We start from the raw sequence: 70,051 nt of genomic DNA on the forward strand, positions 1-70,051 counted from the left end.
CCTAGTTCATTTCCCAGAGTTAGGAGTCTCTCATGTTCTGTCTCACTCCCTGATATTTCCCACTCATTTTTTCTCCTTTCCCCTTTATTCCTTTTCACTTTTTTTATATCCCCAAGTGAATGAGACCATATAATGTTTGTCCTTCTCCGATTGACTTATTTCACTCAGCATAATACCCTCCATTTCCATCCACGTCGAAGCAAATGATGGGTATTTGCCATTTCTAATGGCTGAGTAATATTCCATTGTATACATAAACCACATTTCTTTTTTTAAAAAATAAATTAATTTTTATTGGTGTTCAGTTTACCAACATACAGAACAACACCCAGTGCTCATCCCGTCAAGTGTCCCCTTCAGTGCCCGTCACCCATTCACCCCCACCCCCCGCCCTCCTCCCCCTCCACCACCCCTAGTTCATTTCCCAGAGTTAGGAGTCTTCATGTTCTGCCTCCCTTTCTGATATTTCCCACACATTTCTTGTCCCTTCCCTTATATTCCCTTTCACTATTATTCATATTCCCCAAATGAATGAGAACATACACTGTTTGTCCTTCTCCAATTGATTTACTTCACTCAGCATAATACCCTCCAATTCCATCCACGTTGAAGCAAATGGTGAATATTTCTTTATCCATTCATCTTTCGATGGACACCGAGGCTCCTTCCATAGTATAGCTATTGTGGACATGGCTGCTAGAAACATCAGGGTGCAGGTGTCCTGGCATTTCATTACATCTGTATCCTTGGGGTAAAACCCCAGCAGTGCAATTGCTGGGTTGTAGGGCAGATCTATTTTTAATTCTTTGAGGAACCTCCACACAGTTTTCCGGAGTGGCTGCACCAGTTCACATTCCCACCAACAGTGCAGGAGAGTTCCCCTTTCTCCACATCCTCTCCAACATTTGTGGTTTCCTGCCTTGTTAATTTTCCCCATTCTCACTGGTGGGAGGTGGGATCTCCTTGTGATTTTGATTTGTATTTCCCCGATGGCCAGTGGTGCAGAGCATTTCCTCATGTGCATGTTGGCCATGTCTATGTCTTCCTCTGTGATATTTCTGTTCATGTCTTTTGTCCCTGATTGAACTGTTTGCTTCTTTGCTGTTGAGTTTAATAAGTTCTTTATGGGTCTTGGAAACTAGCCTTTTATCTGATACATCATTTGCAAATATCTTCTCCCATTCTAAATGTTGTCTTTGTGTAAGGTGCAAGAGAGTGGTCCAGTTTCATTCTTCTGCATGTGGATGTCCAATTTTCCCAGCACCGTTGATTGAAGAGACTGTCTTTCTTCCAGTGGATAGTGTTTCCCCCTTTGTCAAATATTATTTAACCATAAAGTTGAGGGTCCACTTCTGGATTCTCTATTCAGTTCCATTGATCTATGTGTCTGTTTTTGTGCCAGTACCACACTGTCTTGATGACCACAGCTTTGTAGTACAACCTGAAATCTGGCATTGTGATGCCCCCAGATATGGTTTTCTTTTTTAAAATTCTCCTAGCTACTCGGGGTCTTTTCTGATTCCACACAAGTCTTAAAATAATTTGTTCCAACTCTCTGAAGAAAGTCCATGGTATTTTGATAGGGATTGCATTAAAAGTGTAAATTGCCCTGGGTAACATTGACATTTTCACAATATTAATTCTTCCAATCCATGAGCATGGAATATTTTTCCATCTCTTTGTGTCTTCCTCAATTTCTTTCAGAAGTGTTCTATAGTTTTTAGGGTATAGATCCTTTACCTCTTTGGTTAGGTTTATTCCTAGGTATCTTATGCTTTTGGGTGCAATTGTAAATGGGATTGACTCCTTAATTTCTCTTTCTTCAGTCTCATTGTTAGTGTATAGAAATGCCACTGACTTCTGGGCATTGATTTTGTATCCTGCCACACTGCCAAATTCCTGTATGAGTTCTAGCAATCTTGGGGTGCAGGTTTTTGGGTTTTCTATGTAGACTATCATGTCATTGGTGAAGAGGGAGAGTTTGACTTCTTCTTTGCCAATTTGAATGCCTTTAATGTCTTTTTGTTGTCTGATTGCTGAGGCTATGACTTCTAATACTGTGGTGAATAGCAGTAGTGAGAGTGGACATCCCTGTCTTGTTCCTGACCTTAGGGGAAAGGCTCCCAGTGTTTCCCCATGGAGAATGATATTTGCTGTAGGTTTTTCACAGATGGCTTTTAAGATGTTGAGGAATGTTCCCTCTATCCCTACACTCTGAAGAGTTTTGATCAGGAATGGTACATGGTTCTCCAACGTTTTATTTTCAGGCTGTAGGTGTCCTTCTGTCTAAAATGAGTCTCTTGTAGACTGCAATTAGATGGGTCCTGCTTTTTTATCCAGTCTGAAACCCTGCGCCTTTTGATGGGGTCATTAAGCTCATTCACGTTCAGAGTTACTATTGAAAAATATGAGTTGAGTGTTATCATGATACATATTCAGCCCCTGTTTTTGTGGATTGTTTCACTGGACTTCCTCTTAAAGAGGAATTTTTTTTTAATTTTTTTATTTATTTATGATAGTCACAGAGAGAGAGAGAGAGAGAGAGAGGCAGAGACACAGGCAGAGGGAGAAGCAGGCTCCATCCACCCGGAGCCCGATGTGGGACTTGATCCCGGGTCTCCAGGATTGCGCCCTGGGCCAAAGGCAGGTGCCAACCACTGCACCACCCAGGGATCCCCTTAAAGAGGAATTTTAAGAGTCCCCCTTAAAATTTCTTGCAGAGCTGGTTTGGTGTTCACATATTCTTTCAGTTCCTGTCTATCTTGGAAGCTCTTTATCTCTCCTTTTATTCTGAATGAGAGCCTTGCTGGATAAAGTATTCTTGGCTGCATGTTCTTCTCATTTAGGACCCTGAATATATCCTGCCAGCCCTTTCTGGCCTGCCAGGTCTCTGTGGAAAGGTCTGCTGTTAATCTAATATTTCTCCCCATAAAAGTTAGAGATCTCTTGTCTCTTGCTGCTTTAAGGACCTTCTCTTTATCTTTGGAATTTGCAAGCTTCACTATTAAATGTTGAGGTGTTGAGCAGTGTTTATTGATTTTGGGGTGGGGATCTCTCTACTTCCTGGATCTGAATGCCTGTTTCCCTTCCTAGATTAGGAAAGTTCTCAGCTATGATTCATTCAAATACATATTCTGGACCTCTGTCCTTCTCGGCGCCCTCGGGATCCCAAATTAAACGTAGGTTTTTCTTCCTCAGGCTGTCATTTATTTCCTTGAATCTATCCTCATGATATTTTAATTGTTTGTCTCTTTTTTCCTCAGTTTCCCTCTTTGCCATCAACTTGTCTTCTATGTCACTCACTCGTTCTTTTACCTCGTTAGCCCTCATTGTTAGGACCTCGAGTTTGGATTGCGTCTCATTTAATTGATTTTAATTTCTGCCTGATTAGACCTAAATTCTGCAGTCATAAAGTCTCTTGAGTCATTTATGCTTTTTCTAGAGTAGCTTTATAATAGTGCTTCTGAATTGGCTTTCTGACATTGAATTGTCATCCAAATTTTTAACTCTGTGGGAGAGAGTACTGTTTCTGATTCTTTCTTTTGAGGTGAGGTTTTCCTTCTAGTCATTTTGCTCAGTGCAGAGTGGCCAAAAACAAGTTGTATTGGGAAAAGGAGAAAAAGGGAGAAGAGAAGAAAAGGAAAAGAAAAGAAAAAAAGGAAAAAGAAAAGAAAGAAAGAAAAGAAAAGAAAAAAGAAGGTAAAAAAAGAAGAAAAAATGGGGGGTGAAGCAAGCACATCAAAAAACAAAAAACAAGGGGGAGTATCCTCTGGCTCTGTATACTGTAAGTCCCTTGAATTCCCCTGGAACTTTCCATTGCTGCTTGGTCAATAATTTGTTTTTCCCCTGTCCGTTTAGCTGGTCTTCTTGGAGAAGGGCATGTTGTGCTGATTTTCCGGTTTTAGCACTTGGGGGGAGCTGCTCAGCCCCCTGCCTGGTGCAGGGCTCAGTGAAAGTTGCTTAACCTGTTTATCCTATGAGGCCACTCTGAAGCTCAGTGGGGGTTGTTTTTCCTGTGAGGCCCCAGGAAGAACAACAAGAGAACCAGCGGCCAGCTCTCCAGCCCTGGAGTCAGCTCCTGCAGTAACTATGGAGCTCTCAGTCTGCAGGGGCTTGGATGCTTGGGGGCGGGGGCTGCTGATCTGCTCAGCTTGGGGCCGCCTGGAGGCTGGAGTGTCCTTGCTGTCCTGTGACCCTTCCCGGGAGGAGCACAGGATCTTGGGCCGTGTCCCCGGCGCCCTGTGCTCCCGGGCCGCACTGTTGGAATCGCACTCTGGGTGGCACAGCTCCCTCTGCACGGAGCCTCTGCCTCTGCTGCCGCCGAGCTGCTTCAGGGTCCAGCCGTGTGCGCGCTGCAGCCTTTTAGAGAGCTTGGCCACAGAGTGTGGCGTGCTCTCCCTGGGGTGCAGGTGCTCTGTTACTGTCCCTGGGAGCCTGAGGGCATCCCCACCCCTCCTGGGATCCTGCTCTAACTCCCTGCCAGCGTCGGGAAGATTGGTGAAGCCCCTGCTTCTCCTGGGCGCGACTTTCCTGGGGCCTTCCCTGTGCTGGGGGCACTCGCCATGGCCTTAGCCCGGCTACTCGTGGGCCCCTCCCCCTTGGATGCCTTTTGTTTCTTTATTTCTTTTTTCCCCAGTCTTCCTACCTTGAGAGAAGCTGAACTCTTCTCACTGTAGCATTCCAGCTGTTCTCTCTTTAAATCTCAATCCGAATTTGTAGGTTTTCAGGATGATTTGAAGGTTATCTAGGTAATTTGGTGGGGTCAGGTGACTTGGGGAACCTACTATTTGGCCATCTTGCCCCGCCTCTGTATGTTTGTTTTGTAGGATGGGCTGGCTATCAGATCAAATGCCTGTCCCCAGCCCACTGCTGGGGCTGTGATCAAACTAGTATATGTGGTTATCTTCCCCTCTCTCCAGGGCAAGAGTCTCTTTGGAATGATGGGCTCACTGTTAGGGCTGCTGGTAGAATGAGATGCATCAGGTGCTCCTGTGGAAGGACTCCTGATGAGTGGAGCAGGTTGCGTGGGGTAAATCTAATGGAGAATGTGTGATGGGATACATGATGTTAGCAAGCTATGTGGCAAGTGTTGGTGCTGGTTCTCATAGATATCTGGGTATCTAGGCTCAGTTGGGAGGAGAGAGATGGTGCCTATCAGTTCTTTCATTCTTAGAGAAATCCCCTAAAGATCCATTCCCCTCCAGCACCAGTTCTGAACTTAGTAAATAAATCTCCTTCCAAATACCCTCAGCATTTTCCAAACTGGTTCTTCTACTCTATATCTCTACTAGTTGTTTGTTACACTCTCTGTAAAGATGAGGACTCAGTTTTCTATTTCCTTACTACTCTCCTAGAGCCAAATCCGCTGATTTTTTTTTTAATGATTTTACTTATTTGAGAGAGAGAGTGAGAGAGCACTAGCAAGAAGGAGGAACAGAGGCAGAAGAAGAAGCAGGTTCCTTGCTAAGCAGGGAGCATGATGTGGGGCTTGATCCTGGGACCTGGGATCATGACCTGAGCCAAAGGCAGATGCTTAACCAACTCAGTTATCCAGGTGCCCGAAGTCTGCTGATTTTTATAGTATCTGTAGTTAAGCCTCATTGGTTTTCTTTTCTTTTTTTTTTTTTAAAGATTTTATTTATTTACTCACGAGAGACATACACAGAGAGAGGCAGAGACACAGGCAGAGAGAAGCAGGTTCCATGCAAGGAGTCTCATGTGGGACTCGATTCCAGGACTCCAGGACCACACCCTGGGCCAAAGGCAGGTGCTCAACTGCTGAGTCACCCAGGTGTCCCAGGCCCATTGGTTTTCAAAACCAAATGTTACAGGGACTTGTCTTCCCAGTGTAGGTCCCCTGGGTTTGGGGTGCCTGGTATAGGGTCTGTTCCTGTCCCTTCTCCACACATGTGGCATCGCCCATCCTTGTGATTAGTGTTGTGCCCAAGATTGCGAATCTGAGAAACCACCAAGGAGCCTACACCGATGCAAGTGCACAAGGGTTTATTTGCAAGCTCAAGCTTGGGTCCAAGTATACCTGACACAGCGGAGCAGGGACTTGGACCCGGAAGTGGGTTACAGCTGGGTTTTTTATAGGCTGGTCTAGGGGATTTTCAGAAGGGGTGGAGGAATTGGAGGAATTTCTCAAGTTCTGTTTATATTCTGATATGGGGCTTTCAAGGGCATTGAGCTCTGTTCTCAGTCTAATATGGGACTTTCTGCCATGGGCTGGGCTCTGTTGTCTTTCTGAAATGGGATTCTCTGCTGAGGGCAATTCTGAGCTCTGTTGTCTTTCTGATGTGGGATTCCCTGCCTAGGACATTCTGCAGTTTTTTCTGTAAAGTTCAGCTCTTATTCACAGGGGCCTAAAATGGCTGTACTTGTGCTAATGCTAAACTTGAGGTGGAATGGCCTTAATGTTTCTTGGCCTCCACAATTAGTCTCACTGGGAGTCTGGTTCCTAACCATGTCTCCACCCCTCCTATCCTTCTAAATGTGACCTGCTATCCCAAATTAACTGTGGAGAATCCGTTCTGTCAGTTTTGGGGTCATTTACTGGGTTAGTTGCTGATGTGGCTTTTATGTAGGCGTATCCATAGGACAAGGTGAGCTTAGGTTTCTCTTACTCTATTATCTTCCTAGACTCCTGATTTTTTTTTTTTTTTTTTTTTTTTTGGACATGGGTTAACTCTTCTGGTAAAGTAGAAATGGAACCAGATAAAATCCAGGTACAAGCTAGAAAGTTAAATGCAGTGATCAAGGACACTGTGGTTCTTTTATCTTTTTAGTTGACTGCCCTCAAGAATTAGTTCCTGGTTTAGGTCAGTCTTCCTATTTGGATTCAGCATTTTGTTTACCATTATTCGAATTTTTTTCATTGTAAAACTTTGTCTCCTCTCTGTAGCTCCATGTTATAAAGACACCTCCCAGATAATGGCCACTCAGTAATTTGAGATCATAGCTAAGGCTTATGAGACCTCACACAAGGAGGATCCAGAAACTCCAGAAGACATTTGGCCTTAAGAGAGCTTGATGGTAAAGCCTTTTCCTGCTCTGGCATTCTTGTTGCTCAAATGTGGCCTAAGACTTATAAGGAAATCAATTTCCTCCTCCTGGGATATGCCACACTGGGGATGAGTCTTCCTGAAGACATATTAATATGGCTTGATGGCTTATCATCACTACCAGGCCAGGGGACAGCCTAATCATATACCAAGGACAAAAAAATCAGTGGTAAACTCCTAGTCCTGGTTCAAAGGTAAAGACTGACCTGACACACATTGCTGAGTTATAGTTGCAGGATCTAAACCCCTTTTAAGCACTCAGATATCATAGTGACTACAGCCAGGGAAATAATCATCATTAGTGACCCTGGCTGGCCCCACAACTTTGACCTGGACTTTGTCATCTTAAGATGACTTTTTCTCAAATTCCATGCTGAATTCCCCATTGTGCAAGCCCCTTCATGAATATATATGTGCCCTTAGTTCAAAACTTCCCCAATTTTGCTATTCAGGGAGACACTACTTTGAGAAATACCCAAGTGTTCCTCTTACAAGTAAAACCTTGTTGCAAGTAAAACCCTTCCTTTTCCACTCAGGTTTGATTGTGGTTTTTGGCTCTACGCGCACCAAGAGGGGAACCCAGCTCAGGCAAATAGTGCCTTCTAAAGGTTGATCAGTGATACTTTCAGAGAAAGATGAAGACCAAAGAGGGAAAATGTGAAAAACCAACATGATTGGAGCCACTTTAAAATAGAGCCAGAGTAGCCACAGCACAGAAACTGGTTTACCTGCCTTTGTATGAACTGAGATACAATCTTTGGACTGGGAAAAATAGGAATTGTTTTAAGCAATTATGGTGAAGTTGGGGGGAGAATGGACATCCTGATCACAAGACTGATGGTTGTGGACTTTCAAGGGTACAATCAGTGGTCTACCAGTGTGACTTAGAGCTTGTTAACACCTATAGATAACTTTATTTCCTTTTCTTCAACTCTTGTAATTGTCTTCTTCCTTTTTCCTCTTAAATACTCCTTGCTTTCACCCTACAGGTGGGACGTTACAAGTGGGATGCAATTTGGGTTTCTACCTGAATCTGTGCTCACTGAGTTGCAATTTTTTATCCCAAAATACTCATGTGCTTCTCATTGTGGCTCTTATTTTCATTGCATAAGTGTGGTACACTCAATACAATTAATGAATCATTAGAATAAATTCTTATTCAGTGAAGCCATACTTTTTTCAGACTTAGGTTTTCCCTAATGTGCTTTTTCTTTTTTAAAATATTTTATTTATTTATTCATGAAATACACACATAAAGAGAGAGAGGCAGAGACATAGACAGAGGGAGAAGAAGGTTCCCCACAAGAAGCCTGATGTGGGACTAGATCCTGGATCCCAGGATCACAGAAGGCAGACACTCAATTGCTGAGCCACCCTGGCATTCCGCCCCCAAACCCCAATTCGGAACAAATGGGGTTAGGCAGAGCTAGAAATCAGGCTAGCCACGGAATCAGGCTCACAAAAATCCCAAAAATGTGGAGATGAAAGTAAACCAGACCATCCTGTTCCAGGTGCCAGAGGTGAGGTCTTGTTAATAACAGCTACTTGTGACCAACAAAGAATTACCTAACCCTAAAAAAGAAGTGAGCCATTAAAGATGTTATCACTAGTCCTTACTCAATAGTGATATCAATAGATATGTTAAAAGAATTTAGATTCTCTAGTTGGCGGTCAATAAATACCAACCCCACAAGCCCTCAGTGGCCACCCTGTTGGGACCCCTCAAACTGAGACCTTTCTCTGTATCTTTGCTTAATAAACTCCTATCCCTTTACTCACTCTCCTGTGTTTGCGAGATTCATTCTTCGACTCCGTGAGACAAGAACCTAGTTCTCCTCTATCACCCCTAATATTGCTTTTACTGTACCAGGATCCCACATGACATTTAGTTATCAGTATGGTCTCTTCGTCTTTTTTTTTTTTTTTAAGATTTTATGTATTTATTCATTAGAGACAGAGACAGAGAGAGAGAGAGAGAGAGAGGCAGAGACACAGGCAGAGGGAGAAGCAGGCTCCATGCAGGGAGCCCGACATGGGACTCGATCCCAGGACTCCAGGCGCTAAACTGCTGAGCCACCCAGGGATCCCCTCTTTGTCTTTTAGATACACATTTACATTTACATTGAGTCCCTCCTTCCAGCCTCTCGTCTGTAACTGTAATTTCTCCCGTGGTCATCTCGTCCACTCTCAGGGCTTCCCTTGTAGTGACACAGGGTATGACCCTAGTGCCTCCCCTGCAGCCTGAAACTTTTTCTCTAGTCTCCAGATATGCTTGCCCAGCTGCTCCTCCTTGTGGCTGTCCTGAAAATTAGCAAGTCCCAAACTGAATTTGTGTGTATATTTTCACTCCTAAAGAGGGCATCTTCTGGTCAAGTCAGAAGCCAACAACTTTTATGAGCTTCTTTCCCACATATTTCTCAGATCTCTCTTCTTCACTTCACCTCTACTGCTGCCCTTTAGCTCCTGGCTGGTGTCCCAGCTGTCCTAGTCAATAGCCTTGTAACTCCCCTCCCCAAAATCTCCAGCACTGCCCTATGACCCTGACCCTACTGCTCTTGCCTTCACCCCATGTTCAAATAGACTCTCAAGGTAAATTTCAAGATCTGGTGCCACTCTGGCTTTGTTCCCCTCTTTATCCTGCTGCCTTTTATTTATCTGCCACCTCTCACTTTTGACATTACTTCTCATAGAAACCTTCCTGAAGCCTGGGCACCAGGGTACAAGAGTGCCTGGCTCTGGGATTCCCAAACAGACCAGCTTCCACCACTCACCACTGATGAAATTCAAAGGCAGAGAGACAAGTGGTGGTAAAACAAGAAAGGACTTTATTTCAGTGAAGACTGCAGGCTAATATCTCAAAGACTGTCTCCTAAATGCTGAAAATACTTCTGATGGGGGAACACAGGGCTAGCTGAGGACAAGGCACTAGGTTGACAAGTCCTTGAAACATGCAAAGGGACCTTCCTCTAGGGACTCAACTGCCTTGATGTTCATACTCTGCTGAGGGCAAAAGGCAATTAGCCAAACCCCCAGGAGCCTGTAAGTCTACTTTAACATATAAAAGTTCCTTTAGAAATTTCCCTTTATCTCTAAACCCCCAAGATACGTGTTGGCGATCATTGGCCAAGCACATGGCCCACCAATATACATCTGAAGGGTCTCATGACTCAGGTTTTACTAGACAGTAATAAATGACCTTTCCCAATAGCAGCTGGTCCCTCAGGGTCCTGGAGACCCTGCTTCCAAAATTCCTTAGAGAACTAAGCTCTCCTCATGCCCCTCCCAACTCCCAGGTACGTATAATTAGCCACCCTGGGTGGCCCAGGTGGCTCAGCAGTTTAGCGCCGCCTTCAGCCCAGGGCCTGATCCTGGGGTCCTGGGATCGAGTCCCGTGTCTGGCTGTCTGCATGGAGCCTGCTTCTCCTCTGCCTGTGTCTCTGCCTCTCTCTCTCTCTCTCTCTCTCTCTCTCTCTCTGTGTGTGTGTCTCATTAATTAATAAATAAAGTCTTTAAAAAAAAAATCAGCCACCCCTCACAGGCCTGGGGCAGCCCCTCTTCCTGCCCAGGGGTCCTGTCCCCAAGCTTGAATAAAACCACCATTTTGCACCAAAGACATGTCAAGAATTCTTTCTTGGTCGCCGGCTCTGGACCTCACCCCACCAAACCTCACCTATAATTTCAAAACTTCATCACTTCCAGGTTTACATAAGGAAAATGTGGGCAAAGGTGGGTGGGTCCATGCAGGTAGTCAGTGAAGGTTAAACCATCATTGTCTTGCAGTTGATCATGGGTGGGGTCTTACTGGCTCTGGGCAAGCCTTATTGCTGGAGGGGATAGTTTTGGGGGATGCTCTGCTGCCCTCAGGGACTTTCATCTGAGCCAAGAGATTGAGCTGGAAGGAAGAACCCAACTAGAAAGTTTGAGGTCAAAATGGAGGCAACCAAAGTCCACTTTCATTACCTGACCCCGAGGAGGAAGGGAAACTTCCTTGATATAGTCTCTCTGTATTCCTGATCTGTCATCCTATTCCAGCAGCAGTTTGAAAGTTATTTGTGCAATGTGTTATCCAACTCCTAAGAGAGCAGCTGCTGGCTCTGCAGGCTAAGAATGCCCAGACTACCTCTCCAGGCTGCCTGAATTGGAATCCTGGCTCAGCTGTATCCCCTAAAGCCTCTTTCTTTCTTTCTTTCTTTCTTTCTTTCTTTCTTTCTTTCTTTCTTTCTTTCTTTCTTCTTTCTTTCTTTCTTTCTTTTTTTTTTAAAAGATTTTATTTATTTATTTACAGAAAGAGAGAGGCAGAGACATAGGCAGAGGGAGAAGCAGGCTCCTCGCAGGGAGCCCGACTTGGGACTTGATCCTGGAAGTCCAGGATCAGGACCTGAGCCGAAGGCAGACACTCAACCACTGAGCCACCCAGGCATCCCCCTAAGCCCATTTATTAACTTGTGTCTCACTGTGCAATGAGGGACTAATTGTGCCTGCTGTGCAGGATGACCATGCAGAGTCGAGTTGGCGTTGGCGTGTTGAAAAACCTTCCAAGCTTTTCTAATTGACATGCAGCAGTTGCCAGGAGAAATCGATACGCAAGTTTCTTGTGTATCATCCACAAAAGGGAGAGGCATACTGTGGTTTAAATAAAATTGTGGGCAATGCAGGTAGCTTTCCTTCCTGGCTCTAGTGACCCTGACCTCGGGCTGAGTGGAGGTTTCAGGCTTTGCAGACCGCACAGCGATTCTACCTACCCAGGTCAGGAGGCTGTCACTGAGCAGACCCTGGAGGCTCAGAGCAATTAAATGATTCCCGGGGAAACCACTTCGGGCCATCAGAAAGTACTGGGACCAGAATCCCGTCAGGTCATTTTCCCAGGTCTCTCTACTACACTCACGTGTCCTTCTGGAAAACAGATGAAAAGACAGAGGCTGGGGAGAGGCAGATTACAGGTAGGAGAACAGCATACCTGTGAGATAGCTGCAGTCCCGTGGAGCTTTGGTCTGATTATCAAGAAAAAAGATGCACAGGCATACAAGGTACACAGAGGCAAGCACAGCCACCCAGCTCCTGCTGCAGCCCTAAAAGCAATGCTCTGGAGTTCCAAAAAGAGCTGCCCCTCTAAGTAGAGGGTGGATGGCACCCAGGAGTTTGTGTCTGTCTCCCGGCACACAGAGGCCAAGCAAAGGCGCCCTGGCCTCCTATAAGTTCTTCATGGCCTGGCCTGCTGCTAAGGCGGCAAAGCAGAGGGACAGGCAATGAGGACAGTTCCCATGTCTTCCACACAAAACCAGTCCTCTTCCCATGAGGTCTCCCCTCACTGCATTTCAAAGCACACCAAGGTGTTGTGATTAGAAGTGACCTTTTCCTTCTCTGGATTTATCATGACTACACCCTCACTATCCAGAGCCTGAGGCTCAGGCAGGGCTGCAGCTGGTTTTTTAGCCACAGCCTATGACCTGGGAACTGACTCACCTGGGGGAAACTCCGTGGTCAGAGCAACTGCCCAACCATGGTCCCCAGGAGGGCCCTCCCCCAGGCAGAGGGAGATGAGCTCAGCCTGGGGAGAAGCAGGCGTTCTGGCTTCAGTCAAGCCTTTGTCTTAGACTTCTCTTTCCCAAGTGTCCATGAAGATGCAGAAAAGCGATTTTCTTCCCTCTGCCTCTTTAAACCTAGCTCAAAATCTCACCTCCACCAAAACTTAGTGACCAAAATCATGTGTTCTGGGGCACTAGGTGGCTCTTTCGGTTGAGTGTCTGCCTTTGGGTCAGGTCATGATCTTGGGGTCCTGTGATTGAGCCCCAGGTCAGACTCCCTGCTCCCCGTGGACTCTGCTTCTCCCTCCCCCTCTGCACAACCCCCCACTCGCTTGTGCATTCTCTGTCAAATGAATGAATAAAAAAAAATCATGTTTTTCATGTTCTCAGACTGTCTAGCCTAGCAGAAGACTACATCTATTACATTCCCTCTGGGGCGGGGCAGGGCGGGGGGAGACTCCCTGGGGTGGGGTGGGGGCAGTGGTAACCCAGGAGATCTCCTCCGCCACCCCGCACCTCACTCAAGCAGGCTGGTAAAGCAGTGCCTGAGGCACTTTGCAGCCCATGCGCTGGGACATCAGGATGCAGAATGATGGAAATCCAGACAGGTGCAGCTCCCGGTAAGCGCTGAAGAGGATCAGGACACGCCACCCCATGATATGCCACTGTGCATAAGTGCAATTGTGAGCTAAAGGCATTCTGAGTTCCTGGAATTCCATATTTGCCTAAAAGAAGTGCCTCCCTAAAGAGCTGATATCCTAAATCCCCTCCCATCGTGAGAGCTTCACCAAAGGTCAATAAAAGACAGACTTTTACCACAGGTAAGGAGACCAGAAGTCAGCACCACACCCACACAGACTTTTTATAAACAACAGTACCTTCCATCTATTTCCTAAGGGACTTCTGTCTTCCAATAAAGTACTTTGTGGGACACCGGGGTGGCTGGGTGGCTCAGAGGTTGGGCATCTGCTTTCAGCTCAGGACATGATCCTGGAGTTCCAGGATCCAGTCCCTATCAGGCTCCCTGCATGGAGCCTACTTCTCCCTCTGCCTATGTTTCTGCCTCTCTTTCTCTGGATCTCAAATAAATAAATAAATAAATAAATAAATAAATAAATAAGTATCTTCAGAAAAAAATAAAATAAAGTGTTTAAAGTGCGTTGTGTTTCCGTAAGTACCCTTTCTCCCTATGCTTCCCTAAAGTCATTTGTTCTCCCTTCTGGGCTACCCTACCACCTACTAAGATGGTCTATAGAAGCCCCAAAATCTAACCACCAACTCGAATCACATTTCTCTATAAATTTCTGTATGGAAGTGCATAAACATGTCTTTCTTCCTGCTTATCTATCTTTTGCCAGTTTAATTTGGAGGTTCCCAATTAATGAATACAAGAGGGTAGAGAGTTTTTCTTCCCAGCAGTGAAGACCAGCTGAGACCCTGCACGGAAACTTTTTTTTTTTTTTTTAAGATTTTATTTATTCATGAGACACACACAGACGGGGGCGGGGGTGGGGTGGGGCAGAGACACAGGCAGAGGGAGAAGCAGGTTCCAAGCTGGGAGCCTGACATGGGACTTGATCCCAGGTCTCCAGGATCAGGCCCTGGGCTAAAGGCAACACTAAACTGCTGAGCTACCCGGGCTGCTGCCCATGGCATGGAGCATTTCTATTCCAGAGGGCCTGAATGAATCTCACTCTAAATATTTTCCTCTTCAGCCTATGAAAGTCCTCATGTTAACAGTAGCTTCAGTAGATGGGTTGTAGTTGTTGCTCATAAACATCCTTTCAATCATTAGTGTATTAAAGCTCAAATGAATAAGAGACTCAGAATAATTAAAATGAACCTCATAACAAATTGTAGGAAAAGTCCTGTCAGTATTTCCAATAAAAAATGGGAAAGGTGCCAAAGACAGCTTTCCATCAGAGTGCTTCTTGATTTATGGACCTTTGCTTTACTCAATTTGTTACGAGCTAGTGAAATTATTCACCTTCCCCTGGTTCCCACCAAATAGTAAAAAAAAAAAAAAAAAAAAAAAAACCCACATTACCTATTTGAAAGAACAATTCCATTAGTTAGTTACAAAATTTAATTGTAAAGATCAAGCAGTGGTTATTGGTCAAACCAATCCACATTAATAGCTTTGAAGTATGCAGCTAGTTCTTAAATAAAGGTGACAAATGCCAAACAGATTCTTCTAACACTGTTCAAGATCTAAATAAATGTGATTCTGGACATAATTCAATCCACAAGGCTAACTGAATGATAGTGCAGTCATCAATAATTAAACCAAAGGCATAATTTTCCAAATCACTTTTTAGTTAAACAATAAATTCTAGTTTTAAAGTCTAAAGCTACAAAAAAATTCAAAGCAATCTAACTATTTTTCTACCTGAGATCAAAACAAGTTTCTTTTATCCTATCTAAACATAATTCTTAAAAAAAGAAAAAAAAACATAATTCTTGGCTTTGAGGTAAATCTGAATTCACGTGATATACTTTGTCAAACTTTTCCAAAAAAATTTAAGCCCTGCTTTAGAGAGAAATTCTCATGTTACACATACATATTTACATATTTTTTTCTTCAAAGACTAATGACAAATTTATGAGGTTAACAAGCATGTAATGGGACCATGATACTAATAATGTGAAAATAAAAAGCCATTCATTTATACAAAGTGTTCCTGTAAGGTGCAATATGAAATGGGATCACTATGTACATACACAAATCACCAAAAGTTCAGCAACTAAGCTCACTTTGAAAAAATTCTATTTTTTTGGAGCAGAGGTTACCAAGTTGTGATGTATAACAAAAATATTGTGTATAAAAACTCCGTTACCAAGGATTAGCCTAAACTGGCAATAACTGCAGCTTAAATTAAAAATTAAACCCAGCTAGATCTTTACTGTGGCTATGCAATTTTTGCTTTGTGGCATGCACGTTTTACTGAGGTAACAACCTCTTATCTCTTGCCTCTCCTCCTTATGCTCCCCTTGCCCCCAGTTTCCTTCTTCATGGCTGTCTTTGGCAATGCTTCCAAATCTTGAAAGCAAAAGAACCTGCTAAAGTAAATGAGAAGGATGAAAAATAACACGATATAAGATGTATAAAAACCAATCTAAAACTACGAATCAAGGAAAAAAAAAATATACAAGGACAGCCGAGCAGTAGTATACCCTCAAAGGAAAGAGAACATTAAAAAAAAAAAAAAAATAGGGGATCTGTACTCCTGGCCCTTCTTGCACATTATCTCCTGATTTAGAAGAGCATGGAACCGAAACGTCAAACTCTGAAAAGGTAATGGCTTTGAAGGAGGAGCTAGAGAAGTGAATACATGATAAAGAAGTACAGCAGCAGCTTTAGCTGTCAATGAGTTTCTTTGCTCTGGCATTGGCAATATCAATACGATCTTTGTTGGTGTCAGCCTTTTCTGTGATCCGGTCTGTTTTTCGATTTTGAGCCTCGATCTCATTGCCCATTTCCAGGGCCATGTTTTTTAGGTTTCCTAGGATACTGCCCACTTGAGTCAGGTTCTCTTCGATCTCATCTTCTCTAGCATCATTAGTTATACGTTTAATGTATCCACCGCTAGCTGCTCCAGTGGCTGGTTGTGGAGGCTGCCCATTTGTCACTCGGCCTGGCTGCTTAGATACTACATTACTAGGAGAGTTGTCTTCACCATCTCCCCATGTTGCCTTGTAGGCCTTACCGGACTCAAAGTTCTTTGTCCTATTACATGGACAGACACAAAGGCCACAGCACTTGTTGAGTTCCGTTAAAGTCTTCTCTGCCTCTCTCATGTCTTTATTTATTTGGTCCATGCCTTCTTCTATGCGGTTTAGTTGCTCCCCTTGTTCATCCAGCATAGTGATAGTCTTGATTCCTGCATCCTGAGACTCAATGGCTAAACCCAGGATTCTCCTTGTACTTTCCAGAGACTCATCAGTAACCTGGTGGGCTCTTAGCTGAATTTCTTCTGGTGACAGATTATCCATGATGAATTAAAACTTTTGATAAGCAAAGACACTGAAACGTGGATATTCTCAGACACCTCCAAACTCTAGCTCAGAGTCATTCGATCACTCGGAAACGGGGGTTTTGAAAAGTGGAGGTGCGACAGGAAACTGGGCCCACCAAGTTAAACAGGATGGTGCAGATGACCATGGACCCAAAGCGAGTCGGGTCCTGGGTAAGGGAAACTGTTTCATGAAAGGAGCCCCAGCTGCAAGCTGCAGAGGTCCTGCGAGCTGGGGAACCCGGTGGAAGTGATGTGGAGATGAAAGGCAAAAGGAGCGTAGATGGAATGACATTAGCTCACAGTTTGCTGCTGCCCATTGATGACTACTTGAGTCCCGCGGAGTAGAACCTTCCTCAGGGAACTCCCAACTGCCCTCGGGTTAACGCTTTACTGGAGGCCAAATGCAATCCTTGCTTAACAATAGCCAGGCCTCTGGGATCCCGAAAGTCTTCATTAACATATGAAAGTCTTTTTGGAAACTTCCTTTATTTCTGCCCCTCCCAACTTAAAAGTATATAATCAATTGCTCCTTATGACCCCAGAGCAGCTCTTCCTGCCCAAGGGTCCTGTCCCTATGCTTTAATAAAAACTTCTTTTTTTGCACCAAAAACAGCTGAAGAATTCTTTGACCTTTGGTTCCCAGACCCTAACATCGTGTCACAGGGGCATGCATTTGTCCCGCCACTACCTGCGTTGACTCTAGATGAGCTGTTTGGGCTCCACTTGCTTATCAACGGAATGGACAAGGTAGACGTGCCCAGTGGTTCTGATGTGGGAAAGACGTCAGGGTTCGAAGGTGACCTCCAAGAAAGAATCCTTGAGGCGTCTTTGGTGCAGAAAGGTGGTTTTATTTATTTTTTATTTTTTTAATAATAAATTTATTTTTTATTGGTGTTCAATTTGCCAACAGACAGAATAGCACCCAGTGCTCATCCCGTCAAGTGCCCCCCTCAGTGCCCGTCACGCATTCACCCCCACCCGCCGCCCTCCTCCCCTTCCGCCACCCCTAGTTCGTTTCCCAGAGTTAGGAGTCTTCATGTTCTGTCTCCCTTTCTGATATTTCCTACCCATTTCTTCTCCCGAAAGGTGGTTTTATTAAAGCCCTGGGACAGGACCCATGGGGAGACAGAGCTGCATTGGGGTTGTAAGGGGTGATGATGATGTACTTTCAGGTTGGGACAGGGTTGGAAGGATGTACTTTCAGGGTTAGGGACAGAATAGACCTCCCAAGTATTTTGGAAACAAGGTTTCCAGGATCCTGAGGGAAGCTAGATATTGTTAGGAAAAGTCATTTATTACTGCTTAGTAAACCCCCAGTCATGAGACCCTTCGGATGTGTATTAGTGGGTCATATGCTTGGGAGATGATTCCCAGCCTGTATCTATGTATGCACGGGGGGCAGGGGGTGGTGGTGGTGGGGATAGAGACAAAGGAAGTTTCGAAAGGAAATTTTTTTTTTTAAGATTTTATTTATTTACTCATGAGAGACACACATACACAGAGAGGCAGAGACACAGGCAGAGGGAGAAACAGGCCCCATGCAGGGAGCCTGACGTGGGACTCGAACCTGGGTCTCCAGGATCACGCCCTGGGCTGAAGGCAGCGCTAAACCACTGAGCCACCCGGGCTGCCCTCCAAAGGAATTTCTATATGTTTAAGTAGACTCACAGGGCCCAGGGGTTGGGCACAGATTGCCTGTTGCCCTCAGCATAGTGTCCACATCGGGGCAGCAGGGTCCCTGGAGGAGGGTCCCTTCACTTGGTTCAAGGACGTGTTGATGGGCTGTAGGTGCTCAGAAACTGAAATAATTTCCCTTCTGCTTTTGTTTCTGTGATCAACATCTCCAAAGCCAGGGATGCACCTTTATACAAATCTCAGCACTGGGACCCATTTCCCCCTTTTCCAGGAGATGGTAAGGTGGATTCATTCCAGAGAATTCCTTGCCATGCCAGTGTTTTGCCCCTTGTCCCTCTTATTCCATTCTAGATAAGGGAATGGTATAAAGGGATTTTTTTTTTTTCTAAAGATTCTGTTTAGAATAGAATATTCTCATACAGAGAGAGGCAGAGACACAGTCAGAGGGAGAAGCAGGCTCCCTGTGGGGAGCCCAGTGCTGGACTTCATCCCAGGACCCCGGACTCTGAGAATTTCAGCACAAATTGAGAGGTTTGGAACAGAGCTCTGTGTTGACCAGACCCAATTTACTTTTTTTTTTTTTTTCTAATTTACTTTTACAATGAAAAGCCAACTCTAGGCCTGGCCAACCATGAATCTGGCCATAGGGCTTATTTGGAACCCACATTTTAACTCACTCAAGACTTCTTTTCACCAGCTACCCGAGAAAGCCGGGATTTTGCTTTGTGACACAGAATTTGTCAACTAAGGAAGTAGAAATCTAAATGTGACAGTTGATTGGATGTGTCAGCATGGCATGGCCATGGGGGGCAGATATTTGGTCAAAAATTTTGGTGATGGTTTCTGGGAAGGTGTTTTCGGATGAGATTAGCATTCAAATCGGTAGACGCTGAATAAAGCAGGTGGCTGTCTGCAATGTGAGTGGGCCTCAGCCAGTCAGATGAAGGCTACTGTAGACTGAATGTTCATACCCTCCCCAGATTTATATGTCGAACCTAATCCCCAGTGTAACGGTATGAGGAAGTAGAGCCTTGAGAGGTGATTAGGTCATGAGCCTCCTGGCCCAATACAGACCCAGAGAGCTCAGGGAGCTCCCTAAGCCCTTTCACTGTGTGAGGACACAGTACATGTCTGCTTGTGAAGTAAGCAGCGAGTTCTCAGCCGACCCTAGATCTGCTGGAGCCTCCATCTTGGACTTCCCCAACTCTATAATGTGAGCAATATTTAAGACACAATTGTCCAGCCACTCGGTCTCTGGCACTTTCGTTATTGCAGCCCAAACTCAGACAAAAGTCCTAATAAAAGCCTGACCTTTCCCAAGAAAGAAAGGATTCTGCCAGCAGACTGCCTTTAGGCTACAGCTGCAAGTCTTCCTGAATCCAGCCAGCCAGCCCCCACAATTATGTGAGCAATTTCCTCAAAATAAACACACACACACACACACACACACACACACTGTATTGGTGACATTTCTGCAGAAAATCCTTGTAGGCACTGTTAAGATTTTTTAATTTTTAATTTAAGTAATGTCTGCACTCAGTCAACATTGGTCTTGAACTCATGACCCCAAGATCAGGAGTCACATGATCCACTGACTGAGCCACCCAGGTGCCCTTCCTTAAAGGAAGGAAGGAAGGAATGAAGGAAGGAAGGAAGGAAGGAAGGAATTATTAAATTAAGAAAGAAAAAAAATACTGTTAAAAAAAGGAAGGAATAAAGAAAAAAGAAAGATCTAACTGGCTTTATTCAATATTCACAAATTAGGCAGCATCCCATCTAACAAACAGAAGGAAACTCTGAGGCTTTGTACAAAATGAAAGGCTTTAATAGGCAGAAAGGGGCAGGGATACAGAAGTCATAAACAAAAGAAATTATTTCAGGGGAGGTCAACTTCTTTGGGGGGAAGGCTGGGGATCTCTCGTGCAGATTACCTTACTAGAGTTGATTGGGAAATTCCAGACTGAGTGGTTTAAAATTCTATTCTGGGAGAGGCTGACACCGCAGTTAGATTAGTTATTAAGTCTTGATGGGACTTAGCAAAAGGGACTGTACTTTGGGCCTGTTGTTCTTCTTTATCAACTCACTGGGGTATCACCCCGTCTCTCCTCTCACCTGCCCCCGGGGTTGCAGACTGGGATCCTGGCCCACCAGCAGAATCCTGGGTTGTTCCCCTGGTCTATGATCTCACACAAAGCCAAACTGTCCTCACCTGCCAAGGGGGATTTCAGGTAACTATTCACGTTTCTTTCAGGTTTAACACTCTGGACTCTTGACTGAAGAGAACCATTTCCTGAGGGAGCATTTCTTCACTGGAAAACCAGACCATTAAGGATTTTAATTTCACAGAATCGTAGGACATCACTGATTAACTGGCTGTATTTGAGTTTAATCATCCCTTGAAAGATTTAGATCCTCAGTAATCACCATAGTGAGTTGAACTGGGCTACCTTGGAGATCTATTCCCTGGAAACTTGTGGATGCCACCATATTTGGAGAAAGGGTCTTTGCAGATTAATTAAACCAAGGTTTTTGAGATGAGACCATCAAGGATTATGGGTTGTTCTTCATTCCAATGAGACAGAAAACATGGTGAAGAGACAGAGGTGGGGTTGAGGATGATGCAGCCACAAGCCAAGGGATGCCTGGAGTCCCAGAAGCTGTTGTAACTGAGGGATGTCACAACAAATTGTCACAAACTGGGTGGCTTAAAACATCCAGGATGTGATCTGTCATAGTTCTGGAGGCCAGAAGTCTGAAACCAAGGTGTTGTGGGCTCTAGGTTTCCCACTCTGTCTTGCATCTTCCAGCTTCTCTTGGCTCCAGGGTCCATCAGCTTATGGCCCCTCACTCAATCTCTGAGCTTGAGGCCAGGGTGGCCCCTCCATCCTGGCTGAGCTTGTTCCCATGTGTCCCTTCTTCTACCCATGTCCCTTCTTATAGGAACAGTTGTCATTGGATTTCAGGCCCATACAGGTAATCCAGGGCAATCTATTCTCAAAAATGTTTAATGTAATTACATCAGCAAAGAAAAGTCCTTTTTTTGTAAATAAGGTCACATTCACAGGTTCTGAGGGTTAGGACATGGACACATGTCTTTTTTTTGAGGGACAGAATTCAACCCCTTTTATCCCTATCCAGTTTCCCCTCTGGCGCCATTTTTTTTAAAAAAGCTTCTATTTAAATTCCAGTTAGTGAACATACAAGTACTACTAGTTTCAGGTGTAGAATACAGTGAGTCAACAGTTCCATAGGACACCTGGAGCTCATCACAACAGGTGCACTCCTTCATCCTCATCACCTAGGGGCCATGTTTTAATCCCATTTTATTAACACCTGGGGCCATGTTTTAATCCCATTATATTTGCACCTTGTTGTTGTCCTGCTTTAAAAATTCTCAGGAATCTTCAATGAGCATTCTTTCCCCCAAGAATAATTGTTTTAACTTGGGAATTGACGCCTTAGAGTGAGACCTATGGAGTCTCAAGATTAATAACATAAGAAACAGGTGTTGGTGTGGATGTAGAAAAAGGGGGAAATCTCTTACACTGTTGGTGGGAATGCAAACTTGTGTGGCTACTCTGGAGAACAGTGTGGAGGTTCCTCAGAAAATTAAAAATAGAACTAGGATCCAGCAATTTCACTACTAGGTATTTATCCAAAGGATACAAAAATACGAATTTGAAGGGGGACCTGCGCCCTGATTTTTTAGCAGCATTATCTACAATAGCCAATTTATGGAGAGAGCCCAAATGCCCATCAACAATGGGATATTAGTCATCAGAAGAATGAAATCTTGTGATGTGCAGTGAGGTAGGTGGAGCTAGAGAATGTTATGCTGAATGTAATAAGTTAGGTAAAGACAGATACCATATGATCTCACTCATATGTGGAATTTAAGAAACAAAGCAAACATAGGGGGGAAACAGGTAAACCAAGAGACAGTCTTAACTATAGAGAACACACTGATGGTTATCAGAGGAGGGAGATGGGTGATGGGTGATGTGTACTAAGGAGGACACATGGGATGAGCACCAGGTGTTGTATGTAAGTGATGAATCACTCAGTTGTGCATCTGAAATGAACATTACACTGTATGTTAATTGGAGTATAAATAAAAGCTTAAAATAAAAAGTATGGAACCTCACTGGGTGGTGAGGGGTACATCTCTGCAGCTACTTGAGTTACAGGGAGTCCCAGAAAGAGCATTCAGGAGATACGGCCCCTAAGCAACCCCGGGGTCTTGCTATGAGGAGGCTGGTCCAGGTGTTCAGGGGCCTCACAATCTCATGCTCTAATGCTGGCTCTCCATGAGGCAAATTCCTCCCTCCTTCCCTCCTCCCTCCTCCCTCCTCCCTCCCGCTCCCTCCCTCCCTCCCTCCCTTCCTTCCTTCCTCCTCCCTCCCTCCCTCCCTCCCTCCCTCCTCCCTCCCTTCCTTCCTTCCTTCCTTCCTTCCTTCCTTCCTTCCTTCCTTCCTTCCTTCCTTCTTTTTGTTTTGAGAGGGAGAAGGGTAGGGAGGGGCAGGGGGAGAGAGAATGTGGTGCCAAACCTGGCTCGAACTCACAACCCTGATATCACAACCTGAGCCAAAATCAAGAGGTGGATGCTCATCCAACTGAGACTCCCAGGCACCCAAAGCAAATTCCATTCTTCATCATTCATTCATTCTTCACAGCCACAGCCTGTGTCTTTTCCGGCCCATGGTGTTTTGCCGACATGTATCCCAGCCCCTCTATACTTCCACAAGATGTGTAGCCCTTATACACAGCTAATTGTTTTATGTGGATTAAAAAGCGGGGAGGCCATCCACTGTCCGTGGCTTATGTGGCGGGCCAGCCTTTGTGTGACGAGGTTGGCAGCCTGCCCGTGAGACCTGGGCTGTCCCGAGATGTTGGAGGGAAGCCCCAGCCGTCACACTTGTGCTCCTGGGGAATTGGCCGTCCCAGGTCTTCTGCATTTTACAGGTGGAGTGTCTGTGCTTCGGGGCACTGGGGATCATGAGCATGTGAATCACGGTGCCCAGGCTGTAGGCCGCGGTTTCCAGGGGGAATCAAGTTTCCAGTGGGGGTTGGATGGTCAAAGCCAGTACAGAGGGGCCCCCAGGGCTCCAGCCCTGGTGAACTCACATCTCAAAGAACTGACTTCTTGATGCTGGGTGCCCTGCGGGGGTGTGGGGGCCGCAGGGGGTCAGGCCACCCAGTCTTTCTCCTACTGCTCCTTTCCTGTCTGGCCTTCTTACCTTCCAGCCTTGATGCGTGGAGCTCTGATATATATATATATATATTAAAGACTTTATTTATTCCTGAGAGACACACAGAGAGAGGCAGAGACACAGGCAGAGGGAGAAGCAGGCTCCATGCAGGAGCCGGATGTGGGACTCGATCCTGGGATCAGGATCACGCCCTAGGCGGAAGGCAGGCGCTCAACCGCTGAGCCACCCAGGGATCCCGGAGCTCTGGTTTTATTTGTTTTAGAGACAGTGCAGGACCAGGGTGGGGGGCAGAGGGAGACAGAGAGTCCTCAGGCCGACTCCCCTCTGCGCCCAGAGCCCAGGGGCGCTCGACCCCAGGACCCAGAGATCACGACCTGAGAAGAAATCGAGTTGGCTGCTTCACAGACTGAGCCTCCCTCCCAGGCACCCCGACGGTTACCAACTTCTATTGGTGGAAAACGTGCCCGGGCTTGTGTGATGGGGTTGGGACAGTCCGTCCCCTTGGTTACTCCACAAGCACTAGAGCAGGTGCCTTGTCCAGAATCTGCACTTGGCGGAGGAGGAAACACTGTCATGGGTGAGCAGCAGGGACCGCCATCTGAGTTGGGGGTGGGTGTGGATCAGCACCTTCCTTCCATCTGCCTTATGGCGTGACTCAGGATGGCAAGAGCTCAGGGGCCTGGAGACAGGCCCCAGCAGGGTCAGGTCATGTGGCCACAGTGTGAACCTGCCGGGGCAGGGACAAACGCTTTCCTCCCTCCTCTGGAGAGGGCCCAGTTCAGGCCACCAAGACCAAGACAGGCTTCACAAGGTGCTGTCCACTGCCCAGAGGGACCAGCCTCAATACCCTTGCACCTTCAGCTCTCCGGCCGACTCACCACCTTTCTCAGGCTGCACTGCACTTTAATTTTTTGTTGTTTTCAGCTAAAATTAAAATACAAATATGAATTCAGTGAGATTTTATTATGCACCCGTTCAGTTCGTGAGAACAATACAGAGGGATGGGAGGCACAGGGAGGGCAGAGATGCTTCTCAGTGACGCAGTCTCTGAACTATGGGGCACAGCTGCCACCTCGGATGCCTGCCTGGCCCCGGGGACGGCAGGAAGGGTGAGGGTGGAGGCAGGTGGGCCAGCTCTGGGTCTGCAACCCCCCAGCGCAGGGAACCCGGGCTTCTAGTGCACAGGGTGAACCTGGGATTCTCACTCCACCACCCAGGACAGCGTCCCGGGGGCAACAACTCCTGATTCCTAGGCGCCCTGCGCGGCTTTGGGTAAGTGGGAGGTGGCCTCCCAATACGGAGGGACATTAGGAAATGCACAGCCTCTTTGTAGGTAGGGGTCAGTTCTGTTACACCCCAGTTGTTTCCTACTTATGACCCAATTTTACACATAAAATAAGTAAGTGGAGCAATGCTTTTAGGCAAGTGTGTGAAGTGGGTGAGGTGCTATGCTCACCACCAGTGACAGAACCTCGGATGAGGGCACAGGCAGATGGGTGCACGTTAGTGTCTGGCTTCTATTTGTAATTTCCATGCTCTTAGCCTTAAGACTTTTTGGGTTTTCTCCCCTTTCCTGGCAGATCAGTAAAAAGGCCAACTTTTTAGAAATGAAGAGCCCCAAAGGTTTATTTATCGTTGAGGGTCTGACCGAAGGGTGTTCTCGCACTTCTTGCTCCTAGGCAAGGGGTGCATCTACACAGGCACGGAACTTAACTACAGGACCTTTTAGCTCTTTCGCGGGGTCTGGGGGCGTGGTATCTGCATGTGACGATGAAGTACCTGGTGGGGGACAGGACTGGACATATAAATGACACAGAACACCTGCCTGGTTGCTGGTCTTAGTTGCTCACGATCCAGAACATCAGGACCGTCCCTGCTGCCTGAGGCTCCCCTACCAGCTGTCACTCCCAGGCCACCATCAGGGCTGCAGACTTTCCAGGCTATTGTGCCCAGGCGCTGGGGCCTGAAATCTGAGAACTGGGAAGGACAGCACAGCAGGACCACCTAGTGGCAGGGGGTGAACTGTGGGTGCAACCCCCACAAGTCGTAGGGTCCTAACCCCAGGACCCCAGAACGTCTGTGTCACCTTACGTGCAAACAAAACCATGGCAGCTGTCGTTGGTGGACGTGGGAATACTCTGGGCTCAGAAGCAGAGGCCTTACGGTTGGTGTCCTCACAAAAAAGGAAATTTGGAGACAGGTACACAACACCATGTGAAGGTAGCACAGACAGGGTGACACTTCCACAAGTCTTGCGGTGTCACCAATGCCAGCGAGCACCAGCTGGAGGGAACAGGACACAGGTCCTCTGTCCTGCGACACTCGGATCTGGGGCTTTGCCTCCAAAACAGAGACCATGCCTGTCCGTGGTTCTACGCCATGGGCCCCAGTAAAGGAAAACAATCAGCAGGTGAGCCCAAGTCCCCTGCCCGCCTCGCCCAGGTGACACTGAGGGCCCAGCTTCCCATTCCTGGACGCGGTGGGTGGGACGGGCACTCAAGTGCCTTGCACACGACGATAACCACACTCCCAACCCACGACCTTTTACCAAGAGCCTTATCAAGGGCCTTCACAGTGTGGAGAAACCGCATTTTGGGGAGGGCATGCCACACAGCTTAAAACGTGGGCTCTGCTTCGTGAGCTTCTGTTCCCCCATAAGCTGACAGCACCGCGAAAAAGAGGGCAGGAGGTCCCTGCGTAGCCCACTTGGCTCCTGATAATGCTGGGCTGTCCCCACGGCCACCCAGACTTCCCAGGACAGGGCAGGCTCCGCCCCCATGCGACCCCGGCCTTCCCACTGTCACACAAGTGCAGTAATTCCCAAACCTCAGTGGGGAGGGGAGGATGTGGGTCAGGGATTCATGGAGTGTTGGCAAGGGACACACGGACACGCGGCGGGGACGACCCAGTCCTTCCCTCTCAGAACACTGGAGGGGGTCCTTGAAGTGCCCGGACCGGCGGAGACAAGCCCTCCCTGCTTTTTGGCACAGCAGAGACAACAAATGCTCAGTAGGCCGCTATCTCGTTTCTACCTGAGAGCAAAGGGCAGGAGAGGCGATTCTGTCCAGAGGGGGTGGAGGTGGCGGGAGGGGTCCGGGGCCTCGGGACAGGTCAGTACCGAGCAGCTGGAGGAATGCGCGCCCGCCAACGGGCCCCTCAGTAGGAGTTCAGAGCCTGCTTGGACCGGCGTTTCATGTGCAGACGCTGGTGGCGGAGGAGGTCACAGTTCTGCGAGAAGCTCTTGACGCAGTAGCGGCACTGAAAGGGCCGGGCCCTGTCCTCGCCATGCGCACTGCTGCGGTGGCGCGCCAGGTGGTCTGGCCGCTGGAAGGCCTTGCCACACTCGCAGCACTGGACGCTGAGCTCGGCTGCGCCCTGGGCCAGCAGGACGCCTGGGCCCGCGCCCCCGGAGCCCATGGCCGCCCCGGAGCCTCCGAGCTCTTTCCCCCGGTCCCTGCGCAGGTGTGTGCGCCTGTGCGACAGCAGGTGGGAGTTGAGACGGAAGCTCTTCCCACACGCACCACAGCGGTAGGGCTTCTGCGCCTCGTGGATCTCCAGGTGTCCATCCAGGTCCTCGCTGTCACTGAACAGCTCGCCGCACACCGAGCACTCGTGCGGCTTCTCCTGCTCCCTGCGGCTCCGCAGGTGCCGGATGAAGTTGACCCTCCAGCGGAAGATCTTCCCGCAGTTTGGACAGATGTAGGACTTTTTGGAGGAGGACGTCGCCATCTCGCTGCCAGCCTCGGCACCACTCCGACGCGACGTGGGGAGGCCGTGCTGCTTCTCTGTGGGTCCTGGTGACCCGTCCGTGCAGTAGGGGCCAAGCTGGGAGTCCTCGTCCCCAGAACTGGACAGGATGATCTCGATGGTTACCTCCTCATCCAGGCCGTTCTCAGGCGTCAGTGTGTCACCTCCGGCTGCGGGAAAGCCATGGGCAAGGTCAGCAGTGCAGGGCCAGCTCCAGCCCAGCTGGGATTCCTTCCCACTCAGCCCCAAGACCCTCTCCTTATTCTTCTCCACTGCTGAGAGCCCTATTACTTATCAGTGTTACCTTCTGGCCGTGGATGTGCATCGGGGGCGTTAAGAACTTCAGGAGAGAGAAAGACCCTAGAGACCCTGTATCCCATGAAGGCAGCAGCAGGATGGTGCCCGCAACCAGGAGACGCGCAAGTGAATGCTCCAGGGGCTTCATGACCCTTCTGATACCGACAGCCCCATCTGCTCTGGACATAACTGGGTGACCTCTTACTTGCCACACGAGCAAACCTGGGTGACACATGCCAGGCTCAGGGCCGTACAGGGAGGTAGCGTCACTGTGCCAATGTCCCCACCACCCAGGCCACCTGTCCCCAGGGCCATCTGTCCTTAGGGTCACCTGTCTCCAGTGCCACCTGTCCTCTGGACCACCTGTCCTTCTGAGACCCACCCTGCAGCAGACAGGGCTGGTGGCCAGTAGCTCTGGACTTTATGACCCAGTGTGAAGCAGACTTGATGAATCCCGCATCTGCTCCTAGAGGTGGGGGGATTGCGCAGTGCCTGGCAGGAGGCTCCAGCCCACCACCCACACCCAGGGCTCCCCCCGGTCCCCACTGTTGTGTAATGTGAGACTCAGGTCCAGAATGGGTAGCGGCGCTGGCAGAGGCCTGGTTCTGGATTCAATCCCCGGAGGGAGGAGAAGTCGTGAGGTTAGCAGAGCCGAGGGCGGGCAGACAAGGGGCCATGGGGAGCATGGGGAACCTTGTTCCCCAGAGGATGGCAGACAGGGCCGCACACAGCATGCAGTGGGGGCGGGAAGACACCAGGATCCCTGGAAAGTCCCGTTTCATCCACAGTGGAGTGGGCAGGGGCGTTCTGGAGAGAACACCGGGGGTCTGGGTGAGCGTCAAGGACCAGGTGTGAGGGCTGTAATCTGCTCAGGGAACCACACTAGGCCGTTCAGGGGCACTGGTGGAGGGTGTGCCTGTCGGACGTCCTGACCAGGGCTACCCGAGGGCCAGTGCTGAGCCCAAATTGTGTGGCTCAGGGATGCTGCTGGTGCCATGAATCCTCCAGAATGGGAGGAGCTGGGGGAGGCAGTCAGCCCACTCGGCCAGGCCAGCAGAGCTACTGGGCCCCTCCTCATGAAGACAGGGCACAGTCAGACAGGGCACAGAGGCTGCTGGAGGGGGGCGACGGGGTGCAGAGGCTGCAGGGGTGGCAGTGACAGGGTGCAGAGGCCGCCGGGGGAGGGACGGGGCTGCCGCAGTGTTCACAAGCCCATGGTGATAGCACCCTGGGCCCGCTGTTATGCTCTGGCCTCTTGGTGTCACGATTTGCCCTGGAGATGCCACACTTGCTTGGAAACCACCCGCCTTTCTTCTCCCCAGTCTCTTCCTCTGGGGAAGAGGTGGAGAGACCAGTGCATGCTTGGAGCTATAGGGGGACATGCCTGGGGTCCCACCAAACCCTAAGCCACAGGACATCTGGGTGAGATGTGTTGTGGGGCAGATGCTGGAAGAGATGCAGGGATGTCTGGGGAGAGTGGGGGTGTGGCCTGCAAAGGGCACGTGAACTGTGGGGAGCTGAGGGCGGAATGCAACAAGCTCAGAGGAGTCCAAGGCCCGGTCCTGTGTGAGTGACTGTGTGGGCAAGGTCACCAGAGCAGGCCCTCCTCCAGCAGGTGTCCTTGTGACACGATACCAAGGCACACATGACCTGACACAGCCGTCCAGGCCATGCACCCCCACCCCCCAAGCCATGTGGCCTCAAAGTTCCTGGGAAATCTGTCTGTTGCCTAGGCCTCACAGCCTCTGCTGTTTTGTTAGGGTGGCCGCAGGGTGATGTCCATCATGCCCAGGAAGTCGGCGGAAACAGATGGGACCTTCTAGGAGGCAGGGACGAGTGACCCCAGAGTTGTGTGTCATTAACACACTGGTGCAAAGAGATCCTCAGAGATGAGATGGGGCTGTGAGAGCGACAGGGGAGCAAGTCAGGGAATGGGGGGCCTTAGGATTTCTGTAGGGAAACCAGGGCCAAGTGTGGGTCCACGTGCTATTAATGTGAATTCATCCTCAATGCCCAGAGCACTTGGCTGCCGTGACACTGACATGTGCTCTACGGGGAAGAACAGAGACGCCAGAGCATGTGTGTGTGGGAACGAGTCCCCGCGAGGGCAGCGGAGGTGCACAAGAGCCAAGAAATACAAGTCCAGGCATTGTATGAAATGCAGCCTCACAGTGCTGGAATGGGGAGGCTTTCCTACGAGATAATAAGCCCTAGAAAGACATGATGAATATATTTATATTTTTAAAACGTGTGTGTGGGAACATGTGCTGGGAGACACATAAGGTTTTAAAAAGAGGGAGGAGTTACGTGCAAAGGCACAAGAGGCAAGAGACTGGGGCGCAGGACCTTGAGTTCCTGGGACGTTCCCAGAGGGACCTGCTGTGGCTCGGGGACATGGGAGCCCTGATCCTGACGTAATGGTATCAAGCGGTGGGGCCTGAAGAGGTCGCGGGGTCTCCACGCAGCCGTGGAGGAGCCCCTGCAGGAGCATGGGGACCCAGGGGTGCGCCAGCAGGCACAAGGACGGGCATGTGCACGCCCCCGTGGAATGACACACGGATTGCCCCGCATCCACGGCCCCCTGAGCTCTGGAGTTGGCAATTCCCCAGCTCCAGGACCCTGGCAGGGAAATGTCGCCTTCCTGTGTCAGCAGAGCCGCCGCCGCCTGCACCTAGGTCGGGTGGGTCATCTGCTTGCTGTGTACTGAGCTCGCACGGACCGTCCACAGCGCAGTGTCCCACGTATGGACGAGGCAACGTGCACAAACACAGCGAGTCACCCCGGGGCGGCAGTACCAGGTCGGGACCGGGAGCATCCCCATGTGCACATGGTGGGTGTGGTGCCTGCTGTGCCCTCAGAGGCCAAGGCCGGCAAGGTGCTTGGAAACCCAGCATCTGCCCCTGTTCTCTGACAACCCCAGCATCCTGCACTTCCCAGATTATGTGCAAGGCCTGGTGCTGATGACACCCCCGCCGTGTCCATCTTCTGATGGTGCGGAAGGGGCTGTACGCAGGAGTGCAGGCGGGAGTCGACGAGGATGCTCAGTGCCGCCGTGGGTACTGCTCAGGCTGTGCCCACTGAGCACGCAGGTGCGGGCTGTCACGGGGACGCCTGCAGGGAGGGGGCCACGAAAATACCCCAGACCACGCGCACCTTGCCTCCACCAGGCCTCACGGGCCAAACTGACCACGTGTTATTCAGTCCACAAAGCCGAGGGAACCTACCCCCAGAGCATGGTGGTTCACGTGCGAAGCAGCAGCCACCAGGATGGCTATTTGACTGTGTGGACTGCGGCTGCCCGGTGGACAGGTGGAGCACCCCTCATGTCTGATACCCACACACCCGGCCTTCCAGCTCCTACCTGCCCACAGCAGCACCGGAGCCCCCCTTCCACACGTTCAGGTTGGCACGGAGGGGTGTCCCTGCCTGAGGGGTCCTGGCACAGCCATCAGGGCACACAGCTGAGATAACCCAAGGGAGCAGTAGGCAAGACCTCATGGGCGCCGGGATAACCCTGCACACACACACACACACACCCATGCCCTCCGGTACCTGGGCAGGTGCTCTGACCCAGGGCCATCTGCTGGCAGGTCTGGAACTCTGGCACCTGGAGCTCGTCTCGTTTCCGTCTTTCTTCTACCTGGAATGGCTGAAGACTCGGAAAGTCTTTCCAGAAAAGAAAATGGAAAAATCGATTTGCCTTGCTCTGCCCTGCCAGGCTGCAGTCTGAATAGCCCTGGGCTCATGCTCCAGGTGGAGGCCATAACTCCATAAACAAGGCCAACCCCGTGACATGGTGCGGAAGGTGGTGACTGTGGATCACGCCCATTGGGTCCCAACCCCTGTGGCCGCTCCAGCCTCCTGTGTCTGAGTCCTGCACCCCACACGCAGCCACAGAGCCTGTGGGGCACAGGACCTGCAGGCCTGTTCCGGGGTGGGGGGCACTGGTGTGCTCCCTGCCAGCTTCACAGGCTCAGGGGGCAGGGGCTGTGGGGTGTGGCTGACAGCGCACACCTCACTTCCTGAAGGAGCGGAGCTTGCAAGGCGTTGGGGCCCGGGGTCTGCAGAAGTGAGCTCGGCTGACACGGAGCCTGGGGCAGGGAGCAGCGGGGAGGATGCCTGCCCTGAGCCCCACGAGGCCCTGCTCCTCTCCATGCCTCAGTGTCCTCACAAACCCCCACCTGCCTTCTGGGGAGTACGTGGCCTCAATCAGGCAGGGCTGCCTGGTCAGCCTGAGCCCAGTGCTGCTTACAGCACAGAGGGCGGATCCTGTCGCATCCCAGTCTCTGGTGAGGGCAGTGCTGTGCACCACCACCATCACCACCCCCACCCCGCAACCGCATCCCCAGGGGAAACAACAATCCCGTTTTCTGTCTGGCAAGAGATGTTGGAGCCTGAGAATGCAGGGGCGACATGGGGCTGCAGACAGGGCAGGGTGTGGAGAGCGTACTCACCCAAGTAAGAAGCCTGGGCCACATCCTTCCCCTGGGGATCCTGAAACTCAGGGACCTGGGGCTCACTGTCCTCCCCCTGGGAAAGTGCCAGCTGGGTGGCCGGGTCACCTGTTTGCAGATGGGGGACACACGTCCATCAGCCATGTGCTGCTCCAGGAACCAGGGCTGGGGGCCAGGAACTCACACAGGTCGGCAGGGGCTGGGGCCAGCAGGTGGGGCCAGGGCACCTCCTGCAGGACTCCCAAGGAGCCAGGCACTCGCCAGCCAGGCCAGCCTGAACCACATGTGGTTGATCTGCGAGGTGCCCCTGGGGTGGGGGTGAACATCAATGTGACACTGGCTCCCTGGTCTCTGGTCTCAGGACAGAGGATGGAAGTCTTACCTGGAGGCAGTGAGACACCACAGTCCTCCCCAATGATGAACTCTCCGTAGAAGCCCGTCTGAGCAGGATCTAGAAGGGACCAGTCCTCTTGTGAGAAGCAGAAGATCATGTCCTCGAAGGGCGACAGGCGGCTCTGAAAGCACAGCACAGTGGGGACGCCTCAGGGCAGAGCCAGCCAGGGCTGGGGTGAGGGGGTGGGGGGGAGGGTTGTGGTGCAGAGGTGACACTAGCCACAGGACACAGTGGGGAGGCTCCCCGGTTCTAGCATGAGATCCGCCTCACACACTGCAGGGTGCCCCATGGGGCGGCCAGGGACACGCGGGCATGGGCCCTCCTACTGCTGCTCAGGTGGTGGGCACCCACATGTCCTGGGGGGCCAACAGGGAGCCTATACGTGTTGTCCACGCCTGCCGGCAGCCAGGCTGTCAGGCGCCCCACTGCAGTGAGGGAAGGCAAACACCTCCGGCACTGGGAGCACCCCCCCCCCCCCGCCCGCATGAGGGCTGAAGGGGACTCTTTTCTCACACTTGGGAGTCATGGGCCACGTGAATGTGTTGAAGTTCATTTTAACTTGAAACATGATGGTATTTGCATATAATTAAAGGATCCCACAAAAATAAAGAAGTCCTCCGCAAATGGACAGTAACATGACAAAAGGATTCATGGTAACAATAAATGTCATTTAAAAATTACTCCTTTTGGGCACCTGGGTGGCTCAGTGGTTGAGTGTCTGCTTTCAGCTCAGGTCGTGATCCCGGGATCCTGGGATCAAGTCCCGCATCAGGCTCCCTGCACAGAACCTGCTTCTCCCTCTGCCTATGTCTCTGCCTCTCTCTGTGTCCCTCATGAATAAATAAATAAAATCTTAAAAAAATTATTCCTTTTGTTTGTAATAACCTGGAACCTTGTAACTCAGACAAAATTTGGGAGAAGTAAAGTGTGGAAGAGCTGCCGGTGTAGCTGACACTTGTCTGGGCATGTGAGTGAGGACGTGTATCAGGAGTGTCACGATGGACACAGACATTTGCACAAATTGTCCATGTACAGCTTTCACTGGATGTCAGCTGAATAACGGTTGTATTTCTCCACAAAGTGTTCCCATTGCAAAGGATTTAAAGTAAAATTCCATCTTGAATTAACCAAATAGTAAGACATTTGTATAATATACTAACATTGGTTTTAGAAAAGAGTTTTTTAAACAAACGTCCTTGCATCTGCCTCACTGCCTCCATTTCTGAAAGATTCCTTGTCAGGGCCTCCATTTCTGGAAGATTCCTTGTCAGTTGCCTCCAACCTGGGGTGACCCTGCTCTCCATGAACCTTCTTGGGGTTTACTGGCCAACCTGCTTTTGTCTACTTCAAAATGCTTATTTTCTTTGCCTATTTTTCTATTTTCTCATGGGTCCTTTTTTTTTTAAATTTTTGCTTAAAAAAAAAATTAGAACAAAACAAAACCAAAAAAACCCTTAACTGAAAGGGGGAAACAATGGCTTTCAGAAAATAAAGATAAAGACCATGTAAAAAAAATAACGGGCTCAGGGAAACACTGAGTATGTAATGAAAGAGTGTGGATGAAAGTTGGACAAATGGGGACGAACTAGGCCGTCCATGGAAGGAAGGCCTGTGACCCTGGGAACCTTCTAGACCATCAACAAAAAGCCACAGAGCCTGGGATCCCTGGGTGGCGCAGTGGTTTGGCGCCTGCCTTTGGCCCAGGGCGCGATCCTGGAGACCCTGGATCGAATCCCACGTCGGGCTCCCGGTGCATGGAGCCTGCTTCTCCCTCTGCCTGTGTCTCTGCCTCCCTCTCTCTCTCTGTGACTATCATAAATAAATAAAGGAAAAAAAAAAAGCCACAGAGCCAAAAAAGAAAATATATGACAGAAAGTCCATCTTGACTATGAAAAAATGTCTAACAAACAGTATCAGTGTCCTCAGTTTGATGATGCTTGGGAAAGATGAGTGAGGTCTCATTATGACTCTGTGAGCATCATCACTATGGGCCAGAGGCCGCTCCTGGGCACTGGATGCCGTCCTTTCACCCCTGTCTACGAGCCCGCACTCCGGGGTCACCCCCCCCCATCTCATCTCATCGTCCCATATCAAACCGGGTCACCCCACTTTCAGAGGACCCTGGCCCCAGGACTGTCCTCTGATTGTCCGGGGACTTCTGGGAACTTTCCAAGCCCTGGGGCCTGATGACCTGGCATGCAGCGGAGTCCTGCCCACAAGGTTGAAGGGTGTCCCTGCCTGCCCTTCCCTCTCCTCCTCCTCCCCGCGGCCCCAGTTCTCCCCAGGGTGGTCTGCGGGCGAGCAGGTAGGCTGCAGGCACCTAGAGGGTCAGGACCCCTTGTCCCTGGCCTTCCCCTCACCCCCCAAGGACTCAGTTCCCAGACTGAGCAGCAGCAGGGCCGGGGTGAGCCTGTAGAGGCCTGGGAGCCGGCTCCCCCCGACTCCTGTCTGTTCCGTAGGTCCTACCGCCACCCAACCGCAATCATATTCCTCCTCTGATGTGTGCAATGCAGGACACTTTCCTGGAAACAAACCTGCTTCTGGCTCTTGGGACCCCTTCCTTTCCTGGGGTCCCTGCCTTCCATCCCAGTTCCCCTAATCACTGCTCTTCTCTCTCTTAGGGGTTCGTGCACGGGTCTCATCTAGGATCTAACAAGTCCACAAACGGATGATGGTGCCACTGGGGGTCCAGCCCGGGCCATCAGGCAGTCGCTGCCCCCAATCCCAGGGGTCTGGCCACCAGGGAATGCTCCCAGGCTCAGGCTTGTGCAGGGATGGTGCAACCCACCCACCCAGCAGGGGGCGGGGCCGACACCCCTACCCAGACGCCATAGTCATGTTGCTGTGCACCTGTCAGGGAAATGCAGAGGCTGCTTGCAGGCAGACCTCTGTAGCCCTGGAAGCCTGAGTAAGGTCGGAGGGCCTCCGTGGCCACAGGCTGGGTGCTGAGGCCCTGAGGCGGCCCACCCCAGTCGCGGCGACATGCCATCACACACAGGGAGGTTCACAAAGTTCCCACGTGGCCTCACCTTCCCCGAGTGGCAGCTGCCCCCCCCACCTCCCGGCGCACCATGTCTGCTCCACGGTCCAGCCCACAGCCCCCTTGCATCCACTTTATGACGCTTTCACTGTCACCTCAGCGTAGAGGGCAAAATTCCCAGAACCCCAAAATGGGGAATCCGCTGGAATCTTCTGGGAAGGTCTTATACCGATGAGTGACCTTAACAAAGCTGCTGGCCAGCCTGACACAGAAATCAACTGCATTCCTATTCTGCTCTATACAAGTAACTGGATGAAGAAATTTAAAAGAGGATCAGAGCACTTAGGACAACATCACCACCCTCCAGATTTTGAGGAACGCTCATACAAACTACGCGTGTCACCTGCACACAGAAGGACTCACCAGGTTTGTGGGCTGCGTGCCACTTAGATGTCTGCACATCCCAAGACAGAGACCTATGTCAGCCCCACACAATCCCTGTGCACAAGACCGCAAGGCACTAATTCTGGAATCTGTACAGGCAAGAAAAGCAGAAAAGCACTTAAGAGCATCTGAAGGGATTGTGAAAACAAAGAACGAAACGGCCACACTGAGCCCCGCAAACCTCGCTACACTTGGAAGCCGACAGGGCAAATCAGCCAAGGTTTTAGCCTGACACACACACACACAGGGCTGGTTTTCGACAAAGGCACCAAGTCGGGAAAGCAGAATCTTTTTGCTGAGTTGTGACTAACAAGGAAATATCAACACAGGAAAATATGACCCTGCGCCTGATGCCAAACCGAAAAAGACAAGTAGGAACGAATCAAAGAACTAAATGCAAAAATCCACATTCCAGAACATTCTTTGCGACGCTGGAGCAGACAAAAGTTTGTTAGGACATAAAAAGCATAAATGTGAAAAGGAAAAAATATTACGATAAACTGGACGTCATGAAAATGAAAGATGATCGACCTTCCAAAGACCTCGTTAAAGCAGCAAGCCGGGAGTGCTCAATGGCAGAGCGCACTTCAGGAGCGAATTGGACGAAAAACTTCATCCAGAATGGGGGACGGTGAGCGGTTCCTCAAGTACAGTTGGACGGGCGCCTGGCCGGCTCAGGCAGAGCGGGTGGCTCCTGAGGTCACAGCCATGAGTTCCAGTCCCACACTGGGTGTCGCACAGTCCTGCCGATGGGGGACATCTGGGCCGCAGGACACGGAAACGACCCCCACACCCCCTTCCCCGGCCAGGAGGGAATGCAAACTAAACTGTTAACGAGGTACTTACTTCAATGGCCAAACTTTTACTTTTTCAAAGAAAATGAGAATCGCAGGAAATGGGGGAGGTGTGGGCGATGGCTCTCCTGCCCTGGGGAGGGGCCTGAGTGGTACTCGGCAGGGATCTGCTGTCTCTCTTGGGACAGATCCCACGTTTACCCCGAATTTCACTCCTAGGTCATTACCCAAGACAAACAGAAGCACAGAGGCACACAAATGCGCATAAGTGCCACAAATTTCCTTCAGAACAGCCAAAGCAGCAGGGACCCAAATGCCCTTGGACGGTGACCCGGCTGTACTTGCTGTGGGCAATGAAGAGGGACACCTGCTGATGTGGGCACCACAGTGGTGCCTGGGTTGTGGGCTGCGGGTGAGAGGAGCCGTCACTGTAACATCCATTTATGTGAAATCCCAGGAGAGAAGCTCACGTTCAGGCCCACAGAGGGAGGGCCGGGCAAGAGAGCTCCAGGGGATGCAGATGCCCCCACCCTGCCCGGGGCCATCATTACATGTGTGCACACACACGTGTCACTCTCCTAGCCTCTTTTTTCTTTAATTCAACCATACTTTTTTTAAAAAAATCTTTTGTTTTTTATTGGTGTTCAATTTGTCAACATACAGAATAACACCCAGTGCTCATCCCGTCAAGTGCCTCCCTCAGTGCCCATCACCCAGTCACCCCCACCCCCTGCCCTCCTCCCCTTCCACCACCCCTAGTTCGTTTCCCAGAGTTAGGGAGTCTTTATGTTCTGTCTCCCTTTCTGATATTTCCCACACATTTCTTCCGCATTCCCTTATATTCCCTTTCACTATTATTCATATTCCCCAAATGAATGAGAAGATACACTGTTTGTCCTTCTCCGATTGACTTACTTCACTCAGCATAATACCCTCCAGTTCCATCCACGTTGAAGCAAATGGTGGGTATTTGTCGTTTCTAATGGCTGAGTAATATTCCATTGTATACATAGACCACATCTTCTTTATCCATTCATCTTTCGATGGACACCGAGGCTCCGTGCACAGTTTTAGCCTGACTCTTAAATAGGTGTACTGTATACAAATTACAGCTCAGATTTAGATTTTTTTTAAAGTAGGTGCCATGGCCCGTGTAGGGCTCAACATGTGGCTTGAACTCACGACCCTGATTTCAAGACCTTGAGCTGAGATTGAGTTGGACGCTTACCCGACTGAGCTGCCCAGGCGCCCCCAAAATCGGATTTCAAAAAGTACAAACACCGACAGCATCCTCAAGCACCACCCTGGTGAGGATGAATAGTGCAGACACACAAGAACCAAGAGCATGGAACCATCACGCGGAGACCAACCCCAGCAGTCAGGTGGACACCACACAGCAGGTGTCCTGCTTGTCACAGGGACATCAACCCCAAGCAAGGCCCGGTGAGGCCCGGGAAGGCCCACGGGGACACGCGGACACGAGGGACGAGCCTGGATGCACATCGCCTCTGGAGGAAACCCCCAGCACGTAACACATGCACCCTGCTTCCATATGCAGCTGCCTGAGGTGTGAATGGAGGTGAAGGGGTGTGTAGGCTGCAGAGGTTCAGGGGGAACAACGGGGCCAGGGTGACCCTGCAGCATGTGCATCCCGATCCTGCAATCTATCTCACGTAAGATGCTTGCTGCAAAACAGATGTCAGAAACATCTGCAGTCGAGCTGGGAGTTTGGACAGGGGGGAGCTCCTGGTCTCTCACATGCACACGGGAGCCACCGAGCTGCAGCACAGATGCCCACCACCTCCGTAGGGGACTCCCAGGAAGAGGCTGTGTGGGGCCGCCTGTCCTCTCAGCACAGAGAGGCCCCGGGCCTGCAGGATGGTTTCCTGTGGGTCCCTACGGGGGTTGGCACACCATCCCCACACATGCTGCGTGGCACAAGGACAGTGTGGCCAGAACACAAGGTCACCAAGAAGGCTGTCAACCCTCCCTCTCGTCTGTGCACCTGTGTCCTCCTGGAGATGCGCCCCTATGCCTCCCCTGGCCAGACAGGAGAGCAGCCCTCAGCCCCAGAGGTCACCACTCCTCTTGGCTCCGAGACAACATAGTTGACTGAGCAGCCAGGCGCCCCACTGCCCTCCAGACGTGTCTGCTGTCACACAGCTGCCAACCCCAGAAGCTTCTACCCCTCTCCTGTCATCATGCTTCTCCGTGAACGTGCTGCCCATGGGGACAGGGTACGTCCATCTGCAGGTCTGACTGTTGCGTGGGGGTTGCAGGCCGTTTCCATGGGGCCCCCACAAGAGCACGAAGCACGTTGTTTATTCATGCGCACTGGCCTGTGTTTGGGTCACCGGGCTGTGCCCCAGGCGGAGACCCAGCAGAGTGGGGGAAGACGCTTTCTCCCCAGTCTAGTCATGTGAAAAGACTCTAAGTGCCAGCGCAGCTGAAATGGCAAAGGACTCAGAGCCTCCAGACGGCCGTGGATCTGCAGGTTCTGGACAGAAAGATGGACCGGATTACAGAGAGATGTCTGGGTTTCTTCCCCTCCACCCCCGGACAGGTGAGGGCCCAAACCTGGAAGAGGGCGCTCGCAGCTTCTTGGATGCACACACGAGCCTCGGGGCCGGCTGTGGGGGTCCTGCTCCACCCGCCATGCACAGTGTGACACAGCCACGGAGTGAGACGCCAGGGTACTCCGAGTCACAGGGATCGCGCTTCCTGCTGGGCAGCTGCGCTCCCCACGGACCCTGCGCGTGATCCCAGCAGTGGACAAACAAGGGGTGCAGAAAAGTCTGGAAGCCACTTGACGGACACCCAGAGACCCGCTCAGGAAACTGGGACTGTGTGCCTCTCCTTATGGGTTTTCAGAGACTCCTGTATCCTTCTCAAACACACAGCACACATACATTCCGCTAACTCATGTAAGAACAACGGAGATCCCGGACTGTGGATTCAGGAAACACCCACGTGACCTGGGAGGGGGACCAGCATTACCAACTCCTAATTTCGCTGTAGTCCGCAGGAGCTAGTGCAAGTTTAGCCATCCACCCTCACCAGCCCACGCCGGGTGGTTTGGGGTCGGTTGGGTGGGCAGCCAGGGCTTCTGTCCCTTCAGCCCTGCCCAGGGAGCAGCCTCCCACGGAAGCTCAAGGGGACCCTGTGCAGGCCTGGCCCCCACCCTCATTTGCAGGGTCAGGATATGCTGACCCAGCTGGCTGCTGCTGGACCACGGTCAAGAGGAGAAAACCCTGCTGGACAGAAAGCTTCACGGGGACCTGGGTCTCATGACTTCAAGTGAAAATTCCGTATTTTGGTAGAAAACCACATTCTACACAAAGAACCGGAAAGATCTGAAAGTGGACGAAAATGGGAAGCACATCATAAGAAGTACCTGGAATCCTGAGCACTCGGTGACGTGATCCGCAGCAGAGCAGAGAGGATGCAGGATAGACCCTGCCAACCATGAGGACAGAGCAACCGCCGCAAGCAATAGGAGTGGGGGAGAGAGAGCAGACGGAGACATGAGCAGACATGAGCAGACAAAAGCAGACGGAGATGTGAGGAGCGCAGCTAGCAGCAGCGGACACTCCACAGTGTCATGTGCAGAGCCCCACCGCGCACACAGGCAGCTCAGAGGGGATGGGTGACATGCAACCTCGGGCTTCCCGAGCCTGCAAATGCACGCAGGCCCTGGAGCCGAGAGCATGGGGGGCCCACACAACTCACCTGGAAAAATCCGTGCCATGCTCTGGGACAGAGCCTGTGAGCACCAAGTACCCTGTCAGTCCCCAGGAAACATGGACTCCATCCCCGTGGGGGCGAGGACGGCTTAACCGAAGACGATGCACGGAGCCACACGGAGGCCCAGCCCACAGACCCCAGGTGCTGACCACAGCAGCCACTTGGGCCCCCAATGCAGGAGACACCTCGGGAATGAAGGGGACAAGGCCAGCTCAGGCACATCGTCAGTGCTCCTGATGGGAAGGCCGTGGGAGCCTGGGAGGGCAAGCAGGAGGACATGTGGGGGGTGCTCATGCTGGCCACCTACAAGGTGACGGTGACTGTTGAGCCGCACCCACACCTTAACACCCGCAGGAGCTGTTGTGTGTTTGCAGGAACTGCTCCAATCAGTGTGCGAACAGGAGGGAGCAGAGGGCCGTGGTCAGGTCTATACCTAATGGGACACCCAGGGCATTGCCTCCGCAGCTGCCCTGAGGGATACAGGACGTGGTACCCGGGGCATCACCTCCATGGCACCTCTGACAAGGTCTCTCATTCTTTGCTCAGCCTCCTGAATCTCCTGGTGCCATCTGTGCATCTCTGAATAAACCTAGGTTTACCCAGAACACTGACCTGTCCATCCAACTGCACCTGCGAAGCCCTGGTGTCCCACCGGTTCCTCACCGACCTGCTCCCTGAGGTGAAGTTATCTCCCTGGTCCCTTGGCCTGTCTTTAGGGAGAACCCCCTGAGGTGGTTTAGCCAGAGCCCTGTCCCATCCCTGATGTTTTCTCATACTCGTGTTCTGTCTGCTGACCCCTGTACCTCGGCTATGCAGTGGAGCTCCATCTCTCTCCTCCCCTGCAAAGTTTCTGAGGTGCTACCCAAATCCCCGGCAACAGCCCTGAATACAGTCTGCCTTAACAGCATCAGCAAGTGTTTCTGAATATTTTCATAAAGTTACAGTAAATTAAGATGGAATTCTACAGAATGCTTCAGTGGCCCACAGGAAAGCATTAAAAAAATCAGAAACAAGGAACAGAACAGGGAAAAAGACACATCAATAATTACATGAAAATGGGGGCACCTGGGTGGCTCAGCCAGTTAAGCATCTGACTTTTGGTTTTTGTTCAGGTCATGATCTCAGGTCCAGGGTTGGCTCTGTACTTAGCAGGGAGTTTGCTGGAGAGTCTCTCCTTCTGCCAAGAGTGTGGGGAGGGGCACTGAGCGTGGAGCCAGACTCGGGGCTCTATCCCATCAACCTAGATCACAACCGGAGCCGAAACCAAGAGCTGGATGCTTCAGCAACTGTGACATTGAGGTACACCCCAGAAGTGAGGGTTTGTTTTTTTTCACGATTTTATTTATTTGAGAGAGGGTAGGGGAGAAGCAAAGTCCCTGCTGATCAGGGAGCCTGACATGGGACTCGATCCCAGGACCCTGAGATCATGACCTGAGCTGAAGGCAGAGACTTAATCCCCTGAACCATGCAGGTGCCCCAGGAGTGAGTTTGAGATAGCACATATCTAGGTCAGGTTTCTTTCTTTCTTTCTTTTTTTTTGGGGGGGGGGGTCAGGTTTCTTAATCCACTCTGCCGATCGTAGTGTTTTAACTGATGAATGTGGGGCACCTGGCTGGCTCAGTCCTAAGGGCATGCAACTCCTGATCTCAGGGTCCTGAGTTCAAGCCCCGTGTGTGATGTAGAGTTTACTTGAAAAAAAAAAATTAAGTGATGCATTTAGATCATTTATATTTTAATGTGATCACTTTTTTTTTTAAGATTTTATTTATTCATGAGAGACACAGAGAGAGAGGCAGAGACATAGGCAGAGACAGAAGTGGGCTCCATGCAGGGAGCCCAACATAGGACTCGATCCCAGGACTCCAGGATCACACCCTGGGCTGAAAGCGGCGCTAAACCACCGAACCACCTGGGCTGCCCTTATCATCATTTCTTTTTAAAGATTTACTTATTTATGACAGAGATGAGAGAGAGAGAGAGAGAGAGAGAGAAAGAGAGAGAGAGAGAGAGAGAGAACACAGGCAGAGTCTACTTGGGGTTTTCTCCCTCTCCCTCTGTCCACCCCCCTGACCCTGCTCCCAGCTCATGCTCTTTCAAATACATAAATAAATCTTAAAAAAAAAAAAAAAAAGGAAAAGCAACTCAGTTCAAACATAATGGTACAGGTAAGCTAAAAGTAAAAAAATGGGAAATACACATTATACAACCACTGATCAAAGGGAAGAGGAGCAGATACGTTAAGACCAGATATACTTGACTTTAAAGCAAAGAAAATTATTAGAGATGGACATTATATAATAAGAGGCCCTGCAATCCTCTGTGTGTATTAGCCAAACCAGAAGCTGGAAACAGGAGGCAGGAACTCCTGCAGCTGCAGACCTCGACACCTGACTCTCAACAAGTGACACAAAATAAGCAGGAACAGAACGACTGGACAGCAGCACAGCCTGCAGGTTCCCATCAACATCTCTGGGCCTCCCAACTGCCAGCAGCAGTGTGGATGCGGTTTCCAATGCACACATACCCACACTGAGACAGACCACAGCTGTCTCGCCCCATCCTGGAAGGAGGGGAGACATTCCCCACAAGGAGGAAGAGCTGAAGTCATACACCACGTGTTCTCAGACCACAGTGGAATCAAACCGGAAATCAGTGGTAGGAAATAACAGGAAAATCTCCAAGCCTTTGGAAATTCAACACCACATTTTAAAATAATGATTGGGTCAAAGAAGGCTCAAGGGAAATGGAAAAATACAGTGAAATAAGTGAAAGTAAAGCTACATCATATTGCAGTCTGTGGGACACAGCTAAAGCAGTTCTCAGAGGCACATTTATAGCTCGGAAATGTTTATATTAAAATGCCTACCTGTGCGGGGAAGTCTCAAATCAATAATCGAAGCGCCTACCTCAAGAGCCAAGAAAGGGAATAGCAAAATACACCCAGAGCACGCAGGAAGGAGAAAACAGTAAAGACAGGGCAGAAATCAATGAAACTGAAAACAAAAGAGAAAAAAAAATCAATGAAACAATGAATTAGTTCTTTGAAAAGCCCAGTAACATTGAAAACATCCAAGACTGACAGAGAAGACGCCCACTTCCAGAGCTGAAACAGGGTATCACAGACCCTGCCAATACGTAGTGGGGATAGAGATGGACAGCGATGATGTCCTGGAAGGAGCCCACAGTCTGAGGAGTGCTCGCCAACAGCAGCCAACGGCAGGCAGCGCCAGCTCTGCCACCACGGAGGACTCGGCTCTGTAATCAACACCACGTCCCCCCACCCCACCACATCTCCAGTCTTCCCGTTCCACTACCAATTCTACCACCCAACCAAAGAATCAAACCAATCATAAGCCATCTCTGTCAGAAAATGGGAGGGGACACATCCTGATTCATCAGGAGCCCAGCATCAATCGCCCTGATAGTGACAGACAGTGAAGATCAGTATCTGTCCCACGAGTACAATACAGAAACCCTTAACGAGGGGGCACCTCTGTCCCTGAAGCATCTGCCTACAGCTCAGGTCATGATCCCAGCGTCCCAGGATCCAGTCCTGCATCCAGCTCCCTGCTCAGCGGGGAGTCCGCTCCTCCCTCTGAGCCGCCCCTCCCACACTCATGTTTACTCTTTCTGAAATAAATAAAATCTTTAAAAATAAATTAATAATAAATAAATATAACAAAACATGTACACAAGCTGTATGCTGAGAAGTACACAGTTCTGCTGAAAAAAATCAAAGGAGAAATAAGTAAATGCGGGGTACCTTTGGCCAGCTCCATTAGGGAGCGTGACTCTTGATCTTGGGGTTGTGGGTTCGAGCCCCATGTGTGGCGTAGAGATTACTTAAATAAAAAGGTAAAAGATCTTTAAAAAAAAAAAAAAAGAACAGGAGAGAGGCCCAGAGAGAGGTAGGCACATTTGCAGACAGAATGACTCAGGGGCCAAATGTCAGCGCTCCCCAAACTGATACAAGGGCTTAACAGAACTCCTACTGAAATATCAGGAAGACTTTTTGTAGAAAGGATCAAGATTATTCTAAAATTTACACAGAAAAGCGGCGGGACTAAATTGATAAAATAATTTAAAAAAATAGGATGACAGGAATCCGAGTGCCCACATCCAAGACTCAGGGAGAGACAAGCAGGTAGGGACAGAGTGAAAAGCCCAGGAACAGACCCACAGACAGCATGCAAGTGACTTCTGACCCAGGAGCAAATGTACCTGAAGGAGGAAGGGAGGAGCGTGACCCCCGCAAAGGCCCACACAGCGGGTGGAGCAACCTGACAGCCACTGGCAGGCCAGATGCTCCTGCTTCTGCTCCCGCACCTCCTGCTCCTCCTCCTCCATCAAAGTCCCAGCCCTGAGGCGCAAGGCTAGCGCATCCCAGGTCAGGGGTCAAATGCAAGGCCGTGATGTGGAGGGAAAAGCACAGCAGGGAGTCCTTGGGACAGAACCATTAGACCAACAAACCTCAATTCTTAAAAGGAAACACATGGAATATTCCTCAGCCATTAGAAACGACAAATACCCACCATTTGCTTCAATGTGGATGGAACTGGAGGGTATTATGCTGAGTGAAGTAAGTCAATCGGAGAAGGACAAACAGTGTATGTTCTCATTCATTTGGGGAATATGAATAATAGTGAAGGGGAATATAAGGGAAGGGAGAAGAAATGTGTGGGAGATATCAGAAAGGGAGACAGAACATAGAGACTCCTGACTCTGGGAAACCAACTAGGGGTGGTGGAAGGGGAGGAGGGCGGGGGGTGGGGGTGAATGGGTGACGGGCACTGAGGGGGACACTTGATGGGATGAACACTGGGTGTTATTCTGTATGTTGGTAAATTGAACACCAATAAAAATCAATTTATTAAAAAAAAAAAAAAGGAAACACTGAGAGCCTGGACCAAATCCAAATTAAAAACTTTCGTGCTTCAACTGTAATAAAAAATAAATAAAATAAAAATAAAGTAAAATCAAATGGATGAAACCTGGGAGGAAAATAAAAAAAAAAAAATGGGAGGTTTTTTGTAAGGGGCTGAGACACCAAGCTCCAGAACAAGGGTGAACAGTCACAAAACACACCCAGTGAAGCACAAACATCTAGGACGTGGAAGGAGCCCTGAAAATAACCGTAGAAAAGCAAACCGTCCAATTAGGACTCGGGCACAAGTCACGAAGAAGAATCTCATGGAAGAGGATGGACGGGTGGATGCCAGGCAAGCACGTGAGCTGCTACGCAGGGAAGGACCCCGCACACCAAGTGGAGACGGCAGGCCACCCCCAGTGCCAACAGCGGCCAGGACGCAGAGTAGACCTTGCTCATGCTGCACAGGGCAAGGGGGGTACCACAGCCTCTCTGGAAACACACATGGCTGCTTCTCATGATGCTAACCCCTCAGTCTATAGCCCAGCAACCACAAGCCTGAGCATTCATCCCAGAGCAGCAGCCTCACTCCTGCCACAGCCCACATGCCACGACCCACACCAGCTCTGTGCAGAACGGGCCTGACGGGCCACGAGCCAGAGGTCCTTCCACCGCATGAGCCGTGGAACCCAGACCCGGTGAGGCTCGAAGCAGCGATGCCCCAGCTCCCTGACTGGAGAGACTGCAGCTACCTCCTGGTCGGGCAGCTAAGGATAGAGCAGACGTGGGCTCGCCACACGGGGCACGGCGGGATGCTCCTCGAGGGCGCATGCATCCCCGTCAGCAGCCGGAGGGGACCTTCTGCGGGAGTTTCCTGAGGCAGGGCTGTTCAGCAGAATGGAGACAAGCCAGCCTGTCCCTTCCCCACGTGAACATAAGTACACAGAAAGAGCCATACGCCTACCCATGTTCACAGTGGCCAGGACGCCAAAGCAAACCCAGGGCCCGTCGACAAGGGAGTGCACAGGGTGCGTGACACACAGCGGGTGGCAACGCTCGGCCCCAGGAAGGAGAGCCCATGGGCTGACACACGTGGCTGGAGCTCCAGGCCACCACGCCTGGACACAGCCATCCCAGGACACAGACGCTGTGCAGGTGCAACAGCCACATTCAGAGAAAGATGGCCCGCGTTGCTGGGGGCGGGTGGACAGGGCCGTTACCTAATAAGTGAGGGGTTTCCACTGGGAGGGTGAGAAAGTTCTGGAAGCAGGGCTGTAGAACAGAGTGAACATACACTATACCACTGGATGCTCAGACACTGCTGTATGTTAAGCATAGTTAAGACGATAAATTTAATACAATGTGTATTTCACTACAATTAAAAACCTTAAAAGTTTTTTATTGAAGGTTTCATCTTTTTGTATCTGGGGAGTGGGGGGGGGAGAGAGCACAGGTGGAAGCAAGGGTGCACAGGGATGGGGACAGGCTGACTCTGGGCTAAGCAACCCCAGGACCCCGACATCATGACCCGAGCCAAAATGAAGACTCCCAATAGTCAACAGACTGAGCCACCAGAGGCCCCCAAATTTAAAAACTATTAAAACGATTCTGGCACCCTAAGCCCTTGGTGGTAGTGACTTTCAGCAGCCTGAGCGGAAACCCTGTTTGGGGGGGAATCCTGTGTGCCCTACGGGAGCTCAGGCAGGTTCAGACAAGATCTAGCTCATCGGGTACTGAGGTCATGGCCCCTCCTGGCATGTCGTTCGGGTGAAATGTATTGATCTCTACTGTGGGTTTACCCACCCCCCACAGGTCACTGCTGACCTGTTTCATGGGACACCGCAGGGCCAAGCATGCGTGCTGATGCCCCAAACCGGCTACTTCCTCCCTGCCCTATGCTGACCCTGCTCCCAGGCCTCAGTCACATGGAACACATGGTACGGAGGGCAAACCTGGGACCCTCTGACCATCCTGCACCCATGAGGCCCACACTTCATGTCACCCACTTTCCCAGGGGACTGCCACATCGTGCGCCAGCCAGCGGGAAGGATCAGAACAATGAAGGGGGCCTGATGAGAAACAGGGAGGCAGTGACGGGCAAGAAGTGCATGGGACCATTCGTCCACCTGAGGACATCTGAAAGGGAGCTGAGCTTGTCCCTGTGCAGCGTCACAAGCAGAGCCCCTGCCTGGTACGGGGGATCTGGGCCTTCTCCCCACGCCCTGCACTTCTGGGACAGTCACCATGACCATGGGGACAGAAGCAAATCCGCTGTGCAGTGCCCTTGACAGCAGGGAGCCCGGGGACACCAAGAGACAGCGCAGGGGTGGAGGCCACGTGTCCTCCTGCACTGTCACCATCACCGCTGGCACAGATGGCAGTGGCGGGGTTCAGGGGCCCTGGCAACATCACTCACCGAGGGCAGCTGCAGGGCCGTCACCTGCTGGGCATCCCTCAGGTTCGCGTCCAGGAGGCCAGGATCCTGCAGGACTGAAAGAGAGAACCGTGTGTGTCTTCTTCTCCGTGGGCCGACTGTGGGGGACACGTGCACTTACCTGCAGCCCTCAAGGATCTCCGACACCTTCAGTGCCTGTGAGGAGGGAGCTTCTGCAGGCAGTGCCCAGGGTCGGGCTGTGTGCATGTGTGATGCTCATATTTCATTTTAACGTCACCTCCCCAGCATTGCGTCCACTTAGGGCATGCAACCTAGTGGTCTGGCCAGTCTGCGCGCCATTGTGAGCACGTCGGCACTGCAGCATTCTGCCACCTGCCACGGGAGCAGGGGCCGCAGCGCCCCCCAGGTTGGGGAAATACAGGCTCAAGCTCCACGGCATCAAGATCAAGGTGGTCAGCTGTCGGCAATGACCACGGACTCATCAATGTGGACCGTGCGAGTTCAGCAATGCCGAGCTCCCAGAGGGGGATGGCTGTCACTATGGGAGCTCTGGGAGGGGCAGCAGCCGTGCTCGACCCGCCTCCATGCAGGGTTTCCCCCCCTTCCGGCTCAGGAGAGTATCCCTCCTCTGCCCGGAATGTTATCCACAGGAAGCCTTGGGAAGCTCCGCCACCGTCTGTGCGCAGGGAGCAAATCCAGGAGGCTGACCCAGGGTCCCGTGTGACATCCCCACCAGAGCGGACATGAGAGGCCCACGTCCCTCACTTTCAGGCCTGGGACAGCAGCGTCCCACACAGCAGGGCAAGACTTGGGCAGGAACCAGCTCAGCCGGCAGCGACGGGTGCACATCCAATGTGAGGGGGCGCAGGCCAGGGGTCTGTACTCGCGCTCACACCTGCTGCCCTCTGGGCAGTGCCCCAAGCCACTGCCTATCTGACCCACGACATAGAAAAACAGGGACGCCATGCCAACCCCCCGGAAACCTTCCTGGCTCCAGGAAAAGCTGGCTTTTCGGGAAGCTCAGCACGAGCGGGAACTCTGGCTTTTACTGCAGCCTCATCCCAGTGAGAAACCCTCGACCCATGTCCCAGATCCTCCCAACATCTGACTCACAACCTGTCCATGTGCTGCTGCTCAGGGAGACACAAGTGCCGGCCCTCCGAACCAAAGCCCAGCCGCGGCCACTGGCCATCTCCAGAACTTCACCAGGAGGCGTGTCTAGGCTGTGGCAGTGCCCCACGCTCCTCTCCATCCTCCCGAGGACCCTTCCCAGGCTGACCTGGGCCACGTGCAGGGCGGCGAGGATGGCTGCTTCCTCCAGGCCTGCATGATGGGCCTCACGGTGTGCCTCCCACACCCACAAGGTGAGGTTCCAACCCTCACGGTAGGACCACATATAGAGATAAGGTCTCCCGCGGAGCGGCCACACACAGTGGCCCTGCTCCAGGGACCCAGATCCTTGCAGAAGCGGATCAGGGCATAGATCAGGGGCAGTGAAGACCAGGGTGCCGGCAGTCGGTGACAAGCCCTGCAGAGGAGCCTGGCGAGAGGGTAGCCCTGTCCACACCCTGCCGGACAGGGAGAACACACATTTCTGTTTGGGCTGCACAGTGTCTGTGCTTGGCCAGCAGCCCAGCACGCCGACTCTCAAGCAGGAAGCAGATGATGTGTGCAGAACTCACGCTAACTTCACATACACAGAAATATAATATGCTTTTTTTTTTTTCTTTCCCCAAACTGAAGCGCTGCCTGTGTTCTGAAGGCCCACGTGTGTGAGTCACAGCAAGGCACTCCCGGCTCTTCTTCGGAGATCTAATGATAGGACGCTGGGGCGAGTCCACCCCAACCCACCCTTCACACCTTAGAGGGCACGGCCTTCACCCCAAGAGAACCACAACCACCCACGATGCTCACCTGACAAACTCATGGGAAGCTTGGGGTTCCTGCTTTCAGCACTCAATGGGCATAACCCTTTAACCCTCCAAGAACCCAGTAAAGGTGATGATCACTAGCCGAGGGCACATGGGGCACTAGGGCTTGCGGTGTGCCCTGGGTCACAGCTAGAGGTTCAAGCTGCCAAACCACGGCCCCTGGCCACTGGCATTCTTCCTACAGACAGCCAAATGTGTCTCGGTGATGTTCAGGCCCCGTGCCCTGAAAATGCCACCCTGTTCCCTCCGAGGCAGTTTTAGATTCCCCTGCAACTTTGTAACAAATCCTGAGAGCCGCTGTTTTTTCAGCTGGGGTGAAAGTGGTTGGGGGCAACAAGACACCCCACTGGGTGAGGGTGCCTGGCTGCTCCCCCCACGGAAGTCAAGGGCCCCCACCGAGCACCCAGCATGGGGCATCCCTGGGCTGGTACCTGGATCCCCGCTGAGCTGGCCTTGCAGTCTGCTTGGGAGCCCAGGGCCCTGTGCCAGCGCCACGGGCTGGGTGTCCTGGCCCTTTGCAAGGTCGCTCTGGGGTTCTGTAGGCAGCCGCTCCTGCTCCTGGTCTGGAGGGCCATCCCCATCATCGATCACCACAGGGTCTTCACAGTGCTTGAGCTGCAACCCCAGAGAGAGCTTTTCAGGGCTAGCTGGCCAGGTGGGGGCTGGTGGCTATGCTGGACACTGGCCAAGCACCCTCCCTCCCTGGGCCTGCTGCTCGCAGGAGGCGCAACCAGACCCTGTGCAGGGCTGTGAGGAAGCTTGACAAGACCACACCCTTGGTCAGGCCCGTCAAGGAGGAAACCCACCTTCTCAAGAGACGGACGCTCCAGCATGGGCCTCACTGAGGCCTGGAGCTCTAGCAAACTTTCCTAGCCTGGCCAGGGCATGCAGACACTGCCTCTCCCCTCCCGCCTCCTGGCCCGCCCCGCCCCGCTCAGCACCCTCCACTCACCCACTGCCAGGGTCTCCCTGGCTCCCGCTCAAGTGCCTCCACAGCAGCCACGGCCTGATCGCCACTCTCAGGCTCCTGGGCCCGCACCCAGCCCTGGATCTCCCGGGGCAGGATGGCCAGGAACTGCTCTAGCACCAGCAGCTCCAGGATCTGCTCCTTGGTGTGTCTCTCGGGCCTCAGCCAGCCCCGACACAAGTCCCAGAGGCGGTGCAGGGCCTCCCGGGGGCCCGCTGCCTCCTGGTAGCGGAAGCGGCGGAAGAGGCGGCGGGAGGATTCAGGGCTGGGAAGCTCCCCCTGGGGGCTGGGGTTCTCTCCGGGTGGGCTCCTCATTTTCCTGGGCTCCTCGCTTTCCTTTGGAGCCAAGACTCGGGGGCACAGGGCTGTGGGCATGATGGGGTTTGATGGGGGTCAGCAGCAGAAGACGACCCTATTTCCAAACAAAAATCACTGGCTTCAACGTTCTGGTCTCCTGTGGGAGGTTTTTGGGGGTGCTGATGGGGAGAGTGGTGAAGCCCCCAGACCAGCCCCTGGGAGAAGCTTTGGGACATGTGAGAGGCATCAGCATGCCTGCTCCTCGCACACACAGAGAGGGAAGCATGCCACCACCCCCAACATCATTCCACAGTACAAGCACGTAAGTCGCGGAGCTGGGTGACACAGAAGGTGGGGAGTCTGGGGGGAAAGCGCAGGACAGGACACGGGCAGGGCCGCGTGCAGGAGACTGGTGTAATGAAGGCTCTGTGTTACCTTCGGGGGCCAGGGCCTCCTGGGCAGGACCTGAGACGCAGGAGCCCAGGGGGCTGCTATCTTGAGGCTTTGGAGCCAAAGTCGCTGTCCTGGTCCTTGAGACCTTTCCAAGAGGAGCTGGAAAGACAAAGATGCGCATGCCTGGGAGGAGCCTTCCGAGCAGATCCAGGAGCAGAAGTCAACCGTGCTGGTGGCCAGGCCTGAGCAGCGGTGTCCGACCTGGGGAAGGAACCCCAGGCAGCATAGTGGACAGGATGGGACGAAACAAAGGGCGGGGAGAGGCCAAGGCTGCGGCCACACCCTGGGGACCCAGAGAAAGTACCTTCATGTTTAAAAGCAGCTCCCTCCAGCTCTCACTACAAAGTCTGAGCAGCACACTCTGGGGTCTATTTCGGTCACCCTGGCCTGCAACCCTGCCTTCACCCTGCAGCCCCCTGTCATCTCTGACCGGGGTGAAGTCCTCTAGGGGCCAAGGTGGGGTGCTGCCATCTGCACCTCCTAGGGGCAGGCACACACCCAGGGTGACCTCAGTGGCCAAACGCCACCACTGTGGCCCCAGGGACTCCAGCAAAGTAGAGCAAATGGGGAAAGGCCTCGAAGAGCTGTGGACACCAGTGTGTGCAAGGCTCCGACACCCCCATTTCACAGGTGAGCACTGAGGCCAGGTGGGCAACCAGGTAACACAAATCAGGATATGGGCTCCGCAGCTCCGCCCCCCCCCCCCCCGCCCCCCGCACGCTGTGATCTGAGCGCGCCTCCCCCGCCGCACACCTGCAGGGCCTCACACCTGCAGGGCCTCGAAGCCTGACGCCCTCGGGCATCAGCCCAGCAGACAACCCGCTAGCCTTTGTCACCCGGCAGAAGAGGCCCAAGGGATCAACTCACGCCGTTCCTGGGGGCGTTCCGGCAGCGGGCGGGGAGTAGTGCCTCCAGCAGCTCCGGGGGGAGGACAACCAGGACGGTGGGGGGGGGGGGACGCTAGGCTAGGCCCGGGCCAGCTGTCCTCGTCCCCTCCCGCTCCCTTCCCGCAGTCTCGCCAGCTCCGCGCTGCTCACCTCACCGCCTGGAAGTCCCGCCCGGCGTCTAACTGGAATCTGTCGTGCTGCAGCGGAAGCGTCCCGCAGCCGCTCCTCATCCTTGCAGCCCGCGCTCGCAGGCGTCCTTCCTGCGCCGGGCCGGCTCCTCGCAGGGGCCCCTCCCGTCCCTGGCTCATCCAAACACCGCGGCTGCGCCCGGGAGTGGAGAGGTGGGAGCCACGGAGGCGCCTGAAACGCGGCATCGGTGTCACGGTGCGGCCCCGCCCGCGCCGTCCCCGCCGCTGGGCTCCGGGCAGGCGGCCGGGGCGCGGGGCCGGGACGCGGAGCGCGCGGGGACGTGGGGCCGGGGGCGCCCGCGGGGCCGGGGCGGGGGGCGGGGGGCGCGGGGCGCGGGGGCCGGGGCGAGGGGCGGGGGGCGCGGGGGTCGGGGCCGGGGCGCGCGGGGACGTGGGGCCGGGGGCGCCCGCGGGGCCGGGGCGGGGGGCGCGGGGCGGGGGGCGCGGGGGTCGGGGCCGGGGCGCGGGGCGGGGGGCGCGGGGGCCGGGGCGCGGGGCGCGGGGCCCGGGCCGCTCGGGCCGCACTCACCGCCCAGGCGCGTCCCCGGTGGCGGGCCGCCGAGCCTGGCCGCCGCGGAGTCCGCCGGACGCGCAGGAAAGGAAAGGCCGGAGAGCTCCGGCTCCCTCCCCTGGGACACTTCCTGCTCCGCTCTAGGACCGGGGAGGTCTCCTCGTCTCAGTGGTTCGCTCCCTCCGCCCCCGGCCGAGGTGTGCGCTGGGGGTGACACCCGACACCCCCGCCCCCCGCGAGGTCCGGCCCGCGCGCCCCGCCCGCCCCGCCCCGCCCCGCCCCGGCTCCGCGCGCCCGGGCCTCGGCGTCCGCCCGGGGGCTTTGTGGCCAGCGCCCCGGCGGCACCAACGACGCGGGGCGCGCACGGGGGAGGGGGCGTTGGCGGGCTGCCGGGGGTGCGCGGCGGCGGCGGGGTGCGCGCGGGGCCCTCCCGCCGCCCCGCCCCCAGCCCGGCCGCCCCAGGGCCTGCGGCACCGCCGAGGGCCGAGCGCGACCCCTGAGCCGCGCCCGAGGCTGGAAGGGGCGGGGCGGGGGGGCACGGGGGGCGGGCTCCCCGCATCGGCGCTCCGGGGGCTGCTCCATCTCCGCGCGCGCCTGTGACCCTGGCGACCCCACGGCCGGGTGGACCCAGTCCTGCTGCTGCCAGAGCCCCTCCGGTCCGCCCGGCCGTGGCCGTTGCTGAGGCCAGGGCTGGGGGTAGTTGGGGGAGACGGCGCCCTCCTCTCCGCCCCATCCGGCGGGACACCCGGCCGTCTCCGAGTGAAGCGGGTGGAGCCCGCGCCCGGCTGGAATGGAGCGCGTTTGCGGAATGTCACAGTTAAGAAAGGCTGCCCCTGTGTGGCCCTTGTGAGCGTCAGGACAACCCTGTGGTCAGCCCGGGTCCCAGTGGGCAGCCAGGAAGCTACGAGCTCGCTTTGGGGGGGGGGGAGTCCACTTGGATGTTCACATGGTGGCGCACAGAGAGGTTTTGAGCCTTTGGAGTCCAGTGCCATTGCCTGCCCCCCAAAGGGCTCCTTGACACTGTGCACTATGCTGCACATGCCCCAGTGGCCCAGAAAGGTCTTTCGGGGTCACCCTGAATCTTCCGGGTTTCTGAGGGTCAGAGAAGCCTGTCCCAGGTCTCAGCACTACATCTGCACCATCTAGGTGGTCTACACCCAGGCGGGCCTCTCCCACCAAAGAGAAGGCCTAGGGAAGGTTCCCTGCACCTCTTGGGCACCTGACTGCAGGTCACTGGTGTGCCTCAGATCCTGTTTGGAGGCCAAGCAGAAATAAAACCACTTCTCCCAGAAATGGGTAAGAAATATCAGAAAGGGAGACAGAACATGAAGACTCCTAACTCTGGGAAACGAACTAGGGGTGGTGGAAGGGGAGGAGGGCGGGGGGTGGGGGTGAATGGGTGACGGGCACTGAGGGGGGCACTTGACAGGATGAGCACTGGGTGTTATTCCGTCTGTTGGCAAATCGAACACCAATAAAAAATAAATTTATTATTAAAAAAAAAAAGCACTTCTCCCAAAGAAAGTGGCCTGGCTGAATGGAGAGAGAGGTGAATGGACCAAGCCGTCTGGATCCTTCTCAGTCTGAGAGCCCAGGTGCCTCTTATTTCCTGCACAATGGGAGAGTGGTCAGTCAGTCCCAACTAACGGAGTTCCTGGGGCTGCCATTTCCCAAATGCCTGGATTCTGGCTTCAACAGGAGATGCACCGAAGTGAAGGAGTGAAGTTTTTTGTGAAAAGGGAATGTTCCCCCAGATGACAGGCACCGGCAGGGCCACCTAGATTTGTTATGTGGAGCCACCCATGAGCTTTTCCAGATGCCGGGTTAGCAGGATTCGTGCATGCAAGCCGTGAACCTCAGGAGCACCAGCCAGGCACCCTGGCTTGGAGGGCAGATTCCCTCAGGGAGGGAGCCAGGGTCAGCCCAGGCAGGTTGGGCTGAGGTGGTTAGCAAGCAGCCCAGCCTGTGGCAGAGCTCTGGATGTCCACACCGCCTGCTGGAGCTCTGAGCCCTGTGCTGCCTGCAGAACCAGCTGCTGAGTGCTGGCAGTCCGTGCTCACAGCTCTGCCCCGGGCAGCTCTGAAGCAAGTAAATGAGCCCAGGAATGGCTAGCATGCAGCATCAGATCCATCCCTGCTGCTTAGTGGGAACTGACATGCTTCAGGGCTCAGAATGTGCCCCTCCTTTGCATGTCACTCAGCACAGGGGTGAGAGGCAGCTCCTGGGTTAAGTTCTGCTCCATCATGCTCTAACCAGGTGATCTCAGGTGTTACCCCACGTTTCTGTGTCTAGTTTCTTCACCCAGTAGATGGATATGAAGCTGTCTGTCTCACCGGGCGCATGTTGAGGATAGCTCAGGCCTTCAGGAAACATAATGACCATCCGCCAGGCATGTCCAGGCTTCTGGGCACTTAGGGCTCCTCCGTGAGCCCAGGCAGCTAGTCATGAGGGTGCTGGGAAGCAGCAGAATCAAGAGGATCTGCTCTGTTGGATCTGTATGGCAGAGCTGGAACAGTGCCAAGTAGCGGGTGCTGGAGGCAGGGTGGCAGTGGTCATGGTGTGCCAGGGTCAGGGCTGTTTCCCCTGTGACAGTGATACCTGAGACGAGGGAGGTAGTTCAGCGTCCCAGGTGGAGGCCCCACCACAGCAAGGGCCCAGGGGGGCAGCTCCAGGGCTTGCGTGGCCAGTGAAGTAGGGAGGGGTAAGTTGGAGGCTGGGGGCAGCGCACAGAAGCCGTGGAAATGCCCCTTTCCCTGCACCAGATGGCGTTGTGTCAGGCACCATAGGCTGAGCCCTGATGTAGACCCTGCCCAACGGCCGTCACCCATCTCATGCTCACAGGTATGTTCATTTGGTTTCTGTGACTGTTGCTCATTGGGTTTATTTTTATGATTTCATAAAACTTCCGATCTGCCACCAATTCTTCCATCCTTGGAGAGACTACAGTGGACGTAAGATCCCAGCTTCTGGAAGCTTGAAAGGAAATGTGATAATAAATCAGTGCCCCTGTGGTATATAACACATTGGTGACAGATGCCACACCAATAAAATGAATAAAATGAAATGGGGTAATCAGGAGAAGCCTGCCAAGGTAGTGACATTAGAAAGTGACATTGGGACAGGGAGCAGGCAAGGGTCCAGTAGGTTTTGGAAGGAGGGTGGCTGGGGATGAGCATTCCAGCACTGGGAGCTGTGTGCGAAGGCCTCCCTCTGCTGGAGTGGGGAGAGGACACGATGGGTGACTGGATGTCGTTCTCAGGGTTTCCAGCAGGGCCATGGCAGAGGGGACATTAATCTTCCCGTGGTCGTTGTGAGAAAGCTGGGCCAGGGAGGCGCAGGAGATGCTGGGGAGCTGCACACCATGGGCGATGCTGGGCCCCGGGCTGCAGGAGACGCACCTGGCGAGACGCACCTTGCGGGCAGCGGGACATTAGAGGAATGGCTGTGGTTTGGGTCTGAATTGGTGACTCAGGAGTGCCTCTAGGAAGCTGTGAGCAGACTTCTGGGCAGGGCTGGGGAGCCAAGGCTAGATTTCTGGACTTGCTGGGTCATCAAAGTAGTGATGACTGTTGGAGGAGACAGCGGAGATAGAGGGTAGAAAGCTGGGGTCACAGCACATAGCAGGAGTTGAGACCCTGGGAGGGACAAGCATGGGTGCAGGACGGCTGGCAGAACCGGGCCAGGGCAGCTCTCAGGCTGGGAAGAGGGAGGGGACTGGGGGAAGAGGAGCTGCCCCAGGTGGAGGGAACCTGGGCACTGCCAGCCTTGCAGCTCCACACGGGCGAGCATGTTTCCCAGAACAGGGATAATACACAGGGTGCGGGTGCCACCAGGGCAGGCTAGAGGAGCCCAGCACACTGGTCTGGGGGTGGCTCCAGACTCCTCAGCAGATGGGCAGCGCTAGAGTCCTGTGGGCTGGAGCAGAGTGAGTAGGAAGGTGAGGGAGAGGACACAGCTGTACACATCTCTACGTACATACCATAAACACCTCTATGTATATGCCCTAGACATTTCTACATACATACCCTACACCATCTCTACATGCGTACCCTAAACATGTCTACATCTGTGCCCTATATCTCTCTCTCTGCATGCATATCCCAAATCAATTATTCTCTCTCTTTATCCCTCCCCACGTGTGCAGACACACACACACACACACACACACGCACACACACACACACGTGTGATCCCCCTTTCCCTGGGGAACCATGCGTGACGTCTGACTTACAGGGCCCTCCCAGAGAGGAGCAGGAGGTAAGGATGCCTGAGAGTGTGGAGGAGGTGGGGTGACATGATCATTTTCTGACTGGGAAGGTGAGTGGGGTATAGCAGAGGACGTGACAGATGCTGCCAGCCGTGGGATGGGAACTGCACACTGTGAGGCTTGGGTTCCCCCAAACCCGGAGTCTGCACACCACACAGTCTTCCCTGAGGAGCAGGTCAGTCCTCTATGAAATGGGCCTGTGGACGTCCAGGGGACACAGATGTGCTGCCTCCCAATGTGGATGCAGACGAGCCTGGTCCATACCCCTGCAAGCTCAGTAGAAGCAGCACCCAGGCCACACACGTGGCCTGTGGGGTTGGCTAGATGCCAGGATGGCCCAGCTCCCTGTGGCTTGGGAGGCTCCTCAGTAAATGGTCTTCATGGTTCTGGGCATAGTAGAGGTTCCACAAACTCTAGCTCTGCAAACAATCCTAGAAATAACAGTGCCAGATATCATTGTGACTGATTCACGGGCTTCCAGAGGCAGGCATCCCAAATCCATCAGAAGTTGCATCTCCTGGAAGGGGCTCCATCAGAATCCACTGAGTGAAGGGACTTGGCCTCATGAATTTGGTTACAATGCAAGCCTCCGGGCTGTCATCTATTTTTATGTGCTTTCTTTTTCTTTTGTTGAAGGGAAAAGACTCAGAAGGACACACAGACCATGGACAGAACGGACTGCTTGGGGCTCCAAGGAGAACCTGGGGAATGGCCTAGTCGGCATGGGAGAAAGACACCATCCCTTTCCTGGAACTCGCTGCTGGGTGTGGGGTCAGAAAAACACCACCAGGACCTCAAACCTTAGTTCTGGGGTGCTGCCTGTGAGTGCAGGGGTGCGAATGTGAACCCAGCTGGGTGGCCTGGAGCCTGCCTGTGATATCAACATTCCAATAACTGGAAAAGCAGATTTTTGTGCTGGTGTTTGAGGGATGGAGCTCAGATGGGGCTGGAACACACTTGATCCAAGAGAAGAAGGGGAAGCGCAGGGCCTCCCTCCAGGGTTGGTTCCAGTGGAAGGATGGAGGAAGAGATGGGTACCAGGCACACTTCTGCAAGTGCTCCCACCATGGAGACATGACAGGTGGATAGCAGGGTTGAGAAGGGTCCTGGGCTGTCTGGAGGGGAGGGGGTGCTTACGGGGGTACTCACAGTGAAGCCCAGCGAGGGGACCTGGGATGTCACAGGTAAGAGTAAATCACGAAAACATGGGCACACAATGGGCATTCTAACAACTGCAACAGCCTGAATCCTGAGGCCCTGCAGGAGCTCAGCTGGATCCCTCTTCCCTGCCTGTCATCACTCTCACTGATTTTCACACTAAAGCTCCGGAAGGTTTCACTCAGCAAGGAACCACCCTGGGCACACAGTTCCTTGGATGTTACTAGGTATGTGTGTGTGTCCTTTCTAACGTTCCATTGCCAGCCAGGATAGGTGAAAACTGAGATCCAGGAACCTGAGGCTCAGGGAGGGGCACCTAGTCAGGTTGACACAACCAGGTGTTGGGGGGAGGAAATACATTAACTGGGATGAGTTTGCTGCTACAATAACGACGGTGTTTCATCACAGGGCCCCAAGGATCTCCTACAGTGTGTCCTGATCATAATCTCAAGGCACAGACGCCAGGCTGGATCCCCTCCTGTATGTCCTGATCCCCCTCTCAGAGCACAGCCCCCATCCTGGATCCACTCCATCTGCATCCAGGTGTGCAGTTTCCGGTAATTAGTCCTTTGCCCCTCGTGTCCTTACCTAGTATTTTTTGTCTTCCTAGGGCAGAAAAATCTGGCGTCTCCCCTTGCTCTGTACGGTACTGAAATGCTGAGATGAAGGGATGTTTCTCTTTGCAGATCTGGTGACCCGTCCTCTGTATCACATGCATCAGAGGACAGAACATGTAGTAATATCCATAGCACCATGGCCCCCATTCTGAGTGGATCTTTATCCACTCTCTTCCGTTAGTGCCTTGTGAACCTTTACACTCCTCAGTTTCTGCCACATGTCCTTATGTTTCCATCAGTTCATTCTCCTGCTGCTGAAACACCTGGATTTTGCTCCAGATGTGAGTCCTGAGTTACTCAAGTGCTTTCCTTTCCCTTGTACACACAGTGCACCTACTTCAGAGATTTACTTATATGATGGCTTCTGGCACTTCCACCTTTGCCACCTCAGGGAAGGCCATCCTGGAGCGTGGTGTGGTTCCTGGGCACATAGGGTCTGTTCCAGTCATAATGTTCAGTGCTATCAATATGACCTCATTTGGAAGTAGGATCTTTCAGGTGTGCCCAGGTTAAGAAGGGGGTTATGCTGAATGAGTGAGCCCTGAATCTAATGATGCTGTACAGGTCGGTTACTTGGGGCACCCAGTGGGCTCAGTGGTGGGACCTCCCCCTCCATCTTGGAGTCACGGTTCCAGCCCCACGTTGGAAATAGAAATTTTAAACTAAAATATTTTATGTTCATTTATCTCGTTATTAATCTCTACACCCAGTGTAGGCTTCAACTCACTACCCAGTGTGAATAGGTGCTCTTCCAACTCAGCCACACAGGCGCCTGCAAACTAACATCTTAGAAAACAAGTCAGTAGTCTGTGTAGACAGACACACAGGTGGAGGTGGGAGGAACCCTGCATGGCTGGTCATCCTCAGGGGTTAGGAAATGAAGAGGAAGGACCTGTCCCTGCGGCCTCCATGCGAGGCCAGTCCTGCTGTGGCCTCTGTTTCCAACTCTGGAGCCTGGGACTCCTGTGCTGGCAGGTAACCCAGAGTCCAACACCCAGGACACTGACCCAGCCTGGAAGGAACCCCCCTGCCCACAGCACCCAGGACACTGACCCAGCCTGGAAGGACCACCCCCGCCATACACACACTATTCTCTTGCGGTGTGATAAGATTATATGCAGAGTCCTGTTCACAGTCTTCTTTTTTAATGACACTGAAAATCTATTTGAGAAAGTTTGAGATGAGCACGGGGAGAGGGAGAGGGAGAGTCCTAACAGCCCCGCCCCGCCCCGCCCCGGGTGGGGGTCAAGAAGTTCCCTGCGGGGCTGCGCAGCCCCCACAGCGCCCCTGTTCACCGCATCTTGTCTGTAAACAAGGCTCTCTCTCCATAAACAAGGGCCTCGGGAGAGTCCTGTCCGAGGTCACCGCGGGCTCCCTCCCGCTGTCTTCCTTCCCGGGCCGCACCTGCCGCAGGCTGCCCACCCCGCGCTCTGCCCGCCTGCGCCTGCGTGGAGAGCCATCCTTGGCCCGCTGAGGGCACGGCCCGCGTAGCTGCTCCCTCGCGTGTGCAGGGGTTCCGAGCCGCTGGGCGGGTCAGCTCGGGGTGGGGGGTGGGGGACCCGAAACCCTCAGATGCAACGACAAGGCTGCCCCCGTCGACGGAGGGACAATGAGGGACAGCGTGCAGGTAAACGGACCGGGGGTGATATATTTGCTGCAGATGGGGGCGCTGCGCTTTCGGGGAGGCCCCACCCCGGGACGGGTTCAAGCCGAGGGAAGGAAGCCTGCAGTCAGGAGGGTCCCCGAGCACCCTGAAGGGACCTCCCGGGCAGTCCATGGCTCGTGCTCCGGCCCACGGCAGCTTCAGGCCATCCTCGGCCAGCTTCAGGCGTCCCTCTGCGACCTGCCTGCAGTAACGGTTCCTCCCACGCACCCCCCACGCCCCCACCCCCGCGGCATTAGTCGCCTTATGGGGGTGCTCAAGAGCTCACGGGGTGGGAGGGGCTACTTGCAGGCTTACACAGAGCTGAGGTCTCGCAAGCACACGTGCTGTTTGGACGCGGGAAAAGAGCATGGACTTGTCTGTGCAGGTCAGCGTTTCCTGGGCCTTGTTGCCTGCCGCTGGACGAGCCCCGCGCCTCCCCCGCCTCCCCTTCCTGTGCGGGAAGAAGGTAGCCTGCTGCAGGCCAGGATTCTCTCCACCAGCACCGCCTCTCAGGCCTCCGGGAGCAGCTTCTCAAGCACACCTGGTCTGGTGGGCATCCAGGGTCATCTCCGCACTGTCCCACTTTGGCAGGTACCGTGTGGAGCCCACTGGACATGCCTGGTCACCCCCCCCAGGCACCCAATGAGCTGCCCCTTGGTGATGTCACAGTATGCCCGCCTGCCTTCTGCAAGAATTCCCCCGCCAGCCTAACTTTCTACCCACCACCTCCCACCTGGCTCCTTGGCTATAAATTCCTGCTTTCTGTTGTATTCAGACTCGGGCCAATCTCCCTCCTCACCCCCCACTGCAAGACCCCATTGCCTCATCCCTACACCGGTCCTAATAGTCCCATGAGTAGACTTGTATTAACAAGTGTCCTCAATTTTTTCTTTAATAGTGGCATGTGATGTAGGAAAAGACATCAGGGCTTGGAGCCGAGAGCCAAGAATGAATTCTTGAGGCATCTTTGCTGCAAAAATGTGGTTTTATTAAACCCCCGGGGACAGGACCTGTGGGCAGAGAGCTGCACTGGGGTCAGGAGGAGTGGCTGGTTATAGACTCTCAGGTCGGGAGGGGTCAGGGAAAGCGTGGGTCTCTAAGGAATTTGGAAGCACAGTCTCCAGGACCCTGAGGGGCCAGCTGCTGTTGGGAAAGGTCACTAATAAAGCCCGAGTCATGAGTCCCTTCAGCTGTGTATCGGTGGGCCATGTGCTTGGGGGAAGATCATGACATGGATGTTGGGGTTGAGACATAAAGGAAGTTTCCAAGGGAATGTTTATATGTTAGAGCAGACTCACAGGGTCCTGGGGTTGGGCTCAGATTGCCTGTTGCCCTCAGCAGAGTGTCCACATGGAGGCAGCTGGGTCTCTGAAGGAGGTTCCCTCCACCTGGTTCAAGGACGCGTCGATGGGTGGTGGGCGCTCAGCAACTTTAACAATTTCCCTCCGGCCTTCAGTTCCTTCAGTTTAGCAGCCATGCGTCTTTTAACCAGGTGGGGTGTCAATGAAGGCTTCTTGCAAGGCTGAGAGGATCCTGACAAGTATCCTTCAGTTAGCACTTCGGGAAAGCCAGGAAGAAGAAGGGGGGCGTTGCTGGCACGACAAGGAAACAGGTTGTGGAGACAACTGCCACTCCACTGTCGTCGAATCCAGTAGTCACCCGAGGGGGCCCCCGTACTTCTCAGCCACCAACAGGTTGTGCAAAGGCCACGTCAGGTGAAAACTCACCGGTGGGCAATGTGTAGGAAGCAAGACCTCGCAGGCCTGTCGTAGCAACTCTCTGTGAAGCCTGCACTGCAGGCTCAGCTCACCCAAAATACTAAGAGCTAGAATTCTGCTCCTGTAAGGTGGCCAGGTCCCTGAGCTGGCCACACCACTGGCCCTAAGGGGACTCCCAGGCTGTAGCAGGAGGGGCAGCAGCAGCAAGTGTCAGGGACTGGCGGGGGGGGGGGGGGGGGGGCACAGCCTTCTTCCATGGTTCCCTGGGGTGCAGTGCTCCTTTGCATTCTTATTGTTTTCCTTGCGGAAGGTTAGGATTTACTTGTTTCCTTCACATCACACACACACACACACACACACACACACACACACACACACCCACACACACACACCCTGCATGTCCCAGGGTCAGTTTTGTACACCCATGATGCTTTAATTTCCTTAAAAAGTTGTATTTTTTAATTTGCCGCTTCTATTGACACAGAGTGAACGCCATGATAAATCCTCACAGATTATCCAAGTATCAACGTCCTGAATTGTGGAAACCAAGGCCCAGAAAAGTTAAGGAGCCCCAGGGCATTCGAGGAATTTCTGGGGACGCATCATGGACTTGATTTCTCCAGGACTGCAGCCAGCTGGTCTCTGGAATTCCAGAACCTTCCCTGTGTGGGCAGCTGGACCCCCCATGACCTTCTTTCCCACCCCCCTCTGCACGGGAGGCCTGGCTTCACACACTTTCTCTTCCCTGCACCCCTCTTCAGCCAGGCCCTGCCTGGGCTCTGGGAGTTTCAGGGGGAAGCCCTGCCATGTGCCTCTCTGACCTCAGAGGGCAGCTGGGCAGGGAGGTGGGGTGGGCGGGCCTGGGGAGGGGGTCCTAGAACCAGACCCTGTCCTACACTCCCCCCCATCCCCCCTCCCCCCCTCCATGTCACCCTGGGAAGGAGGCCTCATCCCACTGGGCCAGGGGAGCTGGTGCCACTCTCGTTTCTGGTCTCCCACAGGCTGTTCCAGGGGGACTCAGGCACATGGCTGTGCACTGCTGCACCTCCCACTGTCACCACCAGTCTCCGAGTCTAGTCTGGGCACCTGGCAGTGAGAAGGGCTGGCTCAGGCTCCAGCAGCACCCTCAGAGTGGTGGCCTCAGGAGTCCCAGGCGGCTCCGGCCCTCCCCAGACAGGAGTGGGAGAGGCTTCGGGGATGCACATTCATGTCCACCACGTCAGGCAGGTGTGTGAGATACCAATCAAACCGAATTTCCTGCCCTCCCCATGGCTGGGGAGGAAAGCTGTTTCGAAGGATTTTCTGTGCAAATAATTTTCCTAGGGAGTGTCCTTGGAGGAGGTAGCTAGAACGTCCCCAGCTCTCCATGGTTTGGACGCGCACCATTGGTGGCAATTAGTCTGGAGAGCGAAAGGCACAGAGGTGCGGAGTCATCCCGCGCCCTGGTGGCTGCGCCCAGGAGGTTCCCCTAGTTGGCAAAGGTGCCCAGGTGTCCAGGGCAGAGAACCATCGCCGCAGGGACCATTGCCCACAGGTGTGAACTTCCGGCTGCTTTAACTGCAGTTGCTCCCCGGTTCTGCTCACGTGGGGGCACTGAGGCTTTCCCTCTGCCCCTCTTCCAGAAACGTCGCCACACCCAAAAAGCCACCCAAATACCCCACATGGGAGCTAGAGGAGTCCAGACTTTGTTCAGGTCCCAATCAGGGCCTTGGAGGGAGGACTATGTCAAGGATTTTGTTGTGTCCTTCAGCTTCTGGAACAAGGGACATAGCCGTGATGATGGAGGGACTGCTTTCTCTCATCCCTGTGGGGGGGTGGGGGTGGGGCGTCCCTGGAATTTGTTCTCCTGCTGTGTGTGCATGCCCTTGCAGACAAACACCATGTTTTTTGTTTTGTTTTTGTTTTTGTTTTTAATAACAAATTTATTTTTTATTGGTGTTCAATTTGCCAACATACAGAATAACACCCAGTGCTCATCCCATCAAGTGCCCCCCTCAGTGCCCGTCACCCAGTCATCCCCACCCCCCGCCCACCTCCCCTTCCACCACCCCTAGTTCGTTTCCCAGAGTTAGAAGTCTTTATGTTCTGTCTCCCTTTCTGATATTTCCCACACATTTCTTCTCCCTTCCCTTCTATTCCCTTTCGCTATTATTTATATTCCCCAAATGAATGAGAACATACAATGTTTGTCCTTCTACGATTGTTTTCAGTTTAAGCAAGTGTGGAAGACAGAAGCCACACTTCTGTGCTCCTCCCCAGTGGTCTATGCGGAGTGTCCCCCAATCCTGTGTCCTGAAGAAGTGGACTGCTGACCCTCCTCAGACCCTCCTGATGGGCAGCGCTGGGAGAGGCTGTCTCTGTTCTACCACCCACCACCAGGCAAGCCTCAAAATGCAGGTGCATGTGTTCCCAGGCCTAGGCTGACGTCTGTGCCCTACCCGGTGCCTGCGGGGGCGGGGGGGTGGGGGGGTGGGTGGAGTGCGTTAATTCAGCAGCTCCATAGGAGGTGCAGCTCTTACTGCTCCTCCTCCACCAAGTGCTCTTCTAAAATTAAGTTGGCAAAATAAATAAATAAATAAAATAAAATAATAAAATAAAATAAAATGTTGGCTTGCTGGACGACTGAAAAACTTAGGAGAAGAAAATAGTTTTCTGTGCGCACCACCCCCCAGGGGAGATCCTCTGGAGCCTCTCTGGGCCTACCTTGGCCTGTCACCAAGGTCTAACTGCCCTACAGTGTTGGGGGCAGAGGGGACCCCAAGGAGCTGGCGCAACCCCCTGTGTCCATGGGTCATGGACAGGGCCTGAGTACTCTGAGTGTTGGGCAGAGGGTACCCCGAAGAGGTCAGGGCACCAGGATGCTGTGGGCCGACCCAGGCACAACCCACTGTGCCCCATGGGTCAGGTGTGTGGTCTCCGTGTCGTGCAGATGGGGCAAGCGGGGCTGGGGGGGGGGGGCTGGCGGTGGTGGTGGAATGGGACCTGCATGGAGTGACGAGCTGGGGAAGGTTTTATTGTGTTTCTCATACAAATGGTGGAGTCAAGCATCTCCCTAGTGACGCCTCTGGACTCAAACAAAAGTCCATCCCTTGTGCCCGAGTTTAGTGGAGGTAACACTGTCCACCGTGTATGACTTCATTGTGACCAGCAGGGAGTGGAGATAGTACCTGAGGAGCTGGGTGTTTGGTTTCAAAACAGGCTGTTTCCCAGCCCACCAGCTAGAGAATGATGTGGAGATGTCACACTGCAGACCCAGGGCTGCTGCCTTCACAGTGCCCATATGATTCCTCAGATCTGAGAGGCCAGGTGCCCCAGGGTCCCCAAGCTCCAAAGTCCCCGAGCTCCAGTGTCCCTGAGCTCCAGTGTTTCCAAGCTCCAGTGTCCCTGAGCTCCAGGTTCCATGAGCTCCAGGGTCTCCAAGCTCCAGTGTCCCCAGCTCCAGAGTCTGGGCCGGGTGCTCAAGCCCTCCACCCCACACCCCCAGGGTGCATGGGATCACCTAGCTGCGGGCCCTCAAATACAGGCCCCTTGACAAAAAAGGGAGACCATATTACACAACTGAAGATCCTTTGAAGGGCTGGCAGGTATAGTGACTATGACCTCTGAGACAAACTCCTACTGCAGCATGGGGCTTAGAGAGGGATGGTTTGGGGGAGATTAGCACCTGGGCCGCTACCTTGTGGTGTGATCTTGAAGGTGCTGTTGACCTTCTCTGCAGTAGCATCTGCTCCTTTGTTAAGTGACAGTACTAGTGCTTCTGACCCAATAGAGCTATCGTAGGAATGACACAGTTAATAAGCGGGCTGTATGACACAACACACAATCTTGGAGACCTCAGCATGGTGCCTGGTACAGTGTGTATGACTGTGTGTGTACTCCAGTAGAGTTGGTATAGAGCAGGAAGCCTGATGAGGGATTCAGTCCCAGGACCTGGGATCACGACCTAACGAAGGCAGACCTGCACCACTGAGCCTCCCAGGCACCCCAGAAAACAGAATGTGGTCTCCCGTAGGCCCAGGGCCCCTGCTTAGGCGCAGCAGGCATTGTGGTGCATGCTGGGATTTTTGGCCTGGGCCTGGGTGTCCCCACTGGCAGAATGGACATGTTGGGCCTTCATGGCACATGCCACAAAGGATAGCTGTGCGAGTGTGGAGATAAATACACAGTTGGTCTTTGACTCCCTCCCCACCACATACACACAGAATTTCTAAAACGCTTGGAATTTACAGCGTGACATGGTCAGAGGAGCACCTTTTAAACATAGGTGAGTTTAGGGACGCTTGGGTGGCTCAGTGGTTGAGTGTCTGCCTTTGGCTCAGGGTGTGACCCCAGGGTCCTGGGATCGAGTCCCACATTGGGTTCCCTGCAGCGAGCCTGCTTCTCCCTCTGCCTGTGTCTCTGCTTCTCTCTGTGTCTCTTGTGAATAAATAAATAAAATCTTTAAAACCATACGTGAGTTTAAAGCTCACGAGGTGACTCTAGGTGGGGCCTGTGTTGGGGGCTGGTGGGTGGAAGAACAGATCACATGACCAGGCCTCCAGAGTGGGGATGTGGACCTCCAGCACCAGAGATTGGTGGTTGAGTCCTTCATGTCCTGGGACCTCCACAAGCAGGGTGCATCAGGGGCGCTCATCCCCATGCGGGGGCTTGTCCAACACTGTGCCCCAGAGATCCCAGCTCCCACCAATGCCGAGAGCATCCACATGTTCATGGGGGGCGAGCACGAGCATTCCTGTCATGGGCATGAGGCTCGGCTCATCCAGGTCTTGATCTCCCATGAGGCCACAGCAGCCCCTGAAGACCTGTGGGTGAGGCCATCCCCACTCTGCCTCCCTGGGCATATGGCGGTTTCTCAGGACTTCCTGGGCTGGTGGGAGCTTTGGCTCTGCTGGGAGTGGGCACAGAGCATGCATCTGCTGTACCCACCCCTGGTCTCCTCTGGGAGTCTGTCTTCGCAGGGTGTGGGATGAGAGCTGTAGGGTGCACACTGCCAGATGCTCTATTTGTCCTGCATCGGTGGTCAGATACGGGAACCTCAGCATGGCTTCTGCGTCTTTCCCAGCCTAGTCAGTCCAGCCTGGCCTGTCCCATGTGCACACGTCCAGGGGGGCGCCCCGAAGTGAGTGCTGGGCTGTGTGTGTGAGTGTTTCCAGCTGTTCTCAAGGACTCCTTTCAAAATGCCACTACTGTCCCCTCCCAGCTACACCCCTGCCCTCACTTTGGACATGTCACGGTGCACTAAAAGGCAGGGGGTGGCAGCGTGTGATGACTTAATAGGGCTGCCGTAACAGAATACGGTAGACTGGGGGGCTTAAACCATGGGAACTCATGTTTTCACAGTTCTGGAGGCTGGAGGTTGAGCTCACGGTGTGGGCAGGGTTAGCTTCTCCTGGGGCCTCTGTCCTCGGCTTGTTGATGGCCATCCCTCTGTGTGTGTGTGTATGGCGGTGTATGTGTGTGTGTGTGTGTGTGTGTGTGTGTGTGCGTGTCCTAATCTCTTCTTATAAGGTCATCAGTCCTATCGGATCAGGGCCAGTTCAAATGACCTAATTTAACTGTAGTTACTTCTTCGAAGACCCTACCTCCAAAAAGGGTCACAGCCCAGGTCCTGGGGATTAGGACTTCAACACAGGAATTTGGGACAGCACCAGGTCCAGAACACAGAGGACATGGTACTGAAGTGTTGCCTGCTCAAACAGCTGAGGTGGGGCAGTGATGAAGCCTCTCTAGTCCATTTTCCATTCCACGCAGGAGGAAAGGAAATCGCAGGGAGCAGGGTGCCTCCCGGCTATGTGACACTGCACTGTGGTGTATGAGCTGCTCTGAACCCAAGCACATCCTGTAGGCTGTGCTGCCTTAGCCTGTTGCGGTCCCCCCACTGATTTCAGGAACTGTTGTGGCGGAGCAGAATGAGTTGTTAATGGTCAGTGACCTCCTGGCCTTCCAGGGGCCTGAGCATTTTTCAGCAGCACCCAGGGCCGTGTACAGCCTCGTAGGCATCACAGCAGATATGTGGGTGGCAGGGGTTTTCAGGATTCGGAGGCAGGGGTGGGGGGTGCTGTATGTTCTAAGGGTGTGGGGCAAGCGCCCAGCACTCCCAGAGGGTCGTCAGGTGGCTGGGGGGTGCCGTTGGTCAGCTAGGCTTGGGTAAGACTGCAGGGGAGCTGGAAGAGGAGGGTGGTAATGTTCCCAAGAGCCACAAGGTCCCTGCAGTGTGAGTGGACAGTGGACGACCTAACTGATCCCTGTGCTTTAATGTTTGAGAGGGTCATGGAGGAGATGCTGGCACGTTGGGGCACAGGAAGGCTCTTCCTGCAAAGGCACAGCAGTGTCAGAGGCTGCCTTCCCCTCACCCTTGTGGCCCTGGTGCCTGGGCAGGAGGCTGTGTGTGCAGAGGACGAGTCTCTCCTGGGGTAGGGGTGAGCTCTCTCTGCAGATGAAGCTCCCCTGGGCACCTCTGGGCACCAGACAGGCACAGACCAGTACGCCCTGGAGCCAGTGACATCAGCATCTAGCAGGACAGCTGGACCTGAACAAATGCAAGCTGGGGTACCCCCAGCAGAAGCGTGCACAAAATGCAGTCTGCTGGGGACGAAGGCTTTCTCATCCCGCCAGTGTGCTAGCTCTGCTTTCTAAAACACTTCAGTATCCAAACGGACAAATGTCTCTGCTTTATTCTTTCCTTTTTTCCTTTTTCAAGGATTTTATTTACTTATTCATGAGAGACACACAGAAAGAGCAGAGACATAGGAAGAGGGAGAAGCAGGCTCCCTCCAGGGAGCCTGATGTGGAACTTGATCCCAGGACCCCAGGATCACATCCTGAGCCGAAGGCAGACGCTCAACTGCTGAGCCACCCAGGCATCCCAGGATTTCCTTCTTAAAAAACATCTTGATGTATAGGCAGTGATATATATGTTGTATCTTCTCCATCCATTACCTGTGGATGGGCACTCAGCTTGTAGCCACATCATGGCTGCAGTGAACCTGGGAGTGCAGACATCTGTTCACCATCAATTTCATTTCCTTTTGATATATACCCAAAAGTGGAATTGCAAGGTCAAATGCCAGTTCTATTTTTAGTTTCTGAGGAACCTGCCTGCTGTGTTCCCTCCTGGATGTACTGATGTCCACTTCCACCACACTGTGCAAGGGTAACCAATTTCTTAACACTGTAAAATCTCCACTCCCTCTGCCTTTTTTAGTCTTTCTTTCTTTCTTTTTTTAATGGAAAGTCTATTAAAGATTTTATTTCTTTATTTGAGAGAGAGACAGAGTACAAGAGAGCATGGGGAGAGGTGGACGGAGGGAGAGAGGGAAGCAGACTCCCCCAGGATTGGTGGGAAGGTCAGGGGTAAGGGGGTGAGGGAGTCGAGGGGGAGGGCTTGATCCCAGGACCCCGAGATCACGACCTGAGCTGCAGGCAGTTGCATCACCGATGGAGCCAGCCAGCCATGTGCCCTCATTAGTGGTCTTCTGATTAGTGGGTTTGTGGGTACTTAAGACGTTTGCATCTCTATTCCTCTCATCTGCCTTAGAACTTGAGTCCTGGTGATACCACAACGTTCACAGTAGCAATGTCCACAACAGCCAAACTGTGGAAGGAGCCTCGATGTTCATCGACAGATGAATGGATAAAGAAGATGTGGTCTATGTATACAATGGAATATTACTCAGCCATTAGAAAGGACGAATACCCACCATTTACATCAACGTGGATGGAACTGGAGAGTATTATGCTGAGTGAAGTGAGTCAATCAGAGAAGGACGATCATATGGTTTTACTCATATGTGAAAAATAAAAAATAGTGAAAGGGATTATAAGGGAAAGGAGAGGAACTGAGTGG

General features: G+C 52.7%; 2 protein-coding genes and 1 long non-coding RNA gene across 5 annotated transcripts; 1 reads left to right on the top strand and 2 right to left on the bottom strand.

The window, feature by feature from the left end:
* Window positions 1-15,460: 15,460 nt before the first annotated feature.
* On the bottom strand, window positions 15,461-16,582 carry LOC129522077 (synaptosomal-associated protein 23-like). Its single transcript, XM_055344240.1, has one exon. It carries the CDS (start codon window positions 16,580-16,582, stop codon window positions 15,947-15,949), a length of 636 nt encoding a protein of 211 aa, XP_055200215.1. The 3' UTR covers window positions 15,461-15,946.
* Window positions 16,583-24,394: 7,812 nt separating this feature from the next.
* ZNF496 (zinc finger protein 496) lies at window positions 24,395-52,941 on the bottom strand. 3 transcript variants are annotated; one of them, XM_055343674.1, is made up of 10 exons: window positions 52,819-52,941; window positions 52,252-52,461; window positions 51,197-51,313; window positions 50,450-50,876; window positions 49,929-50,112; window positions 47,588-47,661; window positions 32,331-32,463; window positions 31,949-32,056; window positions 31,047-31,160; window positions 24,395-27,367 (listed from the first exon to the last, which is right to left on the bottom strand). In XM_055343674.1, the coding sequence occupies exons 4-10, from the start codon at window positions 50,837-50,839 to the stop codon at window positions 26,607-26,609; spliced, it is 1,764 nt and encodes a 587-aa protein (XP_055199649.1). In that variant the 5' UTR covers window positions 50,840-50,876; window positions 51,197-51,313; window positions 52,252-52,461; window positions 52,819-52,941; the 3' UTR covers window positions 24,395-26,606. The 3 variants fall into 3 exon arrangements, with proteins under 3 accessions (XP_055199649.1, XP_055199481.1, XP_055199567.1); XM_055343506.1 differs by having other exon boundaries at window positions 50,450-50,829; window positions 51,197-51,415; XM_055343592.1 differs by lacking the exons at window positions 52,252-52,461; window positions 52,819-52,941 and adding an exon at window positions 52,082-52,231 and having other exon boundaries at window positions 50,450-50,829; window positions 51,197-51,415.
* An 830-nt stretch (window positions 52,942-53,771) lies between these two features.
* Window positions 53,772-58,291, top strand: LOC129521877 (uncharacterized). Its single transcript, XR_008666872.1, has 3 exons — window positions 53,772-54,096; window positions 55,563-55,641; window positions 57,704-58,291. It is a non-coding gene; the product is annotated as an uncharacterized LOC129521877 (long non-coding RNA).
* The last annotated feature ends 11,760 nt before the right edge of the window (window positions 58,292-70,051 follow it).

Source organism: Nyctereutes procyonoides, unplaced genomic scaffold, assembly GCF_905146905.1.
Source record: "Nyctereutes procyonoides isolate TBG_1078 unplaced genomic scaffold, NYPRO_anot_genome, whole genome shotgun sequence".
Taxonomy (NCBI): domain Eukaryota; kingdom Metazoa; phylum Chordata; class Mammalia; order Carnivora; family Canidae; genus Nyctereutes; species Nyctereutes procyonoides.

Bases quoted from the DNA above. Each gene is read 5' to 3' on its own strand.
- LOC129522077 (XM_055344240.1), bottom strand. From the start codon at position 16,582: ATGGATAATCTGTCACCAGAAGAAATTCAGCTAAGAGCCCACCAGGTT.
- ZNF496 (XM_055343506.1), bottom strand. From the start codon at position 51,335: ATGCGCATCTTTGTCTTTCCAGCTCCTCTTGGAAAGGTCTCAAGGACC. The intron at 47,662-49,928 runs GTACCAGCCCAG...TCTCTCTTTCAG, and splicing joins CCAGCTCAGCGGGGATCCAG to TCCTGCAGGATCCTGGCCTC. The intron at 32,464-47,587 runs GTGAGTGATGTT...CTGTGCTTTCAG, and splicing joins CGGCCCTGCAGCTGCCCTCG to AGCCGCCTGTCGCCCTTCGA.